Source organism: Wolffia australiana, chromosome 8 (genome assembly GCF_029677425.1).
Source record: "Wolffia australiana isolate 7733 chromosome 8, ASM2967742v1".
Lineage (NCBI taxonomy): Eukaryota > Viridiplantae > Streptophyta > Magnoliopsida > Alismatales > Araceae > Wolffia > Wolffia australiana.
The window spans coordinates 4,575,226-4,646,538 of NC_135842.1; the positions used below are offsets into that span (position 1 = coordinate 4,575,226).

General features: G+C 40.8%; 4 protein-coding genes and 1 long non-coding RNA gene across 7 annotated transcripts in view; 2 read left to right on the forward strand and 3 right to left on the reverse strand.

Annotated features, from left to right (window-relative positions):
- Positions 1-6,733: 6,733 nt before the first annotated feature.
- On the reverse strand, positions 6,734-10,191 carry LOC144707025 (N2,N2-dimethylguanosine tRNA methyltransferase). Of its 2 annotated transcripts, none has more exons than XM_078580140.1 (6): positions 9,272-10,191; positions 7,991-8,128; positions 7,814-7,913; positions 7,498-7,680; positions 7,340-7,402; positions 6,734-6,968 (listed from the first exon to the last, which is right to left on the reverse strand). In XM_078580140.1, exons 1-6 carry the CDS (start codon positions 9,853-9,855, stop codon positions 6,864-6,866), a joined length of 1,173 nt encoding a protein of 390 aa, XP_078436266.1. In that variant the 5' UTR covers positions 9,856-10,191; the 3' UTR covers positions 6,734-6,863. The 2 variants fall into 2 exon arrangements, with proteins under 2 accessions (XP_078436266.1, XP_078436265.1); XM_078580139.1 differs by having other exon boundaries at positions 7,991-8,191; positions 9,272-10,187.
- Positions 10,192-27,340: 17,149 nt separating this feature from the next.
- LOC144706376 (PAP/OAS1 substrate-binding domain superfamily) lies at positions 27,341-33,917 on the forward strand. 2 transcript variants are annotated; one of them, XR_013582245.1, is made up of 8 exons: positions 27,341-28,385; positions 29,806-29,991; positions 31,452-31,544; positions 31,651-31,936; positions 32,248-32,439; positions 32,518-32,954; positions 33,020-33,284; positions 33,673-33,917. XR_013582245.1 is itself a non-coding variant. In XM_078579292.1 (8 exons), the coding sequence occupies exons 1-8, from the start codon at positions 28,170-28,172 to the stop codon at positions 33,752-33,754; spliced, it is 1,743 nt and encodes a 580-aa protein (XP_078435418.1). In that variant the 5' UTR covers positions 27,350-28,169; the 3' UTR covers positions 33,755-33,917. The 2 variants fall into 2 exon arrangements, 1 of the variants encoding a protein (XP_078435418.1); XM_078579292.1 differs by having other exon boundaries at positions 27,350-28,385; positions 33,034-33,284.
- A 1,524-nt stretch (positions 33,918-35,441) lies between these two features.
- On the reverse strand, positions 35,442-38,075 carry LOC144706377 (potassium transporter). The gene is made up of 3 exons (XM_078579294.1): positions 37,737-38,075; positions 36,399-36,462; positions 35,442-35,823 (listed from the first exon to the last, which is right to left on the reverse strand). Exons 1-3 carry the CDS (start codon positions 38,031-38,033, stop codon positions 35,648-35,650), a joined length of 537 nt encoding a protein of 178 aa, XP_078435420.1. The 5' UTR covers positions 38,034-38,075; the 3' UTR covers positions 35,442-35,647.
- A 26,666-nt stretch (positions 38,076-64,741) lies between these two features.
- LOC144707093 (uncharacterized) lies at positions 64,742-66,655 on the reverse strand. Its single transcript, XR_013582404.1, has 2 exons — positions 66,288-66,655; positions 64,742-66,199 (listed from the first exon to the last, which is right to left on the reverse strand). It is a non-coding gene; the product is annotated as an uncharacterized LOC144707093 (long non-coding RNA).
- Positions 66,656-66,724: 69 nt separating this feature from the next.
- The window catches only part of KT2 (potassium transporter 2), a 5,853-nt gene continuing 1,264 nt past the window's right edge, over positions 66,725-71,313 (forward strand). The window contains exons 1-8 of the mRNA XM_078580215.1: positions 66,725-66,900; positions 68,217-68,448; positions 68,529-68,774; positions 69,663-69,716; positions 69,798-70,058; positions 70,178-70,230; positions 70,296-70,419; positions 70,648-70,902. Of these exons, the coding sequence (XP_078436341.1) occupies positions 66,862-66,900; positions 68,217-68,448; positions 68,529-68,774; positions 69,663-69,716; positions 69,798-70,058; positions 70,178-70,230; positions 70,296-70,419; positions 70,648-70,902 (1,264 nt within the window). The 5' untranslated portion in view covers positions 66,725-66,861. The remainder of the gene's footprint in view (positions 66,901-68,216; positions 68,449-68,528; positions 68,775-69,662; positions 69,717-69,797; positions 70,059-70,177; positions 70,231-70,295; positions 70,420-70,647; positions 70,903-71,313) is intronic.

Consider the following 71,313-nt stretch of genomic DNA (forward strand, 5'->3'; position numbering starts at 1 on the left):
TGATCATCCTTTTCATCTGAGTTCATGTTTATTAATTTTTCATACTTGCACTGTTATTTTTTATAAGAATGCACATAAAATCATTTTATTTTTCTTTTTTCGTCATCATTTTTTTGAGAATATAAAACTGTCTTAATTTCTGTATTTCATAAAAACAATCAACAGTAAACCCGGGAAGTCATTTGCGAGTTTTAAATTCAAATAACTTCACACAAATTCTCATTTCAATATTGTATGGAATCCCATATTGAAATAATTACATTAATGTAAAACATTGATACTTGTTATACTTTTGTTGATTCATAAATAATATGTTTAATAATTTGTCTTTTTTAACAGAATCATCAAGACTAGAAATTATATTTTTGATAATTAGTAAAATGAATGACGATTTTGAGGATAATATCTAAAATAATCAAAATCATGATTTTCATGTTATTCTGAAAACCTTCTAAGATATTTTAAGAAACTTTCTCTCAGTAGGCTTAAAGTTATATGTTAGTGCTCATTTGACTCCTGATATGCATCTTAAGTATCATAATTTTCATTATTAAAAATATCATGGTTTTCATAATTTCTTTCATGTGATTTCAATTGAAAATTCCTCATTTAATGTATTTCTACACAACAAGATGTTAAAATGAATAGTAAGAAGATTAAATTTACTGACTTTATGACACCTGCTCTTCCAAAGATGGCACCATTTTAAAAACCATAAATTAGGCTTAAAATGTCATTTAAGTTTTTGATTTTAACAGTTTCCTCACCAAGAAGATAGTGAGGAAGTGTTGAATCAAGAAAAGTGAGGTTGAAAAAATTAATTTTGAGTCATATTTATTTATATTTGAAAAAATATTTTTATTGGAGTTTATGTATTTTTATAGTCTTCACGGAATTAGTTTTGTAAAAAAACTAAACAAACTAATTAAATTAATTAATGAATGAAATAAATAGAAGGTATTTTTATCTAGTTTTCATAAATTCTACTGATTTTATAATTTTTAGGAATTGGTTTTCAATTGAATGGGCAAGAAATAAATTGCAAGTAACCAATATACCTTCATTCAGTATTTAGAGCTCGAGCTTAAGGTAGATGGGAGTTGAGGAGATTTCACATAGAGCAGCAGAATCGGGCATTGGAATGGACTGTATAATTTTTTATACAATAGGAATTTTATGTACTTGGTGGAGTTAGAGAGACATAAATCTTCGCTACCTTCTTTGATGATAACCTAGAAACAAGTAGAAGATAAAACAAGTGAAAAATCAGATTGAACACACTAACTTTATTGTCACACCGGTTAGGACGCAAGACGTGTTCTTTATTCTTCTTATCTATCTCACATATTTGGACTCCTGCTTTCTGATAACACATTTTTAGTAGTTAATATGACCATATTTACATGTTTATTTGCATTAAATTGATTCAATATGCATGTTATCAGGCATAAATGATTAAATTTATTTTTAGAATGATGTTTTGAATTTTACGAATGTTTGAGTATGTTTAATGGTTTTAGGGCGTCATATTCTAAAAGAACATAATTTTTTGAGTTGGAATATGATTTCTGTATGAATTCTTTGGCATTATATTTAAAGATATATCATTTTTAAGATTTAGAATATGTAAATATGTTTAATGTCTATTTTCTAGAATTATTTAATATTTTTTATTTTTGGGTCTTTCAAAATTGGAGGAGAGATAAAATTAGAGGTTGAGAATGATCCAAGTTCAATTGCAATATTTGATGATCTAGAAAGCATTTCAGGATATTTCCATCCTTAGAGTTGGACCTATAAATAGAGACTTGGATTTTGGTAAAAAAAGATCTTTAAGCTCCCTTCCTTCTAGAGAGGCATATTGAAAGGAAGTGAAGTTTTGAAGGTCAATCAAGAGTCTTCTTGGTGTCTTGAGTGCTTTTTGAAAGTAAACAGAGAAGTGGGGAAGCTGGTCTGCATCAGAAAACCATCTTGATCCCGGCAGAACATAGGTATCTAAGGTTAGTATCTTGGATTACATTGGTTTCTGTCCTTCATATCCCTTTAATTAGATCTACATCTTTACTTTAATCATCTCATTCTCATCACCGTTTTATATCATCTCATCACACCACACCCATCTCCAATCTCAGTCTCAATCTTGATCTCATCACCTTTGTCTTATATGATGACCCTAAATCATCTCATCCATCATCATCTTTTCCATCTTACGATTATCTATCCATTCTTCCGCCCACATCCATTAACTAGATCATTATTACTTATTCTTACATCATTCTATTTAACCATCATCCATCCACATCCACTCACATCAATTCACACATTTCATCATCCTATCTTGTTATTGATTTTCTACATCCATCTTCACTTCACGTCTTCGTTTGTCTCACTCTCTCATTTCCATTTGCTCTATCCACATCTTCCTACCTATTCCTCATATTATTATTCATATCATCCTTAGAAAATAATTAGTATCACCCACTGAACATCTTGTATTCATCACATCACAATCGTTTCTTTTATACATATCTCCTCTCATCCCTCTTGAATCATCACTTAAAGAGTATTTCAACCCAAATTTATGTTCCATATGGAGACAATCCTTGCTCGTCACTAACTAGAAAAATTAGTTTGTGAGTAAAGGTTTATAAATTATTATTGATTAACTCAAACATCAATAACAAGTAGACACCTTAAATTTGAGTTCATCATTTTCTCAATATGACACCCTTTACAAAGAACGTAACAAAGTAATTTGATGCACTATGGTCATTAATAATATATTGGGAAAATTTTGAGGATCTGATAGAAAGAGAAGGAATAGAATTTTAAATAGAAGAGTCATAATTTTAGGGTATGGAGCCTTGAATGAGATGAAAATTAATTTATTCACACAACAAAAGATGAGTAATGCAATCGTTATGACACTTAGAAGATGATCATCAATCACATGTGCATGGATCAGATCCACGATTTCTTTTTTCTTCTAGAAAGATGGATTAAGCGGTTCATGTGTCCAACCTCAATATGTATCCAAATGACCCCTGACATGTCAAATATCCTCCATTTTGACCAGCCCGGTTGTTGTCTCTTTGTCGTCATTGCAACGCTCTAATCACATCTGGAGTGGAGATGAGACAAGGGGAGAAGGGAGAAAGGTGCAGTCTTGTAAAATTATGGCCAATATGAATTTCATTCAGGACCTTTCCCTATTTTTACTAAGTGGGATTTTTTTTCATAAATATATTGTGATGTCTAAAAGACCATTTGCACACAATTGTATTGGTCCATGCATCAATCTAATTAATAACCATAGTCACAAAAGGACTTTTGTTTGAGTGTCAAATGAATTGACTATAGTGTCATATAGCTTAATTAGTAATGAATTAATTTACCCCAATTTGTAGGTTTAATCTTTGGCATGTACAATGCCAAGCTACACCGCGTCTTCTAGAAGATAGAAAGGAGTAAATTAACTCACTCGTAGAACCTTCCTATTGTTGGGTTCTAGGGGCCTTGACTTGGATGAACAGAACAAAAAACGATGCGCAGCGGAAGTCTTTTTGCGAATCGAATGGCATCGACAAAAACCATTAAAATGAAGTACCTTGCACGAATCTCATTCGTGATTTCTTCGATCCCAGAGTGAGACGAGTCGAGCTGCTCAAGTGTGCAGCCTCTAGACGTATCCACGCGGTCCTCGGCTCGTCGGATCTCCTCCTTCTCGTTGACGATCCCCGTTCTTTCTCCGTCGACGTCGTTACGTCATCCTGATCACATCAGGGATGGAGAGGGGGTGTGGGGAGAGTGGAGAAGAAGGGGAAAGGCCCTTGAACAATTCTGGCCTGGGTGAATTTCGTTCAGGGCCTTCCCCTATTTATACTAAGTGGGTATTTTTCATGAAAACCCCCAAAACTTAAGTATATCTTCCAACGTCCAAAAGACCATTTGCGTGTGACCCTCTAGGCCCATGTATCAGTCTAGTTAACGACTCCAGCGGCCCAATAACCTTTATTGGCATTCCAAATTAATTAACTATATCATCATATAGATTAATTAACGTTGGATTGATTTAACCCAATCGATAGGTCAAGACTCCGACACGTGGGGTGCCAAGCTACACCTCGTGTCCTAGAAGATACAAAGGAGTGTGTATCGACTCACTCATGGAACCTGTTCATCATCGGTTACTGCGTATGTATAATCCCTCATCCACTTGACGCTCCTTGGATGACTTAGTGTATGGTCAACTGTCAAATCCTAATCGGTCATCCGAGTTAGTACTAAGCATTTGGAAATCATCGGAGAACTCTTCTCCGATATTTCACTGCCTTGGCCAAGGACTTCATTGCATCGTCTTCCTTGAGCTATCACCTCTTATACCGAGGGTGGACGATCCCATCTTGACCGCTCAATCGCCTTCGTGTACTTCTTGATGCACCCGAACTAAGACCGTCTAGAATCCCATGATTAGAGACTCGTTGGCCATAGCCAAAGTGCAACCGCCCGTCCACAAGACATCTTTGGTGTCTCAGGTCTAAGGACAGTTTGGTATAATACCATTCAGGGATTCGTACGGATCAATTCAGTGAACTCTTTCACTAAAGAGCACTCACTATCTATCCTTAGTGTCGCCACACTAATGGCTACGGGACTGGCCATACTCATCATATGAGTGAGGCTAGATAGTGCTATTCTATCCGGATACTTTGATGTCCTTCTCACGTATCCTTTGAATATGAATGTTTAGAACACATGCTTAAAGACTAGTGATCTCTGTATTACGATCTCATCATAATTCACTAAGTCCGATCATGTATTCATGGACTTCATTATGAGCATCATACGTGCACTATAATGAATATGTTCTATTAATGAATATGGAACGAGATGCAGAATGTGTGATTGGCTTGCCGGCCACATATATTTCCATCACCTATTATCGGTTTCCATGTATTTATAGTACCTCCTCTGCATGACACTCCTTGGATGACTTTGTGTATGGTCAATTCAAAAACCCTAATCAATCATCCTGCTTAGTAGTAATGCATTTAGAAATCAGCTGAGAACTCGTCTATGATATTTCATTGTCTTGCCCAAGGACTTCATTTTCCTTGAGCTCTCTCCTTTTATTTCGAGGTCACATGATCCCATCTTTACCACTTAATTGTCTTTGTGAGCTTCATGTTGCACCCAAATCAAGGTTGTTTATAATTCCATAACTAGGAAGGTTTAGGCCATAATCAAAGTATAGCCGTCTGTCCGCCAAACCCCTTTGATTTCTCTCTAGTCAAAGGACCACTAACACAAAAGTGATGTTAATCAATTTGACTGACAAATAGTACAATACCATTGAGGTATTCATAAATACCAATTCAGTGAACTTGTTTTGCTAAAGGCCACCAATTATTTATCCTTAGTTTCATAGTAATGGCTATGTGTTTCACAATACTCGTCATATGGGTGGGACTACAATGATATTCTATCAGGATACTTTGAGGTCCTTCTCAAGTATCATTTGAATATAAATATTTAGAGTAGTGATCATAATAATGATCTCATCGTAATTCACCATACTAGTCATGTATTCATGGACTTCATCATAAGCATCCCATATGCACTATAATGAATCTATTGAATTTCTGCGCATGGAACAAGATCTAAAATTTGTTATTGGCTTGGCCGTCCTATATACTTCCATTAGTAATGTTCTCAACCCTTGATCTAATTCTATGGACTTGGGAGGTGATGTCTTGAAATCCAGCATTGATACATGTTTTTATTTTCCTCCAATAGGAAAAAAGCTTCCTAAATTGAATTATGAATTTAGTTCCACAAATCATGCCTCTTTTGATGCGATCTCCAAAGAGGGATAAGTTGCACTATCCTCCTTGAAATTTGGCCTCTTATTCTGATCCAGGTCATGGATTAGGCTTGTACTTATCTCTCATTTGCATCTGCAATTGAATATTTTTACTTACCTAAATCATCCATTTCAATAAAACTCTAAGAAAATTAAACGAATAATCCACTTGATTCTAGAAAATCAAGTGGCCTCAGTCTCATATATTAATAATTTAGATAGGTATTCATAAATACTTGATTATATGATTATGACTCAATAGGTGATGTATGTTTTACATTTGTGATCTTAAATAATTGATAGTATGCATGTAGGACTAATGTAAATGATTAAATAAGACACGATCATGCATTATTATCAGTATCTTATTGATGATAGTAATGATTTGAACAGATATTCAGGACGGTTTGAAGTGCTTAACTGTTTCCTCTGAATCTCCCTGCTGTTTTATATTGAAAATCCAGACTTGTTTCACCACATTCTTTAGAAAGGATACCACAGCAACATGTCACCATTGATTTGTATGCTTCCTCTCCAATCTCGTCTTCACTCTCACTCAGTTTCCCTCATGAAACTGCAACAAGAAAACTCCATTATGCTGCTGGCATCAATAGTCCAACAACCTCTATCTAGAGGCTGCACAATCTACTGAATTCTCGCAGTGATTTCTTTCCTGGTAGGCTTTTCCAATTGCTTTTTAATCAAATGACATTGAGTTAAAGAAGCAATACTTCTTACCCTGACTTATCATGTGCACATCAGCATTAACATTTTAATGAAAACTGGATTCCTTGCATAACAAATTCCTAGAGTTAAATTATTATAAGCTTGTTATAATGGGTCCAGCAGGGAGAAAGAGAGTTAACCATGTCGATAAAAAATCTGCATACCAAAAAATATATACACTCAATCAAAAATGAGAGAGCCTCATGGCACTTCGGAGACAACATTAGGTTAGGCAAACATGGTGTGGTTGAGCTGAAAATTTTGAGCTCCCCCTTTAGCTGCACTGCAATTTCTTGGCGATTTCAATACATGTTGATATTGGGCAATCAGTCTTTAATACTGCAGATTTAATGTGTGACCTGCTTGCTGCGTATCCCTCCTGAAGAAAAATTACACAAATGTCATGGCACAATATTGTAAAAAATACTTGGGATAACATGAGATAACCAGCTCTTTTGGCACTAAGTGATTCTTGTTGATTTTTGAGAATACATCATAACCCAGAAGAAGAAAAGTTCAAGCTTGGGATACATAGTATGCTCTTGTTTCGTCTTTCTCTCCCTTACTCTATTTCTATTTCTATCTAGATCCAAGACATAGTCGTCTAGGACAATCTTCGAAGCAGCCCACAAATAGTTTGGGCTACACTTTCCACATAATTATTTAGGGTTTAGGTTTTAGTCTATAAATTAGGGTTTTAGGATAAAGGGTTTAAGTTTTAGGGCTTATCTTGTCCTGCAAGAGAATTACCTTCTGTAGCCTGGCAATCAGGAGGCCCAATGGAGGTGTATCGATCTTCCCTCGGCAAGCAATCTGGATAGCATAAAAAATGCAAGACATTCATCTTAGAGAAAATTTCATAATCCCAAGAATCTTTTAAATTGATAACCGCAAGATGGCAGACCAACCTCGTCAAGTTTGATATACCCAAAAGGCAATCTTGGGTCACTTTCTTGCATCATTCTAGTCAACAAACCTTCCAAATCTGTCCACCCAAATTCACTGGCCAATTCAAGCATTTCGCCAAGGTAATTTCCATCATGAAGAGGCCCAGTCCACAGAGGTCCGGAGACAACAATGGATCGGTTGATCTGAAAATTTCAAATTGTTAAACAAACGGAAAAAAATATGTTTAGTAAAGATTGTAATATTGGTGGATGGAATGATGAGCTCATTAATTCCAGGTATGATACACGATTAGAGAGAAACAATGAGATATAATACCTCTCCAGGGCGGCATGGACAAGATATGTTCCCTATCTTCTCCCATGAAAAAGCCTGGGAATGACCGCATTTATTGCAATAACCGATGAATCTATAATCACTTCAAAATAATAAAAAAAGTTTCATTTGAATTTTTTCAAAAGAATACAAAAATGGGTAGTTATAAAAAGACATTACCAAGGATTGTGAAGCTTCCCACGAAGCAACCTGAGCATTACTCTAAAAACAGGCCCATGATAAGAATAATAAGAGAAGAGGGGTTTGAGGTGGAAGCCCAGAGCTGAAGCTTCTCGCAAAGCCCCACCAATCAGCATTCTGAGACCCAATTCATTGGAATAAGGCATTGGCCGAATATACGCTCCGTATGAAGCTAATGACCTAAATTTAAGAAAGAATATTACACGAAAAAACATTAAAATTTTATGCAGATAGGCGTCAGTTCAACGTTTACTAAATAGAGACTTCCATGATAAACCAGTGTATGATCTGGTTAATCGAACATTTAAAAATATCAGAAAAAAGTTAAAGGGAAGAATGCTGCAACTTTTGGCGTTTTATAGTCCAACTTCCCTTAAATATTTATGCGTAATAAGTTTTTTTTGAAAACTATTTCTGCGTAATAATGTTACGAATAGTCTGCCAGACAAATGCAGATAAATGATCGATGGACTAAGAAGTACGAGCTAGATTGCACTTCTTTTTTTCTACCCCATTCCCAGAATCTCAATCTTTCGATTTTTTAGAGGAAAAAATATCTGAGATACTCAGCAAATAATAGGGGCATTCAGTTTCAAAAAAACTATGTACAACATGCAGTAAACGAAAAAACTTTTGAACGTAACAAATAATTTAAGTACTCAAATTGGATTAGTTTATTATTGATGAAACTATCGGGCATTAAATAATTCCGGTCCGTTATCCATGGAACATAAGTTGAGCCCAAATTTTTTTTGCAAAACTAAAGAGTTAAAATTCTGACAGACACACAAGAATTGGAGGATTCGAAGGATGCAAACCAATACCAAAGAATCATCGGTCAAACCCCAAAGACACTTAAATAATATAACATTCTTTCATTTCAAAGAATAGATTCAGAATAGAACTAAGAGATGCAATCACAAATATAAAAAAAAAGCTTATCTTCCTAAATTCAGTGTTTGCTGTAAAATATTGTTCTGTGGTTTTTTTTCTTGTGTAATGGTAGAAAACTCTTGATGTGTTATTGTTCGCATCTGACAAATGGAACATATTTTACAGCAAAGACTGAATAGATTCAGAATGGAAATAAGAGATGCAATCACAAAAATAAAAAAAAGGGCTTATCTTCGTAAATTCAGTCTTTGCAGTAAAGTATGTTCCATTTGTCAGATGCGAACAAGAACAAAACAAGAGTTTTCTACCATTACACAAGAAAAAAAAAACTACAGAACAATCAAGAATGCAACTCCAGGAACTTACTGCTGAGGTCGGTGCCCTCCAGAAGTATACCCATCAGTGGAAGTCAAATACAGCAAGCCACCAACCTTCACGGCGGCCACAGCAGCCCTCATAAACCCAGAATTACTTCCAAAAGAATCAATGTCGATCAAATCAAAGAATCTCCGATGCAAATAACTCTCAGCCAAAACCCTGTTCGCATCAGCATGCGAGACAACCCATCTTTTCTTCTCTTCAATTTCTCTTCCATTCTCAGCCCTCGAAAGATTAGAGAGAATGGTTTTTCTGTGCTGCTCGTCTGCGTCGTTTGCCCAAACAAAACCCGCTTGGGCTTGTTTGAGATAGCGCAGAGATCGCACCCCGCAGCCGCACATTGCATCAAGAACGGAGACGGAGCTGCCGAGAGCTCGGCCATGGAGAACAGCGGAGAGAACGCCGAGGTCGCGGCCGATTGAGCTCTCTCGACGAAAGAAGGAGCCCCCAGTCTCGAATTCTACGCCTCTTTCAGTCTCCAGAGAAGAGGAGATGGGATTGGATTGGGTTCTTCTTGTAGAGGGAGATGACTTCGATGGGTTGATGTAGATTGTCTGGGGGAGAATCGCCATCGCTTCTGCTTACCCAGCTCAAAGGTGTGGATGTTGAGTTGATGTTTTTGCAGAAAGATGAAATCTTGGGTATAATAAATGAAGATATCCCATCAGCATGGAAGTGGGTATTGCAAATTTTTGCACTATAGAGGATTACACCAGCAGGTTTTGAATCATCTAGTTCATGATAACTATAGTTCCGGATCGTCAGGGATGTGGACGATGGACAGGACAGGATGAAGATCCTGGTAAGAAAAAACCATCCCTTCCGCATCCCTGCACTATACTGATGACGATGAAGATGAAGATTATGAAGAACATGCCGAAAGCTTTGCTAGTGTTTGTCCTCGACACGACGACAATACAAGGAGTTTTGACCGTGCCAATACCCCTTAGCAACTGCAACGGGCTGTTCTTATTTGTAGGATCATCCAGTCACAATGATGATGGTGATGGCAATGCCGAAAGCTTTGTGTGTGTTTATCCTCGGCACGGCGATGAGACAAGGAGTTTTGGCTGTGTAAGTACCCCTAAGCAACTGCAAGGGGGGGGGGGCGTGTTTATTTAAGGGCCTTACTTCTCCTTGTTTTTCATGCGTTGTTTTAAGAGATTTATTTCGAAGGTTAGTGAAAAACAAGGAGTCTATCCCTCTCTTATCTCTTCCCTCCTCTCAGTCTCCATTGGAGTAAAGGGTTTTCTCCTGACAATAGTGACATGAGGATGTGGCAATGCTGACATTGACATCATAGATAGTCTCCTTACATTGATTCTTGAAGAACCCCCCATTATTTTCTAGATTCAGTCAGGTGTAAATATAATTCAATCGGTATTTATTTTCTACTAGTAGAATTGGAGCTATTTGTTTGTTTGGATGTGACAAAGCTTACAATACATCGACTTCTATTGTTTCTCGATATGATGTTGAGCAATTGAGCATTTTGGTCAACTTCAGTTTGTACCAGCAAAAGGTGAAATATAAATTGATTGAAAAAGAACTTATTGAGATGCAGGATGAACCAAAACCCGAATATATCCAAGAAAAAGGTACACCAAAAAAATTAAGCTTTAATAGGAAAGTGCAAAGCCGTTGAAATTCAATCATCATGATCTTGTAGAATGATCAGTTGTTAAGTCTAATCCTTTGAGGGTCATGGGGTTGTTGAAATTTAAGGGTAAAATTTAAGGCAAGAGAAAAATGAACTTAAGAAGGAAAGAAGAACACGTTGGAGGAATGAAAAAGGGAAATTGTAAGAGTAGAATTAAGCCCCAGTAATTCATAGTTGGGAAGAATAGTCAGGTTTTTATAACCAACTTTATGAGGATAATGATATTAAAAATAAGGGGAAAATCTAAAATACATGCAAAGGTGAGGTCTAAGAATGGAGCTTGTAGATTCCTTCATTTAATGATGAGTACTAGAAGATAACAATTTACTTATTTGTAATAATGTCTGAAATGACGAGACTATCAGATAAAATAGGCACTAAATGGCATATAAGTCGTGATACGAATAAGACCATAACAAAGAAGTAGGTCTTTCTTCAATCCATGACAGATTGGATCATAAAGATCACTTTAAAAATTATACATGTAGACTGAGATAAAATAAGATTACTAAGAATGGAATTGACATAACGAGAGACACAGAAAATGACACAATCCACTCAAATTGCACATTATATTCATTTACTGATAAAAAGAGTGAAACAAAAATTATTTGCATGTATGAACAAGGCATGGAAATATAACAAAAAGTGATAATTACACACATAATATCTAATAAAACAAGGAGATAGAGAACATGAAAGACCAGAAAGCAGAGTAGTAACATCAACTATGTGAGAAGCAAAAATGGCAAAAATTAAAATGAAGCAGAACTAACCCTTTTCAGCAGATGTGAAAACAAGGCACAGAAACTGAAATTAAATCTGAGGCACTTTTTTTCAATCGGGAAAAAGAGAAAAATGGAGGATCATATTCTGAAAGAATAATCATAAGTGTTATGAGGCAAACCTAACCCTTTTCGATTAGATTTATCAAAAACGGTTTATCCACACATATTGTAAATATGATTTAAATAAAGAAATTAAAATGGAGTTGCCATCATGCATGAAACACCCTTCTTTCCATAGATCATTGTCTATGGATATGTTTATTATTGGAATTTCATGGCCAAACTTATGACTATCATGTTCCCACAGCTGATATTATCTTACTTACCTTTGGTTGAAGAATATGCTCACAGAATAATCTTCTCTCTCTAGGTTTAGGTGTTTTATTTACCTTGGGTTGAAGAATATGTTTGAAATATACCCTGGTCAGTGCTGGATGGTTGGGCTGGGACGACTTTTGGGCCTGTCCCTTGTACTACTCGATGGCTCTACTTAATCAAACTTAGTAGGTGATAAACCAAAATCTGGGTTCACTAAGTCATTTTATGGCTCTGATTTATGAAACATTATTTATACAAGTTTCCTTACTTAGAATAGGGTAAGGGTTAAATGATGGAGGACCATCTCGAGGATGACACCGCGAAGACGAGGAGCCAGATTGAGGATGACGTGACGGGACGACGACAGCCACGTCGAGCAGCTCGTGCCGACGCTCGCCACCCGGGGTTTAAGTACTCCGGGTAAGTATGCATTTTCATTTATGTTTGTTTTCTTATATTTCTGGATTTATGGATTGGGCCAGTGTTAGGCCCCGTCCTTCGTCATTTCCTTTTATTTTCATGTTTGTATTTGAATTTGTAAGGAGAGGCCGAACCACGTCTTGCGATGGTTCATCCTCTCCCACGTTCTCTTGGCACCCATCCTCCCTATATAAGGGGATGGCATGCCCAAGGAACATTTGGGAAATCATTGTTGAAAATTGAGTTGCAATTGATCTTCCCCCTATCGTAGTTATAGTGTAGGGGGTTTGGCTAGCCCCACCCCACGTCGAGATCACTCCGTGGGTAGAGCCCACGTTTCTTCCGTCGAGATCACTCCGGGAGGATCGTGCTGAAGCGTGCCGTCGAGATCACTCCGGCACAGGTTAAATATTTCCAAGAAGTCGCTGTCCTTCAAGGCTGAGAAGAGTCTCCGTCGAGATCACTCCGGGAATTCTTGGAGGTTCCTGAACGTCATCGACGCTGCGACCAAGCTGGGAATCCGCTCCATCGAGGGAGCATTGTCCCGACCATCAAGAACCCGACGCCAGCCAGGTTCTTGATACCCTGCCCCTCTTCTTCTACATCCACCCCTCCCTTCTCCTTCATCCAACCGCCTCGTCTTGCCTTTCTTGATCGCCCACCCCCCTTTCCCCATTGTTTCTTGATTCCCAACCGCCCCGTCTTGCCTTTCTTGATCGCCCACCCCCCTTTCCCCATCGTTTCTTGATTCCCAACCGCCCCCTCTTGCCTTTCATGATCGTGTACCCTCCTTTCCCCCATCGTTTCTTGATCCCAACCGCCTCATCTTGCCTTTCTTGATCGCCCACCCTCCTTTCCCCATCGTTTCTTGATTCCTGACCGCCTCCTCTTGTCTTTCTTGATTGCCCACCTTTCTTTCCCCTTGATTTCTTGATTTCTTGATTTCTTGATTTCTTGAATTCTTGATTTCTTGATTTCTTGATCTCACCATATCTCCTTGATTCCCCTTCATCCTCCCCTTCGCCCTCCCCTCGCCCTCATCTTTCTTGATTTCTTGATTCCCACCCTCTACGCCATAACCGATTACTTGGTTTTCTGCCCCACCCACATGACTATTCCCACGATACTTGGTTCGCTGTCTTGCCCACCCACACGACTACGTCGTGCGCCAGCCAAGCGCGCACCTTGTGCGCCCTCTGCTCTGACTCTTGCTGCATGCCACCCGTGGACTCAGCTCTCTGCTGGTAGTTACGACCGCACCGTCCACACCCGGTTTCGTCCTCGTCAACGACACTCGTCCGCACGACCCGACACTAAGCATCCGCTCGACGACTTGGACGCCTTGGACTAAGCGATACAAAGGTCAGTCTCGTCTCCTCTCCATAAACTCCAGTATTATTATCTTCGACAGTCTCGTCTTCCCCTATCGCGTCTGCTACCATGATATTCTCGAACATCATCGGATAGGACTAGCCACTTTGTCGAGCGTAGGGATTCTTGTGGTAGACGGATTGTCATCCGACTTGGACACCGAACGCTCGAGGGCTGTTAGACGCCCCTCACTTAGTAGACGTCTAGTAGGTCCAGCGGGTCATTGGGAGTTTGATCTTAGGATCACTCCTCTCTCGTTGATCGGTATGGCCGACGTCGCTATCCGTCAAGTCCTTATTTGCTCATTCGTATTTTCTCATCATTTGGCTTACATCCCTTACATTCGCATCATAACCCTGTGACGTGAAACGCGCCGATCGATCCCGCCCGTCGTCGTTTCACATCATTAAATTCACAAGGAGCCGGTAATGAGAGTATATTTTAGGTGATTTTTAAGTTTTATATTTTTATGTATTTTTTAAAGAGGATAATCACTGCAATGAATGAAAACAAGATAATACTATTTTAAATAAATGAAATACATATTTAGTTCTATTACTTTAATGTGATTTTTAGGAATTTTTCAGGACTTTTTAGGGCAAGAAATAAAATTTAAGGTTAAAGAGAACCTTTGGTTGCCCTTCCCACAACGTAATTTGCAGGCGTTGATACTCTACATATGGCGAAATGGGCACCAATGAGTGTCATTTGATGCATTGGAAAGCTTGAATTCTAGGCTATCCACATGAATATTTACCTAGGGAAAAGGTGAGAAACTTCAAATTAAATATTCAAGAGATCACACAGACTTTATTGTCACTTCCCCAAAGGGCCAAGTGGTGCTCTTTCTCCAAGAATCTTGATCACCCCTGAATTCTCTCTCTCCTACACCCTTGCAGAAAAATAATTGATCAAAGAAATCTGAAGCACTAGTCCTCCAACAACAATTTGGGACCACAAAATCAGAGATGAGATACAAAGAGATGGAAGAAGATATTAAATCAAACTGTCCCAACTCTCCGAGACATTAGATTTAATTCCAAGTGTTTATAGGGCTAAGATTACGTGATTTCCATCCTGGATCCACATTCCCTCCTTCCCATATTTGAGAAAAGGCATTTCAAATTCAAATTGTGGGTTAGTTCCATGATTATTGCCTTTGGTTAACCTGGTTCTTAAAAAGGATAAGAATGGGCTTCTTGTGTATCGGGCCTCTTCAATTTTCTAGGAGATAGCTTGGGTTTCTCCATTCCTCCCATTTGTATCCCAAATTCACCATTTTATTTATCTAAGTCCTGTTTTCATATAAAACTCCAAGAATATGTGAAAAATCTACTTGACTCTGTGGAGTTTAGTGGAGTTAGTCTCCAAAAATAATAAAATATATAAAAATAGAGCTTAGGAAAACAAAACATAATTTCTTATTTTATCCTTAAATGGCGAATAATGAAAGTGAAAATCTAAAATGTGTTAAAAAAAGTATAAAATCATATTCTCATTGAGGTAATTTGATGTTATCATTGGAATGATCCAAGACTCCCTAAAGCTTTCTTGATGCCCTCTTAATCTGCCCAAGAAGTCATAGAGCTATCAGAATTCCCAATCGACTAGGCAAACAATAGACATGCCTCCCTACTCTGGACTCTTTCGAGGGTCAACAAGATGACTCCTTCCACCATCGATGGCATGATCCATCTCTAAACATCCACCTATCCCATCTAGCAATTCCCTTATCATTAATCCCCCATATGGCCAAAGGGCGATGACAACTAGGGGGGTGGGCTTGATGGCTCTCCGCTTGGCCACCATATCCATCTTTGAAAGGGGCCAACGGTTATGATTAAAATCATAGCCATGGACATGTTAATCACTAGTGTAAACCTTAATGATGGGAACCATCTAGGTCCAAAGACCCGATCTCAACCAGCTCGAGGAGCAAGGGCTGAAGTGAAAGACCCAGCCTTCAAGTATTCAGCCAAGTCAAGGGGCCCTGAGGGTTGATGTTATCTTCGTTCATCTTTGGTTGATTTCTTTTTTTCAATTTTTTGGCTTTGTATTTGGTCCAAGGTGTCTGTGTGTTCATGTTTGTCGTATATTTGGCCTATTTGTTGTTCTCTGTTTGGGCCTCTATCTCTTCTTGGAAGCCCATAGGACCCTTTAAGGTTGTGGGCCTCTTTTCTTGATATCTTAGGGGCCCATATTACCCCTATGTAAGAGGAGGATGGGGGGGTGGAGGGAACCCCTATGGGACAATTAATTTTTAAAAATTGAAAAAAAAGAACATAGGTTTTCATTTGGTTTTTTTATGGTTTGTCACTTCACCTATTTTGTTGTTGTTTTGTGTTGTCCCGATGCCGTCTCCACCAGCTTTCCATCGAGAAAACTAACTGACGCCATGACACCGCTGCTAGACTCCCGATGTGCCATCGTCGTGACGTTGAAAATGCCTTCAGACGCCCCTGCTTGTGCCTTTAGACACACTTTAGTCGTCCATGCCATCACCGTGTACCCACATGTGCCGATGCCCACGTGGCCACCCATGCCATCAACCGCGCACCTTGTTGTTATCACCTGCGCCGCCCACATCGCCCTCTTTGCCACTACACACTGTCGTGGCCATAGCCCGGGCCACCGATTGCGCCACCACTCGCACCACCTAACACACCCCACCAGCATCGCCACCCATGCCACCACCGTGCCGCCCAGGCTCCACCTGCTCTGTCCTTACCATTGTCGCATGCCAGCCTCGCTGCCACTACGCACCACCCTACACGTCACCCCCATCGCCATCTGCACTACTGAATGCACCATAGACAGCATGCCACCCTCGCTGCCACTACACACCACCCTGCACGTCACCCCCATCGCCATCTACACCACTGAATGCACCATAGACAGCATGCCACCCTCGCTATTGTTGCCCTCTTTGCCACTCATGCCACCGATTGCGCCGTTGCCAGCGCCGTCACTCCCAATCCCACTACCTGCGCACCACCAACATCGATGCCAGTGTGTTGCTAACATTGCCACGAGCATCTCTGCCCACTCCGTTGTACGAGTCATTGCCTGCTCTGCTGCCCTAGCTACCGCCTATTGATCCCTGCCAGTTTGAAGGGTGCCATCATGCCCCAACCAATGACGCCGTCAACATCAACACATCGCATGCTGGCCTCCTGTCAGCACCATCATGGCTGACATGGCTTCAGTCCTGCAAGTACGCTCGCAGCCCCCCCCCCCTCTTTGAGTGTTCCTTTATTTCTTTTAGTACCTCCCAAACCCGTCGCCACCCCTAGGATTAGGGTAGGCATAGATAGGAAATTTTCACTTGAGGGTAGAACTTTTACTAGTACCCCTTTGGTTGGACCCGATGAGGGTCATGCACCAGCCGTAGTAGCTATGTTTCAGTCGTCGGCCTTCAACCTAACGTCAAGGTCACTGGGAGCTTAGTGACATTCCTAGGCCTCTCTTACTGTGACTTACAAGATGTCGGCGTCATTCAACGCCATGTTTGTGCTTCTCATTGAATTTTATTGTCACATGTGCATCTTCATTCAACCACATCTCTCCCACCTAATTGATGTTATAACGGTCATTCGATCCTGACCCATCGTTCCGCATCACTTATTGATGGGGGACCATCTGGACGACGCCGGGAAGGGACGAATCCAACCACATTGGGCTGCTCGCGTTGACGCTCGCCACCCCGCATTCAAGTACCCCGCGTAAGTGGCTATTTCATTTCACGCCTTATTCTCGTTTGATTGTATTTTTGTTTTAATAACCTTACGAACTGGGCCGGTGTTTGGGTCTTGTCCATGTTATTTTCAGTTCTTATCTTGTAACCGTTGAATAGAGGTTTAACTACGTCTCACGATGGTTCCTCCTCTAGAGACGTCACTTGGCACCTATCCTCCCTATATAAGGGGATAGCATGCCCCAAGTGAAGGAGGCTTTTGATGAATTGAAATTGTGTCTCTTTACTACCTTAGTCCTTAGAAATATTTTGATAGAAGTTAGAGAGAGTAGTGGGGACTTGGTTTCCCTTCACCCCGCCTCACGTCGAGATAACTCCGTGAGTCACTGTCGTCATCGACCTCGTCGAGATCACTCTGAGATTACTGCGCAGCTGCTGGGACAAGCATCAACTGTCCGGATAGTTTCTTGAATTCCAAGATTCGTAGTTCTTGGATCCGACATCCCCATGTCACCCTCGTCGAGATCACTCCGAGGACGGACCACTGCTGCCCTTTTGTGCACAAGCCCGCGTGCGTCAGCGCCGGCAAACTGCACCATCACAGAGCTCAAGATCCTCATTGCCGTACGCGACTGCTCGTCCACGGCCCCGTCCTGTACGCTACCGCGCGTCCAGGGATTTGTCTCCCTCGGCGTCCGCATACCGCTCTGATCGTGAGCGCCAGTGGCTGCCATGGCCGTCGCCTTCGCATGCCACCCGCCCCTGCGACTCTCGTTGCCGCGCACCACCGCGTGCCCCACGGCTCCGCCACCGCGCACTACAACGCGTCCTCTGCCACTCTCTGCACGCTACCGCGCGCCTAGGGATTCTTCCCTCGGCCCCGGCATACTATTGTGGTTGTGAACGCCCGTCCACGCCCGTTCGAGGTTGTGGAAATCGTCACGTATTCGTCAATGCCGACCAGCCGGCCTTCACCTTCTTACGTGCCTCGTTGCTATCTCCAAGTTCAGTCGTGCCCTGCTTGACATCTTCGGACTAGTTACACAGGTATCTTCTCGTCTTCCCCATCATTACATTTCAGTATTATTACTTAGTGCAGTGCAGTCTTCCCCTATCAATTCCTCTGCCTAGAACGGAGACGTCACTAAATAGGATAGCCACTCTGTCGTGAGTTAGGGATTCTAGAGCCGTTGAATGCTCATTGCGTCGTAGTCACCGTAGTTAGTCGGAGGGTCATTGTGAGTCTATCCTGGCTTTTCCCTCTCTTGGCGGAATGCATTGATCGTTCACCCTAGTTCGTAACGTCTCTTATTGCTCATTTGGGGTTTTCTAACGCCATTCATTTCATCTAAATAGATTTTAAATCAATTCATTCCTATTGTGCTATGTTGTAATATGAACCGTCGATCCCGGTGTCGTCATATTACATCGCTTATCCACATCAGCTCTGACTTGTGAGCAGCCTTGTCAATATTTGGCATCCTGATTTTTCGTGCATGTGGCCTCACCAACCCATTCAGTGGTTGTCATCCAACCAGGTCTTACAATAAGAGAAAAAAGATAAGTATAATATGGGAATTTTAATCTCAGAGTTAATTCTTCTTAAAGAAGATCCGAGGGTGGATATTATATCATTATAATAAAAGTTGGTCAGTTATGAAGCAGACTCGAGCCATTGGCTCGAAGCCCAGACATTTTTTATTGATTTGTTCCATTGTTTTGTTGCTCATTTTGTCCATATCGGCCTAGCTCACTTGAGGTTACAAGATTCAAAGTTGTAAATACATATCAAAAGAACAAAAACTTTTGAACTCAACATCAACTTGATTTAAATGCAACCGTTCCCTCACGTATGTGCACAAGTTTTGCACTCCCTCTTATTATAGGGCCTATGATCAGTTTTGTTAGTTTGCCAAGGCTTGTTGATCCTAAGTTGTCTCCGAGCACCATTTCCTGCTGCCCTGGTGCTGGGCTTACTTATGAACTAATGCTCACTAGCTACTAGTGCTCTTGAGTGTTGCTGCGCCTAGCCAGCTTGGTCACTAATGTTGCAACACAACCCATTTGCTTGTTTCTTCTCTCCCCCTCTTTTTATTTAAATTCACCCCTAAATATTGAACTCCAAAGAAGAATTAGGTGAGCTTTTAAAGTTCATTTTATCAAAATGAACATGATTACAATATATAAAAATATAAATTTAACACAATTTCCCAATTAAGTCATTATACGTAACAAAATTGAGTTGTTTTAAGAATCAGATTCTAAACTCCGCCTTTGAAATTTTCTAGCTTGTTGGAGGGTATTTCTAATGGCTGTGAAAAAATAGGTATGCTTCACCCTCTCTCCTCCCTTCCATCTTTGTCCTTGATTTCTCATCCCTCCCAAAATGTATCCCTTTGTTTCCCTCTATCCCAATCCAAATTTCTCTCTTTGCATCTTGTTCTCTCCCTATTGTCTCTATGTACATCTTTCTTTACCTCCCTCACTATCCTGGCTCTCCATCTTTCACCCTAGCTTTCCTTCTCTTCCTTTTTTTCTCGCTCACATGCACACACACACTCTCTCCACTCTCCATCTTTCTCTGTCTACATCTTATAGATCTCCTGTCTCTCTCTCTCTCTATCTCGCTTTCTCTCTCTCTCTCTCCTATCTTCTCCTTCATTTCTCCCCCTGTCCAATGTTCTCCCTTCCTTTGCCTTCCATCCCTCTATCTCTGCATCTTGCTCTCCCTCTCTCTCCACTCTCCAAATTTCTTTCTCAACAGCTTACTGATCTCCCTCTCTCCCCACTCGCCAAATTTCTTTCTCCATAGCTTACTGCTCTCCCTCTCCCACTCTCCATCTTTCACCCTCCTTTTCCCTCCTCCCTCTTCCTACTCTCCAACATTATTTCTCTACAGATTATTGCTCTCGCTTTCACTTTGTCTCTCTCCCCCATCTACAAATTTATTTCTCTAAAGCTTACTGCTCTCTCTCTCTCTATCTCTATCTCTATCTCGCTCACTCTTCTCTATCTTCTCCCTCTTTTCTCCCCCTCCCTTAAATTTTTATCCCTTCCTCTTCCTTCTGACCCCCTCCCTTAAATTTTTATCCCTTCCTGTTTCTTCTGACCCCCTCCCTTAAATTTTTATCCATTCATCTTCCTTCTCACCCCCTCTCTCCCTTGGACCCTATCTCTGTCTCATAGTATAATTGTGTGTGTGTGTCTCTCTCCTCTTCTCTGACTTTCATTTTATACATCCTAATGCTCTCCCTCTCCCTCCCTTTTGATAAATTTATGCGTGTCCAGAAAGCTAATTACACATTACATCTCTTGTTCCATGTGCACACATGCAATATCTATTGATTACAATACATATATGATGCCTATGATGAATCCCATGAACACATGACCTGATAGTGAATTATGTTGATATCATTATTCGAGATCACTAGTCTTTAAGCTGTGTTACAAATATTCAAATTTAAAAAATAGTTAATTAGGACATTGAAGTATCCAAATAGAATAGTATTATCTAGTCCCACTTATATGATGAGTAATATCCTTCCCCTCTCTCCTCTATCTTATTCTGCTTTTCTATCTCCTGTCCAATTTTCTCCCTCCATTCCCTTTCTTCCCAGTCTATTCGTAGTACTATCTCTCTATCCCCTCCAACTTTGTCTGCACTACCTCTCCCTCTATTCATCTTTCTCCCTCTCTTTTCTCACCTGTCTCCCTCTCTCTCCTTCCATCATTCTCCCTACTCTATTTTCTCCACCTTTTCTCTCACCTCTTCTTTTTTTTTCTCTCCCCCTCTCTCCCTATCTCTATCTATGCCTTACTCTTCCTCTCTCCATATTTCTCCCTCCCTTTCCTTCTCTCTCCCTCCTCTTTCTTCTCTCTCTTTTCTCCCCCTCTCCAATTTTATCGCTTCTTTTCCCTTCTCCCTCCCCCTCTATCCTTTTTCCTATCTATGCATTCATCTCAATCTCCCTCTCCATTCCATCTCCATCTTTCATAATGCCTTTCCCTCTCTCCCCTCTCTTTCCATCTCTCTCTCCCTCCTCTCCAAGTTTCTTTGTCCACGGCTCACAATTGCTTTTGATTGCCTCTTAAATATCCATCTTTACGGTGTTTAGAAAAAAATATCATGGTGTACCTCAGTCCATGATTTGAAATATACTATCCAGTACAACTTTTCATGAATCTCTTAAGTTATAAATCTTATAGGCTTTTTTCCCTATATTACTGTACCATATTCACCTTATTATGTTCTCAGAGCATGATCGTGAGTGTATTTCATGAGATTCATTCTAGGTACTTGGAATTTTCATGTGGGATCACTTTAATAAATTCTTAATAATTTAAATATTTGAAACTATGAACATATGCCCAAGGATTTATCATTTTGGATAGTACAACAAGAAATGATTCAACTCACCCATAACCCTTGAAGTGTTGTCCTTTACATTCATTTTTATGTATTACAACTCAACTGTTATTGCTTGGAAGACTATGTCCATGATGATAATATTTTTCATGTGCTTTTTCAACAGAGTAAAAAGTTTAGCCGATAATCGAACATCATTGCATAATAACATTGATGGTAAATGATATTAATGCATCATATTGTACCAAATGAATGTCTTATAAAACTTTATTTCTGTGCATTGTAGATGTGATGGAAACAATCAAGGCTCCTTCCAAGACATGTGTTGACTCATCTTGTGGTGATCAATCTCATAGTGATGATGAGACATCCAAAAGCTCATTTATTGGTGATTCAGATCTTGATGGTAAACGTACAGATGATCAGAAAATTGGCATATCATCAAGCAATGTGATAGATCTAATAATTGAGAATTCAATAGTGAAAATAAGGCATTTCAAACCAAGTTCTAAGTCATTTCAATATCTAACGAAGACTGGACATCAATAGTATGTATGTGAGGTATATACCAAGGTTGTAAACAGGAAAAAGCCTATCATCAATTGGTACAAGCAGGCCAGCACAGCTTTATTTTGGAGGCATCTCAAAAAAATTCAACATGTTATAAATGATGAAATAAAGGGGTTGCAGAACAAGAAGAAGAAATAAGTGAGTGACCTAATGCATTATGGCCGGTGTTTTGGGAAGGACTCTACGGTGGACAAGGATTACCCCTGAGGCTACTAAAAATGGAGTTCAGGTGGCTCATATGCATCGAGGACCCCTCATGGAGTATAACAATCAGTGATGGTTTTTTTGCTTGGGTCTAAGTTATGTGAAAATTTTGACACAATTATTCCAAGATCCAGAGTAGCATACGAGGTGTTTAGCACCTTATAGTGATATGGAGTGGGTTGTCATATTTTATTTTTCCCTCTTGGCCAGGTTGTATCATAAGTCAGGGAGTTGATAATCCTCATTATGTGGTCAACTACATGAGCTAGAGGATATCAGGAGATGTATGAAAAAATTTGCATTCCCAATTGTATCAAACTTCCCTCGACATGCCTATAAGATGGAATTCAACCAGTGACATGTTGGAATCAGCAGTGGAGACCGGGACATGTCTTATTCAACATGGAAGTAATCATCAATACTCAATAGTAAAATCTTCACTTTAGAGATGATGAGTGGGATTTACAATCTAAGTTCATCAAAATTCTCAAGTGATTTGTAGAGACCGCCAAAACATCCACCAATATGACAGTGTTGATGGCTTATGCTGTTGTCGGTGGTGTGATATGAATGAGAGATCACTTATAGAGGAAACTTTTGAGAACTATAGTTAGAGATTTAAAGAAGAAGCACATGTTTCACTCTTGGCCACTATCAATCTAATGGTAATAAAATATCATAAGAACACATTTTTTCTAAAGTACAACACTATCGTGAATGTCATACCATTGTTGTATCCTTCTATGAAACTGACTTCATTAGCGATCCATTAGGACAGTCTGTTGTGTTGTGTTATGTGCAACATTTTCAAAAAATGGCAGATTTATATGCTGACTCTATGCCAAAATTCGATGGAACATAATCATTACCATCACCAAGGCCCTCCTCCATCGATATATTTTCCCAAGGTTTAAAGCTTTACATGAAACATGATGTAGTTCATGGGTCAGTTGTCTATACAAATTAATTGGATGACTACATAATAATTGGTCCATTCTATCCTAAAATAGATGCATTTTCATGGTGGAAGGAGACTAGGAAATGATAATTCCCTCAATCAGAAAAGATAGTGAAAGAGTTAAGGTTTATTTTTCCAATCAACACCCCATCATAGAGATCTTAATCTTTTGACATGATATCCATCTGAATGTATAAAGCATCATGCTTCTGACAACAACGAAATTCTGATTGTGTCCATATAAAACCAAGTGGTGTACACTGAATATGGCCACTAATGGAGAGATATGGGATGATGAGCTAGTGTTATTATGGTAAAGACTCACAAGCACTTATCGATATTTATCATAGTATCATACTTTGTCATTATTTAAATTTATATTGCAACTTTTAGACTGCTTGTCAAGCCGTAGAGAAGGATGACGATGTGTGACCAATTACAGTAAGTTTTTCAAGGGTGAGGATTCTAAATTTTCATCTAAATGAAAACTTATTTTTAAGTATAACTCATAATGAGAAGTGATCACCCTATAGTCAAGTTGGACAAGGCCGGGATGACCAAGAACAGGACTGGGTTTACTTTTTGACTTAGAGATGGAAGCACAAAAAACATTATCATATTCAAGAGTGAAGAACTATTATTCGGAAGCTAGAAAGAAAAAAGAACACTATTCACATTGTCACTAAGTGATGTCATTGACATGATTTCACTCAGTCTTGTCATTCATTGCTTGGTGACGTTGTGGGTCAGAGAGGTTGGTCATGTTTTCTTGATCAATCCGATCATTGGTCGAGGAGGTAGGTCACATCATTAGTCGGGTCAGTGGTATTAGTTATATCATCTCGTTTGGTCGGTGATGTTGGTGATGAAATTGCAGTCTTTGTTGGTTTCGTTATTGAATGGTGACATCAGTAAAGGGTCGATCAGTATGGTATGTTGGTCACATCATCAATCAGGTTGGTGACATCAATGATGCAATCTCAATCGATCACAGTCAAGTGATGTTGTCTGTGGCATCATATCACTAGGTCACATTATAGATCAATTGGTGTTCATCATATCATTGTTTTTTGGTGTTTGTTACATGGTTGGTCAGATTGGTGATGTTGGTTATGCCATTGGTTGGGTCAGTGATGTTAGTGACATGACTAACATTCAAGTGGGTCAGTGATGTTAGTCATGTCATCAAGATTGGTGATGTTGGTCATGCCCATGTTGTCTTATTTGATCACACATTGTCAATCAGTGGTATCAATCACATTGATGGTCAGGTCAGAGACATCAGTCAAATAGCTTCAGTCAGTGTAGTTGGTCTAATCGCATTATCTTGATTGGTTTATTTGGTCTGATTGACAACGTCGATCACATAGTACCTATCATATAGGTCAGTGATGTCGGTCATGTCATCTTGAATGTTTCAGTCATTCCAGTAAGTGATGCCACTCATGTTTTTCATGATAGACCATTCATATGAGATGATGACTTCAGTCAAGTCATATTAGTTTGTTTGGTTGGTCTGGTCAGTGATGCATTCTTGGTTAGTCTGGTGGTCAGGTTGGAGACCGCAGTCATGTCTTTCCCATCAAATCTGTTATATTGGTTGGTTGTGTCGGCCAAGTTTCTTGATCAGACCCCTCATATGTGTCACTGACATCAATCACATTGTCTATCTGGTCAATCACATTAGTGATGTTGTCTCAGTTTGTTTGGTTTATCAGGTTGGTGATGTATATAACGTCAAATTTAAATTGTTTTGGTTTGTCCAGTTAACAATGTTGGGCACATATATCACATCGGTCACATCAGTCCCACTATATTGATTAGTGACATTAGTCATGACCATTCAGACTCATCACACAGTTAGTTGTAATTTTTCTATTAAATTTTTAATATTTTCTATTTTAAAGTTATATTTAATGATAAATAGTAGAGACTAGTACATTTTATTTTTATCAGTCCATAAAACGAATATTAATAATGTTAATTTGTAAATATCTTTCCTAAACTAATACCTTTGGAGCTTTTGTAAATAGTTATGTTGTCACATTTGTATTCATTTCTTTGAATTGTTCAATTTTGATGGAAGAGTTTGAATAATTTTTTGGCCAATTTTGATTACTGAAACTGAGTGAATCAAATATGTTTATCAAAATTGAGCCAATTTTTTTTTTTATCAAAACAATTGACCCGTTTAGGTTGAATTGTCATTTGTTAGCTCAAATCATTCAATCAAATTTCAAATGATCCAATTTGATCTGATTCCCTATTCCCACTTAGTATCTCCACACAAATGGTGACGCGATTAGCCATACTTATCATATGGCAGGGACTAAATAGTGATATCCTACCAAAATATTTTGATTTTCTCCTTGAGCATCATTGTAATAGTAATATTTAGAACACATTCTTAAACACTACTTATCTCCATCGTATGATCTGATCATAATACACTAAGTTGGATCAAGTATTCATATACTTTATCATAATGATCACATGTCCATTACAATGAATATATTGTATTGATAAGCACAAAACAAGATATGGAATGTGTGATTGGTTTGCCGACCATAAATATTTCCATCATGGACCCAAACGAGTTGATCAGGAGATGGGTGATTTGATATAATTCTGTTAGCTAAAAATCGTGCTACACTTAACTTGAATCAATACGTGGGATTTTTTTAACCTTGGATAATATCCATACATATTGAAAAAAGTTTAATATTCCATCATTTTGGTTTGCCGACCATAAATATCCATACATATTGGTTTGCCGACCATAAATATTTCCATCATGGACCCAAACGAGTTGATCAGGAGATGGGTGATTTGATATAATTCTGTTAGCTAAAAATCGTGCTACACTTAACTTGAATCAATACGTGGGATTTTTTTAACCTTGGATAATATCCATACATATTGAAAAAAGTTTAATATTCGGAGGCCAGTGCTCATGTTTGAAAACCTAGAAAGTTTATTAAAATTGGTTTATCTCAATTGCCTCCCGCTACCCACATTATTGGCTCCACCACGGTGCCAATTGTGCCATTATTGCTGATGTGGGACTGCTGTTAAATCCCAGCTTACACCGGAAATGAATTGCCGCCGCTAAGGGCGCACTATCAAATACCATAAACAGACAAAATCAAATCTATTAATATATTAATGATTTATAGCAACATGTATGCTACAATACCTTTGGGAGTAATCAATCATGGGTGATGTTTGGTTGGAATATTTGCCCAAAATTTGAGGTCCACATTGTACCAGGGGTTTGCTTCCTTCACATCCTTAGGCCCAAGTTAGCATATTTCAACAAAGATTTCAATACATACTTGCGTAGCTGATCTGTTGTGGTGAATTTGTAGGCCAAGTTGTCCCCTTTAAACGGAAATTTCAACACCCACTTGCTTGGCTGATGGGATGTGATGGAATTAGTGGCCAAATTATCCTCTATAGGGGAAAGTTTTAATACCCACTTGCTTGTTGATGTGCTGCTATGAATTTATTGGCCAAGTTATCCTCTTGAAGATAATTTTCGAAACCCATATGCTAGCTAGCTAATCAGCTCTCACTCTAGCTATCTCTCTCTATATCTCTCTATCTCTCTCTAGCTCTCACACTAGCTATTTCTCTGTCTCTCTAGCGATCTCACTAGCTATCTCTCTTAATCTCTCTCTAGCTATCTCTCTCACTAGCTATCTCTCTAAATCTCTCTCTAGCTATCTCTCTCTCTAGCTCTCTCTCTATCTCTCTCTCTCTCTAGCTCTCTCTCTCGAGCTGTCTCTCTAGATCCGTCTCTCTAGCTGTCTCTCGAGCTCTGTCTCTCTAGCTCTCTCTCTCTCTCGAGCTCTCTCTCTCGAGCTCTGTCTCTCTAGCTCTCTCTCTCGAGCTGTCTCTCTAGCTCTCTCTCTCTCTCTCTAGCTCTCTCTCTCTAGCTCTGTCTCTCTAGCTCTCTCTCTTGAGCTCTGTCTCTCTAGCTCTCTCTCTCTCTAGCTCTCTCTCTCGAGCTCTGTCTCTCTCTCTCTCTCTCTCGAGCTCTGTCTCTCTAGCTCTCTCTCTCTCTCTAGCTCTCTAGCGCTCTAGCCAAGATTTGCGGGGTCAGGGAAGTCGTTTTGAGTCACAGTCCCTGTATTCAATAGAAATCTTCAACAACCAACAGAAACGCGCAACGGCGGCAGTGCAAAGAGAGATCTTTGAATAAACAAAAACGGCGATTATCTCAGTTCAAACTTCACACGCGGCGACAGCTTTTGATTGACTTTCTCGCAAGAAGACCGCTCACGGATTTGTACTTGTCGGTGGATTTGACTTTGTGGGGTGGATTTGGGAAGAAATCGCCATCTGGGTTCTCTCCGACGAACAAGATAGACCCACCTCGCTCTCCAAAATCCATCCTTTCCGCCTTTTTGACATCACCCATTGCTTTAATTTTCAATTTTTTGATGCCGAACCTTGCATTAAAAGCCTCCAACGTTCTTCCAAATCCGTTCTCCCTTTTTTTCCTGCAATTGTGTAGGAAGAAATCAACTGCATGGGTGAAACCCTACTCGATGAATCGGCCAGGAGCTTCGTTTCCCGGTCCTCAAATCCTCCAATTTCTTCTATCGCCGCCGAGAACTGGATCATGGCGGAGCAGCTTACAGAAGGGGTGATCAGAAGAATACAACCCACTAAAGCTGCTGATGAGAAGAGGAGGGAGATCGTGGAACATGTTAGACGATTGGTCCGTGGGGCAGTCGACGTAGATGTAATCACTCCTAATTCGTTTTTTTAATTTTCATTTTCTGTCATCTTAGAGTTTTCTTAGAGTTTGCGCGTGATCTTCCCAAATATTAATCATGGCGGATTAAACATAAATGAGTGGGGAGTTATTCATTTCTAATCCCTTGCGTAGATGATGATTCTCTTGTGTTTATGGCAAGTGCTTTCCTTTATAAAGTATGGGTATAATTGGATTTTTTTTCTTTCTCGGTTCTTAAAACCGTATGTTAATGAACTGAGGACATGTAGATGAATCGGCAAATAGACGAAATGTAGAATAATCTCCTGCATAGATGAGGATGATCTTGAGTTTATGGAAAGCACTTTCCTTTCATTAATATTATGTTAAATGAGTATTGATTGGATTTTTATTCTTTTCTGTACTAGAAAACCGTATGTTGTTGAACTGAAAAACAGTAAAAATCTAGAATATTGAGTGAGACGGTAATTTTGAGAATTGACTGACCTTATTGGTGTATTTCACTTCCGATATTGGCAGTCGATAATCGTTGATGGTGGTTGTATTGAGATTTTGGCAAGTATATTCTTTGTAAAAATAATTTTTATGAGTAAAAAATAGATGTTATTCTCTGTTAGTTTCAGATAACAATACGTTATTGAACAAAAAAGTTGTAGGATGAACTCTAAGTCAGATGGTAATTTTGAAAAAACAGTTAAAGTTTTATTTCCCTTTGGAAATCGATTCATTATTGGTCCGAGGGCCTTTCGCCGCAGATGTAATCACTCTGGCAGCTGTTGCTGTTTCATTTTAATTTTCTCATTTGCTTATTTTCATCTCCATAGTTTCTTACAGTTCTCACACGATCTTTATAAAGTTGATTCAAGACGGAAAAAACATTAAAGAATGGAAAATTCAGAATTTATAATCTCCTGCGTGGGTGAGGATCGTCTTGAGCGTAACTGGATTTCATGAACTGAAAATATGGAAATAAAGTAGTTAACCCAAAGTGAGATGATGCAATAACCTTATTGATGCATTTCACCAGAGATATTGATTGGTCATCAGGGTAGATGACGAAGGTCTTTAGATTATGCCAAAAGGAAAATTTGTAAAAAAAAAAGTTTTAACTAGTATTTTTAATGAATTTTATTCCATGTTGCTCCAGATCCCAGAAAACCGTATGTTACTGATCTGAAAATTGTAGAGGTTGTATGTGGTGGACTCATGATCTAGAAGACGGACAATCTACACTGACAATAATATTTTCTGCTCTGCACATCCCCGTTGTGTAAATTGTGCCACGTTGTCTTCATAAGAAATGAAGCGTTTCAAATATCGTGCCGATTTATTACATGCTGATAAACGGAATTCTTGTCATCCAAGTTCACAATATTGTCGGTCTTCTGAACTGTCATGATTTTTTTCTTTGACTTCTATTTTTCAGATATTTCCATTTGGTTCATTCCCCTTGAAAACATACCTTCCAGATGGAGATATAGATCTGACAGTGATTTCAAGACCAGGAACTGAAGAAGCTCTCTCAAGAATTGTCCTGGCTATTCTTCAAGAGAAGGAGCATGACTGGAATCATCAGTTTGAAATTAAAGATGTGCAGTACATCAATGCTGAGGTGCCAAAAAAATTTCTTTATAAAAGCCTCTGTCACTGGCCTGTTTCCTACACTGAAATCTAAATAACCATTATACAAATCGATATTCAGAAGTTAAGAACATCGTATGAATTCCTAGATTTTGATTGTGAAATTTCCCATGTTCCCAGAGTACGTCACTTTCCTCATGTTAGCATTTTTTTCCTCATTATTTGTTTTTGAGTTTCATATTTTCTGGTTATTTCTACAAAACCCTTTTTACTCAAATGTACTGGTATAAAAATCTGAAAATTCGTTATCCATACTTTATCCTGGGATAGTGCTCTAGTTTTACCCTATGTGTCAGGCTTCAGTACTTAGGAGTCTAAATATACTGTCAAAATGAAGAAAATACGTTTTGATAAGGAAGGTTTTAAATCACATCATGGCTTGAAAGATCCTTCTCACTGGATCTTTGAAAAAGTCTCATGTAGTAAGAAACCCTCACATGACCTCTGACAAAAGTTACTGGTCCTATTTCTTTCTCGTTCTCATGAGGTACAGATGAAGGGGGGTTTCGTTTAAGAGTGCCTTCCGATTGGGAGAATCTTTGTAAATGTGGTAGAAGAATGGAACAAGATGTTCAATGTTGATTCTTAAAAATGTGTTATGGAGAATATCCTTTTGAAGATGACCTAATCATTAATCTGCCACCAGAAATAGAAATCAATGATGCATATTATGAGTTGGATGGATATCCGGGGAAGGATGGATGATCACAGAGAAAAGAGAATCGCCAAATGTTGAGGAGGGAGAGACTGATCAAGCTAGAGGCGGGAGCGGCTCAGAGGAAATGCCAGCAGCTGGACTGGTGAGGCGATGGCTGGGAAGCCGGGGATTGCAAGACAGACGGGGGTAGGATTGGGCACATAATGACGGCATTGGTGTGGAACTTTGATGGCAGTGCTAATCTCTGGTTGGCGATTTGTCAATGAAACCGGTCGTTAACTTCGTCAGGCGTCAGTGTCAATATTGATTTCAAGCATCTCGGGGTGCTCATCATTGGCAATGTCACATTGATGCACCAAAATATCATCAATGTCAATTCCATGGGCAATGTGAAGAGAGTGGTTAACAACTGCCTCTGTATATTTGGGTCATCCTACTACGGTTGGCATTGGCATGATGGTGACGAGACATCTGCGCCGTCATCAACTGTCAACATCTACTGTCAATGTCACCATTCAGGGCATCTCGTCTACACTAACATTATTGCCAACCACAATGGAAACCTTTAACATCATCGTCAACATCGGAGTTAAAGAGTGTCAATGACGTTGATAATGACATTGATGGGTACAGAACCCTAGTCGAGGGGAAAGGGACCAAGAGTGTTGCAACTTTCATAATAAAAGCACAATTTTCTACCTTTTTTTCAGTCCCTATAAAACATGCATACAAATTTATAGCCTAATAGCATACAAATGTCTTATGTATTTCAGGTTAAACTTGTGAAATGCCTTATTGAGGACGTCCTCGTGGATATCTCCTTCCAACAGACTGGAGGACTCTGCTCGCTCTATTTTCTTGAGAAGGTACGATGTTCCTTGTTCACCAGCAAGATATTGAGATTCTGATCTAAGTTATCTTTAAATGAATGCTTCTGGAGATCACTAACTTAGAATGTTAGCACTTCTGCAGATGGATGAGATGATAGGGAAGGATCATATCTTAAAACGAAGTATTCTCTTGATCAAGGCCTGGTGCTACTATGAAAGCCGCATTCTTGGATCTCATTATGGTCTTCTCTCTTCATATGCATTGGAGACCTTGGTCCTCTATGTATTTCACGCTTTCCCCTGCTCCTTGGATGGCCCTCTCTCTGTCTTTTATATATTCTTAGACTTCTTTGGGCAATTTGACTGGGATAACTTCTGTGTCACCCTGAGTGGCCCAGTTTGTTTATCTTCTTTCCCTGAAATAGTTGGTATAACTCTTGCCTTCCTCCTCTTCATCTAAATCTTTACCTCTCTCTCTCCCTTGCTCTCTCCTTTATCCTCTCTGTCTTTCTGTCTCTATCTCTTGCAATCCCCTTCCTCCGCTCTGTCTCCTTTTAGCTCTCTCTATTACTCTCCTCGCTTATCTCTCTCTTGTTATACCCTTTCTCCTCTCTCTGTCCCTATACATATCTCTCTCTACACCTCCTTCTCTTTCCCTCTTCTTTCTCCTCTGTCTCTTCGTCTCTCTCACTCTCTCTCTTTCTCACCCTATAGTTATATTGGCTCTCATTGTTGACAGCCGTCTCAGAAAAGCTTGAAGGGGGGGAACGTCTTATCCCACAGGATTTCCTAAGAAAGTTTGAAGAGGAATTACCGCCCATTTTTTTTGGGCCGGAAGGAAACTCGGACACAAGATCATTTCACAAGAAGCATTTGAACATCATTGATCCCTTGAAACCGGGTAACAATCTTGGACGCAGTGTGAACAAAGGTAATCAACTAAGCTTTATAAATACATCCTCTTATATTTACTGACAATATATGGATCTAAATGTATGTTCATGGGCAGGAAGCTGTTATCGTATCCGAAGCGCCTTTTCTTATGGTGCGCGGAAGCTGGGAAATATACTCTCACTTCCTCGAGATGAACTTACCAATGAGTTCAAAATTTTCTTCAGGAACTCGCTAGATCACTGCAATTGCAAACAGTTAAATGAACATGAATTCTTCCAGGGAGAAGAAGCTTCAAGAGTCCCCAGCAGCCAGCCAGAAGCGCTCATTGAAACATCTCTGTTATCTGACCTCACTGGAGATGATGAAACACACGTGAAGAGTCTTCAATGTGCCATGAGCTGTTTTGAGAGGCCTCCACCATCTTTGTTCCATGACAGAAAGCTGCATGATGGCCATCATCAGCCAAACTGGACCGTCTCTTCCACAATCCCACATACTCTTTCATCTACATACAGTCCTTCTAGAGGGACAGGAACCTACATTCCTAAAAGGGTATGTCAAATATCTTTTGTAGAGCCTCTATCAATAACATAACGATGCATTTTTTTCTGATGAAGGTTTATCTCTGTAGACCAATGGCATGCAGAAGGAGAGAGAGACACATTGGAGAGGAAGCTCGGATGGTCATCTTTCTCATTGTGGCAAGTTTTTGCATCGTCGGCCAGGCCCACCAGTCCGGTACCAAGCTTCTTCCTGCTCTTTGTCCGGGTTAGGCCGGCGCAGTAGTTCTTCTGTTTCACAACTTGAAGCCGGGCCTGTGAATCACATTGCATCTGAGCCCGTGGCCTGTTCTAGAAAAGGTGGCAAATCCAAAGAAGAAAGGTTCGGAGACCTTTCCTACAGATAATTTTCCTCGCATGAAGATATAAAAGAAAATATACCTTGATATTTTTGATCATTCTTTGATTTAAAGAATCATCCCATCTCAATTAAAAATAAAATATTTTCAGGAAAGAAACCTAGTTCTGCTTCATTATTTTTCTTCCCTTATTTATTCTTTCTACTTTTTTTTTTTAAATAAAATAACTGGCTTCATCAGTGTCTTTGTTTTCAGGTTTAAACCGTGTAAACAGTACATGACTCTATCACATCACGCTCCATGTTATTATGATTTTGACTTGATAATTAATCACCATTCTCATTCTTGATACTTGTCATTGTGTGACCTGGATTACAATCAAATGCTGAGGGTGGGTATAAATTTGTGCAGGATTGAGAAGGGTTCTTCATTTCGACTAAAGAATGATGAAGACTTTCCACCTCTCCTGTCTGAAAGTCTTGGATCTGTATAGGGTACATATTTACTCAGTTGATAAGTCAACACCTAACCAGTTCATACTTCACTAACCGGGACCACAGTTGATGTACTATGAATCCAAAGTACGCAATGGATTCCTCACAGGAATGTTTATCTCATTTGAAGATCCACGTTTGGTAACAAGAGTTTCCTATCCAGATTGTCTCGTGTAATATGGTGATTTTACGAGTAAGAGGTAATGTTCTGTCAATTCAAGCAAAAGCTTCAAGCCATATTTATTTCATGTCGTTATTCAAGGATGGAATAATATTTTCATTTCTGAACATTTATTTACAAAATATAATAGCTTCTTTTCACATATCATGTACATCATTGAGTATGTTAAGATACAACCCTGATTTTTGGACGGTACAAGATCAATACTTAAGTATGAAAAGTAAGTTATACTATGAAAATACTGTTGCTTTACTATAATAAAATAATGAATTATGATGCCAACAAATCTCAGGAAAAAAATTTGTCGTAAACTTCCCATTCTCTATTTATTATAACAAGCGAATGGTTTTACAAATTCAAGTCGGTATGAGCTCTGATCAGGTTCCATGAAATGAATTACACTTTTTACAAACGCAATATATTTTAATGTAAAATACACTTGCAATATTTTATCTAACTCATCCACTCAAAAGTTTCATTCATGCATTTGAACCTAATTCAAATGATATTCTCTAGTCCACCTATTTAAAAAGGTGGTGTACCTATAAAGTTTGTCAAAAAACGCAATGTAAAACTGTATATTTTACCCAGGTGTAAATTGCTTGTAAAAATCACATACTGATGAAGCACCAACCTCACTGAGATAAGAGAAAATTTGATCGAATTTCAATGCGTCATTACAAATTTAATTTATGGTATTCAAACAAAACTGTAGAGACCAACGGAAACGTTTTAACCTACATTTCCTTTCTCATGTTTCCTTCATAAACATCTAAAATTGATGTTATGAAACCTACTTTATCATGTTACCAGTAATAGTTTCGAGAAATCTGAAGGTATGTTTTAACTTCATCAGCGAGAGGATGCAAGTAATTTGCGTCATTACTTATTAAGATTTGGACTTTGTGTCATATTTATGTTTCTTGTCTCGTAATGATGAACATTGATATATTTTTTAAAAGAAATGCATAAATTACAGACTCTTGAAAATCTAAAATTTGGCTGTCGTTCACATAATTTTTGTGATGGATTAATTGGATTTTAGGATTTCGTTTCAAATGGTATGCAACTGTTGGTCTTTCATGACTATTTAAATAAAGGAACTATCCAGCCAAAGCAATAGGCATTTATTTCCTTAAAAGAGATCTAGGTTCACCTCCTTAAAAATCCTTATTTTTTAATAAAATAGAGCAATTGTTGTCAAATTGAGCCTATTTTGATAACTATAATATTCTCCGCATCACCTGCAGTTGATCGGATCGAAGAGATGGCAGTCTACATACGGAGAGGTTGAATATCTAATTGAACTCCTTGAAGGAAAGTTTAGCCACTAAATATCCCTGAGGATTATGTTCCTAAATAGTTACGGATTTCTATTGTGAAAGAAAGGAAAATTCAACAAACTCTTTTCGTCCAGTACTAGAACCAGAAATTATTTGGTAAATTCCAGTTTAGATTTGGAACTTTTCGGTAATTAGTTTTTATGAGTTCCTTCACCAGCAGAATCGCCAAACTGGGGATGGTTCATTTCCATATATCAATAGCTTTCAGAAACTTCTACAGGTAACAACAGGTTTACAGCATTGGGGGCTTAATTTTGTAATTGAGCCCCCCCAAACAGGGAAAAAATAGGATTCTATTAGACATTTTTGGTTTGTATAATGGGAGGGTGGGGAAATTTGTAGTGGTACAAGAACAATATTATGTATTTTCATCTAGAGAACAGCTTGGTGAAGAAGTTTGAGGGCTTGGACTTGGAATTCTCAATGCATGACGTATGAGCGTACCTACCCAGGTTATCAACTTGCCTTGGCTCTCCTCTTGTGTCCTTCTTGCAAATTTTGCAAGTCTTATCTACCCATCCTTCTTCAACGTATTCACCATCAACTGCGATTTTTTTACAGAACGAAAGAAGAAAGAGTCAGTACTGGAGGAGAGAAGTATCATAGACTTCTCATGAAAATAAGATTAAAGCTCTAGAGGATCTCTGATTGTAATTAAAAATTTTCATGCATGAGTCATCCCAACATTATGGTGATCAGAGAAATTTCAAGGTATTCCAGTAAAATATTCTTTTAATTGTAGACTTCCTGATATTTAAGGAGTGGAAGATAGTCTAAACAGATTGAACCGTAAAGGACCGTGCATCTACTTGATCTTTATTTCAGAATATTCTTAGAGGTAGTTTTAAGATTCATTATCAATAAAACCATCGGTAATGTATATCAGAAAATTGTGATTCATTAAAACCCTCTCAAACTTTTTTAAGAATCATCATCCAACTCATGTGATTCGCAGTATTATTGGAGTCAGTTTTTCAATTATTTTCCACTAAAATCATCGATTATATCACTTTGATTTTTTATCGAAAAATTGTGATTCACTAAAACCCTATCGATTCTTTTTTGAGAAACATCATCCAACTAATATAATGAGAGATCCTTAATGAGGGTTGTCCATACCTTCAACATAGGACTTGAAGAAATCCTTGTAAGTTCCCCCAATCTTTCTCCTTAGAGCCCCATACTGCCCAAAAAAACATCTCAACATCTTGAGAAACATCGTAAAAATCAAATACGATTCCTACGATTGGTCAGATCTTAAAGAATCACCGACATCTCAACATACCATACTGCACCAACGCAAGATTTGCTCTAAAAATATTTAAATACATTTTTGACACGATGAAATAATTTCTCAGTAAAAATCTGAAATTTTCCCAAAAAAAATCGTAATGACTCATGGAAAAACCCACGATGAAAATTGGCGCCCTTTTATGCATAAAATTTTCTAATCAATCGTCTAAAAAAGATATAAAAATACAAACCTACATGTTTATGCATGAATTGCGTAAAGTAAATATCAGGAAAATTTTAAGATTTTCCTAAACACGAAGAAAACTCAAAATGAGACAGGGACATTTCCACGATAATATTTGCATCCATTACATGCCTAATTTTTTTTAATTGACCATTCAAAAATGATTAAAAAAACAAAACCACGAGTCAGGACATATTAATGGTTTGATCGTGCATAAAATTATGTGATCTGACAAAGAAAATAATGACTACTATCCAGAAAATTCACGGCAAAAATACATTTCACATGAATCAGAGACAAACAGAATAAACTCATGTCCTCTCTAGAAAAAAAAATTAATGATAACTACCGTGAAAATCCACTTGAAATACACATTCCAAATCAATCTCTGACGAACAGAAGAAACTCAATCTCATCTCCGGACAAAACATTAATGGCAACTACCATGAAAACCCACTTCAAATACAAACACTCCACAACAATCAGTGACGAACAGAATAAACTCATCTCCGCTCTGGACAGAAAGTTAATGGCAACTACCGTGAAAACCCACTTCAAATACAAATTCCACACCAATCTCTGACGAACAGAAGAAACTCAATCTCATCTCCGGACAAAACATTAATGGCAACTACCATGAAAACCCACTTCAAATACAAACACTCCACAACAATCAGTGACGAACAGAATAAACTCATCTCCGCTCTGGACAGAAAGTTAATGGCAACTACCTTGAAAACCCACTTCAAATACAAATTCCACACCAATCTCTGACGAACAGAAGAAACTCGATCTCATCTCCGGACAAAAAATTAATGACAAATTCCACGAAAACCCACTTCAAATACACACTCCACAACAATCTGTGACGAACAGAAGAAACCCATCTCCTCTCCGGACAAATAATTAATGAAAACGGATTCAAATACAAATTCCCCAAATCCGTGAAGAACAGAATAAAAAGATCATCTCCTCCATACCTGCTCTCTGGACATTCTGCCCCCAGATCTTGTTTTCTCTCTGGCCTCCTCAATAAGAACAGCGTCCTCAGCAGACCTCACTTGAGAGAAATCAAGAGCTTCCGTAACATTATTGAACAGAGATTGCACCCCACCAATCTTGTTCTTCTGCTTCTTCTCTGGTTCTTGTTCTTCTGCTCCAGCCTTGGCTCTGACAACAAAAGCTCCAGCAGGAACTCTAATGGGTCTTTTCAAAGAAGAGAGGCCATTAGAAGGCCTGGAAGAAGGAAGAGGAAGAGGTCTACTGCTTGCCGCCATGTCCGTCTTCTTCCTCTGAACTGAAGTCGTTCTTTGGAGTTTGCCTGCCTCTTTTAACATGCAACTTAAGGCCATATCGTGGGAAGCAGCCTACGCCTACCACGTGGCAGCATCTGGAGCCGTTTACGTGGAAGTTTGGGCAGCACCCGTGACGGGTGGTCACTACGATACATGCACCACTGCCAGTTAGAATAATACCGATATTTTTTTTCAAGGTTTTATTTTGAAGATAAAGCATGGCTCTGGCTCTTCAAACTACTTGGATATGAAAAGGGTTTTATTTTTTTTTTAATGGACGGGAGAATATTTTTTTAATTTTTCATTTTTTTGAGTGCCAGTTTCTTCATGAAGGTTGTGATTTGTCTTTCTCACTTGCAGGATTTAATTTCCTAATGTGATTTTGTCTCTGATTGTATTCTCTTAGTCTGACGATACATTTATAAGTGTATCGCTACACTACATGCACCACGGCCAGTTAGAATAACATCCACAGTTTTTTCAAGGTTTTATTTTGAAGATAAAGCATGGGTCTGGTTCTTTAAACTACTTGGATTTAAAAAGGGTTCCATTTTTAATGGGTGGGAGAATATTTTTTAATTTATCAGTTTATCAGCCATCAAAAGTGAGGTCTTTTTGAGTGCCAGTTTCTTCATGAAGGTTGTGTTTTGTCTTTCTTACTTGCAGGATTTAATTTTCATATTTTGATTTTGTCTCGGATTATATTCTCTTAGTCTGATGATACATTTATAAGTGTATTGCTACAATACATGCACACGACCAGTTAGAATAATATCTATATTTTTTTTCAAGGTTTTATTTTGAGATAAAGCATGGTTCTGGTTCTTTGAACTACTTGGATATGAAAAGGGTTTCATTTTTTTTTAATGGATGGGAGAATCTTTTTTTAATTTTTCATTTTTTTTTAGTGCCAGTTTCTTCATGAAGATTGTGATTTGTCTTTCTTACCTGCAGGATTTAATTTTCCTAATGTGATTTTTTGTCTCTGATTATATTCTCTTAGTCTGATGATACATTTATAAGCATATCGCTACAATACATGCACCACGGCCAGTTAGAATAATATCAATAGTTTTATCAAGGTTTTATTTTGAAGTTAGAGCATGATGTAGGATGACTAGAGGAGACGGGGACGGGATGACGACGGGTGTTGGATACTGGGACAACTAGGGAATGGGTGGGATAAAACCAGACCACAAATCACACGATTTAATCCGAAGAATTAAGTCTGATGAAATAGTGATGGTGCAGCCCCTTTTCTTCGTCGAGGGCGGGAGTAATGTCTTCAACCATCGCGGTGATGCGAAGCACCAAAATCAATAAATTCGAACGATCGTCCGCTAGAAGATTCAAAAACCTATTCAACTAGTTGCTTGAAGATTCAAAATTGAAATCAAACCTGATGGCGGTGGATAAACTCTCGAGGAACACTGGATGAAGAACATGGGACACCAAAGAGTGTAGAAGTACCTCAGCACTAGATTAGTGCGTGACGATTATGCAGGGAATTCTTGTTGCGTCAATGACAAGGGCGATGAAGTGTGATTTCGACAGAGTTGGTGTCGATGCAACTGGATGCAGGAGGTTGTGCGTGCAGCGGCAGTGGTCGCGGCGCTGGCAGCTGTGCATGCGAGCGACAGAGGGTGCAAGTAAAGACATCATGAGCGCGGGTGGCCGAGGACACGGACAGTGACCAGCGTGGGTAGCGGCGTTCGGCGCAGGCAATGGTCTGCGACCGCGGACAGCGGCGCGGACGGCAGCCTACGCGTACAGTGGGCGGCTCATGCGGTGGTGGTGACCTACGTGGGCGGCGGCCCGTGCAGGCGGTAGTGTCCTGTGTGCACGACGGCCTATGCAGGCTGCGGCTTGCGCGGGCTGTGGCAGCCTGCACGGGCGGCGGCTTGTGCGGGCATCAGTGGCCTGTGTGGGCGGCGGCCTGCGCGGGCTGTGGCCGCCTATGCGGGTGGCGGCCTGTGTGAGCAACCGGCTGTGCGGGCGACGGCCTATGCGAGCGGCAGCGGCCTGTGCGGGCAGCGACTTGTGCGGGCAGCCGGCTGCGCAGGCGGTGGTCGTGGGTGCGGTGATGGTCTGCGAGGGCGATGGTTTGTGCGGGCTACCAGCTGCGCGGGCGGTGGCCTGTGTGAATAGCAGCCTGTGCGGGCAGTCGATCCGTTCGGCACGGGATGATGATGAGGAGCGGCGGGGACTGCGACGACAAGCGGTGGTGGCGGCAGATCGGAACGAGAGAGAGTTAGGGCTAATTCTTCAAGACGAAAGAGAACTTCAATTCTTTAAGAATGATTCACTAAGTGTTTCTTGCAACATTGGCCTACATATAGGCCTTGGAGGCAAGAGAAAAATAAGAATTAAAATAACCGTCAAAGATGAGGCGAAGGTGTCGACTTGTCACGTTACGGGTGGTTCTGCAGTTGTCGTTGGCGACGTGTCATTACGTGGGATTTTTCATGTGTTAGTGGATGCGTGTCCGTCGCCGGTGTGTTGATGTGGTCACCATCATGGCGGTTCTTCAATTGACGTTGATGACGAGTCAGGATGCGGGACATCTCGGATGATGGTGGCGGTGCGTCCAAAAATGGTGCATTGACATCGTCACCACCAAAGCATGGCTCTAGTTCTTTAAACTACTTGGATATGAAAAGGGTTTCATTTTTTAATGGGTGGGAGAATATTTTTTAATTTATCAGTTCATCAGCCATTGGAAATGAGGTCTTTTTGAGTGCTAGTTTCTTCATGAAAATTGTGATTTGTCTTTCTGACTTGCAGGATTTAATTTTCCTAATGTGGTTTCCTCTTATTATATTCTCTTAGTCTGACTATGCATTTATAAGTGTATCGCTACAATACATGCACCACGGCCAGTTGGAATAATATCAATAGTTTTTCAAGGTTTTATTTTGAGATAAAGTATGGTTCTGGTTCTTTAAACTACTTGGATATGAAAAGGGTTCCATTTTTTTTAATGGATGGGTGAATATCTGTTATGAAATTTATCAGTTCATCAGCCATTGAAAATGGTGTTTTTGAGTGCTAGTTTCTTCATGAAGATTGTGATTTGTCTTTCTTACTGGCAGGGTTTAATTTTCATAATTTGATTTGGTCTCTGATTATATTCTCTTAGTCTGATGACACATTTATACTTGTAGCCATAAAATACTGAGTTAATAGTATTATCTCCAAGGTTATTATCCTTTTCTGAACTATGTTGAAACTTATGTGCTGATGATATATTTTTAAAGATATAGATGCACTTTTATATTCCTTCAATAAATCATGATGCATAGCTTTGATGGGTTAAAAAGCCAGTATCATAATTCTTATTGTGAAATTATTATAGTGATGGTAAAGTGTGTTACACTATTTTTATGGAATTAATGTAAATTCTCTCTGATTGTAGTAAACTTGTGTATAATTTAAATACTCTATTTTCATTAGAAAATAAATGTGAACATATAATTTTAAAAAATAAAAAACTGAGTTCAGGATGGGTTAGTACATTAATTAGTTTAGAAAATACTCATCAAGCTTAGGGCGGTTGACTACACAATGGATCAAGGAGAGGGGCTAGTGCTTACAAAAACACCTTTTATAGAAAGAATGAAGACCAACATATGAAATACCTTGAAAAAATTATGAGCTTCAACTTATTTTAAAATTGATGTTTTTAGGCCAGTATATTAAGCCCGACGAAAATATGATCCCTATTAGGTGGAGAAAACAAATATTATTAAACTAGAAGAAATAACATAGAAAGAAGGAAAAATTGATGCATTCGGAACTCATCTCACGACTCTTTATTTGATATTTCTATTGTATTTTCTAAGGACTTCATCATATTGTATTCTTTTAGTCAGTCTTCTCATGTGCCAAGGGTGAACGATCCCATCTTGACCTTCAGCCTCTTTTTTCAATTTTTTTCTGTCCTGGAGCTAAGCATATTTGAATCTCGTAATCCAGACTTGTAGCTCATAGTCAATACACTAGCATTCATCCATAAAGTTAATTCAATCATATGGTATTTTTTTAAAGGTCATCTAAAATTATATTTTTCTATTATGTCGCCTGAATCATTACAATTTCATGTCAATTGAGTCCTCAGACCCTAATCCTAGTCTATTGTGATATCTAAGTTCCCTTTTACACAACATCCTATAAATACGAACTATAGGGTGTGTTTAAAGATAACTGATTATTTTTAAAATGATATCATCATTTATGAATAATTGAAAAGATCTTTGGATTTCATTCTAACTATCACCCTGTTGGGTTCTAGAGGCCTTGATCTGGATAAACTACTCAAAACAATTCGCAAGGTTAGACTTTAACGAATCGTGATGACATCAACAAAATCATGAACCGAATCACATTGACACAGATCACATCCGTGATTCCTTCAATCCTCTGGAAGTATACATGCGATCCTGGCATTTCGAATCTCCTCCTTCACATTGATGAGCTCCGTTCAACCTCCGTCGGTGTCATTGCATCATCTTGATCGGATTGGGAATGGAGAAGAGTCAGAAGGAGAATGGAGAAGAAGAGAAAGGCCCCAGAAAAATTCTGTCATAGCTGAATTTCGTTAAGGGCCTTCCCCTATTTCTACTAAGTGGGTATTTTTCATAAAACACTCTAAACTTAAGCATATTTTCTAATGTCTAAAGACCATTTGCATGTGACCCTCTAGGCCCATGTATTATTCTAGTTAACGACTCTAGTGGCCCAATAACCTTCATTGGTCTTCCAAATTAATTAACTATACATCATACATATTAATTAATGTCGGATCAATTTAACCCACTCGATAGGTTGAGTCTCCAATTTTGGGGTTCCAAGCTACACCTGGTGCTCTAGAAGATACAAAGGGGTGTGTATCAACTCACTCATGGAACCTGTTCATCATCGGTTGACGTGTATGTTAAACAAGGCTCCTTGTTATGGGCTTGTGTAAGTCAACCCCACCCACTTACTCTCTTTCTCTCTCTCTCTCTTGTCTTTTTATTGTATCGGGCACGTAGTCACATCATGCCAAAAATATTCTTTCTTCTTCTTGAATCAGTTGTCTATTTTCTCCATTCGTTTGCATGCTATTAGAACCCTAGGCGGTGACGGCGCTCTCCTCTCCGACTGGTGACATATATCTCCACCGATGGCGGCGAGCCCCATGCGATGATCTCTCTCCGGCTATGGCGACAACTCCTCTTTGAGCGGCAGCGCTCTCCTCTTCGACCGGCGACATATCTCTCTAACTGGCGGCGACGATCGGCGGCATTTCTTTTATCATACCGGCGTCTTCTTTCTCCTTGGTTCTCTCTCCATGCGCACCGCACCATCGTTCTCTTCGACAGCATTGTTCTCCGGCGTCGTTCTTGGCAAGCCCGGCGTCGTTCTCGTCGTGCTTCGACGGCGGCATTGTTCTCTGACGTCGCTCTCACCGGGCTTTGTTGGCAGCAGCATCATTCTCCATTGGCATCCTCCATGCTCCGCATGCCGCATTTCTCGTTCACGCTCCACTGGATGTCACGTGGTCCTCAGGAGGCCCCATACTCTCTTGAGGCGATCCTCCGGCATTCTCCGATGTCCTATGGCGTGGTCAAGCGACATCCTCCAGAGGTCAGGCGGCAATCCCTCCGACGTCATACGAGCATTCATGCTCCTGTGACGTTCGCAGTCATCCGGCGCTCCGTCGGCATTGCTCGTGGCTCCACAACCTTTCCAATCAGATGCCACCATCTCATCGCTCCTCCAGCGATTATTCTCTTCTTAAGACGCGTCGGCCCTTCTCCACTCAGCATAGTGACTCTCTCTTCTCGACGCAGTCCCATCTCAACGTGCTCTAGGGCTGCTCATCCATCCGGCTCACCAAACTAGTGTCCCTTGCCACCAGTGTTTCAAAATTGAGGCATGGACAACACGAGTGAATCAAGTCCTCTTTCAGGGATTATGTCTCCACTCGGACAAGTTGCCCCGCGACACCCCATCACGGCCCAGCTTACTCGGCCAGCATACATCTTCAACGGGAAGAACTATGGGTCGTGGGAGTCAGGATTTTAGTACTTCCTGATGTCCCACAATTTGAGTCATCATCTGACAATGGAGCCACCCAGCCCAATATCATCGAAATATGCTGCGTGGAACGCATTGGATTCAGTTATTTTATCGTGGATGCTTCATAGTGTTGAACAGCCAATCGGTGAACCTCTCGCCTGAATCAAGCGCGTTAAAAGACTCTGGGCAACACTGGAAAATATGTACGCAAATCAGAGTAACTTCCGTCGCACGGTGGAGATATTTGAAGCACTATTGTGCAAGCAGGGTGACTCGACACTCTAGGATCATTTCAGATGTCTTCAGGCGATAATCCAGGACTTACAAGCGCACCAAGCACATTGACGAAGGCTGTCATTATATTCGCGACAAAGTAATGGCCGGGATCATATCGAATCTATTTGTCTCATCTTCCCTACAGCTTGCGAACGTCTTTACCAAGAGCTTGTCGGGCATCTCCTATGACGGGATAAGCACCAAGCTGGGCATGTTCGATTTATATGCTCCAGCTTGCGGGGAAGTATTAAACAAGGCTCCCTGTTTTGGGCTTGTGTAAGTGGGCCCCAGGCCACTTACTCATTTCTCTCTCTCTCTCTTTCTTTTCGCTTTTTATTGTATTGGGCACGTAGTCACATCATGCCAAAAACATTCTTTCTTCTTCTTGAATCAGTTTTCTATTTTCTCCATTTGTTCGCATTGTATATATATTCCATCATCCACTTGATGCTCCTAGGATGACTTAGGGCATGGTCGACTATCAAACCCTAATCCGTCATCGGAGTTAGTACTGATGCATTTGAAAATCATCAGAGATCTCTTATCCTATATTTCATTGCCTTGGCCAAGGACTTTGATAAGCTCAAAAATACGTGTTTATATGTCGTTATTTAGGGGTTTTTTCGAACTTAATCACTAAATTTATATATCCCTTAATGCTTGAGTAAGGGGTCGAACCTTAGGGAGGCGATATGAAATATTCACTTTTCTCTCTAATTAGGATTTAGAATTTGAAACCTGAATGAAATGATGTTCTAATTACTTATTTAAATGCTAATGCTTGTAAATTTTAACTAACATTCTGTCCTAAAGAACTTAAATGATTTTAATGATTCTCTGTTATTAAATAACAGAGATATAAAATCACTTAAGTTTATCTTTTTATTTGATTTAAAATCTTTAATTGTTTTGAATTATATATTTTTTTGTAACGTTCTTTTTAATGAATTTGAAATCGGTTTCTAAAATTGATTTAACTCTAAGTTTTTTATTTCCTTAATTTTTTTTATTTATCAGAGGATATTTTACTATTTTTAAAGAATCACAAAACTAATTTTTATGCTATTTTTAGAGCATATTTATTATATTTTTATTTTATCTTAATTAATTCGAAATTGTAAATATGTCCCAAAATAGCAAATCGTGAATACGATTCACGATTTGCTCATTTAACAGAACGAGATTGTGAATATGATTCACGATTTGCTCCTTTAACAGAACGAGATCGTGAATAAGATTTACGATTTTATGCAAATTAAGGGATAACTAGGATTCGATTTAGGAATTTGATAATCAATCCACAGTAACTAATTTGAAAACGAAGGAAAATCTACGAATTAAGATGATTAAAATTGAAAAATAAAAAAAAAGGTGAACGAGAACGATATTGAAAAATGGAGAAAACTAAACACCAATGCAACTGTAAAATGTGTGAAATTGTGCCTAGAGGTACCAGAGAAAATCAGAGACTCGATATGGCTTGATTCCGTGCAACGAACGCACAAATTTTTCAATAACTTTGGCTTGAAATGGCAGCGACGGATCTGCAGAATTCTTCAAAGCTTTGAGCTCCAACTTGCTTATGGTGGATTCCTGAGACTACGAGGAGGCTAGGCTTCTTTCCTCGAGCTTCAAAATCAAGAACAAACATAAAATTTCAGTTTTCCTCCTTTTATCGCCATGGAATTGGAAGAACAGCTCTTCCGATTCAGTTATTTCTTTCGTCTTATGCGCATTATACGCAGAGCGTACAACACGTCTTTATTCAGTAACGTGGTGCTGTGTTCAGGTCTTCCTCCGTGCGTACTCCACTAGGTGCGCGTGCTCTGCATAGCGGAAGACCCGCCCAGTGCCATGTATGTGCTTAACTCGCTGCGTCGCACGCAGCAAGTTAAGCTGTGCACGATTAGTCAGTGCACAAGTGTGTGTGGTGCGTGTGGTGCACGATACGCACGGCGCGGAGCATGTGCGTGTCGCGCACCGAAAGTACCGATCTCAGAAATGATTGATCCGCGCTTTTCGTGCATGCCCTGCGCCATATAGCACCCACGTGAGCGCCAAAACTGGCCCAATAACGGCCAGTTTAAATTAAAAAACATTTTGTAATTATAAAATGACTAGAATAAATCCTAAAAAATGTGTATTAACACAGAAAAAAGATTTTATTAATTTCTAAAATTCATTTATTTGTTTATTTTGTGTATGTTTATAGAAATAGATCAATTCAACATTTAACTCCTTTTAAAATTCATTTTAAAAATGTTTAAAGTGTATAAATTGATCTAGTTATTATAAAAAGTCTTATTTAACTTGAAATTTAAGGAAGTTAAATAAGAATTTTTACAAGCATTTTAGGTTATCTGACTTCTTTTAACCTAAAATCATGATAACATGCATTAACAATTAATGTTTTTAAGCATTAAAAGCCCAAAAATATGATGAAATAAACAATTTATCAGCTCTTATTTTCATGTTATCAGACTTCATCACATCATCTTCCTTGAGTTGTCTCCTCTTATACCGAGGGTCGACGATCCCATGTTGACCACTCAATCATCTTTGTGAACTTCTTGATGCAACTAAACTAAGACTGTTTAGAATCCAATGATTAGAGACTCGTCGGTCATAGTCAAAGTTCAATTGTCCATCCACAATACGCCTTTGGTGTCTCAGTTCTTAGGACCACTTAAAAAACTGTGACGTGAATCAACCTGATTGACAGTTTGGTATAGTACCATTCATGAATTCATACGGATCAATTGGGTGTACTCTTTCCACTAAAGAACACCCATTATCTATCCTTAGTGTCTCCACACTAATTGCTATGTGACCTGCCATACTCATCATATGTGTGAGGCTAGATAGTGTTATTGTATCTAGATATTTCAATGTCCTTCTTGAGTATCCTTCAAATATGAACATTTAGAACACAAGCTTAAAGGCTAGTGATCTTCATATTATGATACTATCATCATAATTCACTATTCGGTCATGTATTCATGGTCTTCATTACAAGCATCACACGTGCCCTATAATTAATATAGTCTATTAATGAACATGGACCAAGGTATGGAATGTGTGATTGGCCTGTCGGCGACATATATTTCCATCATATCCATCAATAATAAAAGTTATTACTGCATTAATGAATTAAAAGGACACAGAATAAAAGTTATTACTGCATTAAAACCACATTTTCATTTTACATATTTTTTTAGTTTTTTATTCAAGTACACCCAATATTCATCCCCAAATCATTTTATCAAAAAAATGTAAGAACATACTATAGGTTGTGAAGATTGAGGATCATTGACTTGAAGGTGATGTGTCATGTTGATAAATTTTGATGAATTTACAAGTAAAAGTTCACTTGTGACTTTACATGGAATAAATACCATAGTTTTTTTCAGATTCAAACTATGGTCAACTCTAGTTTAAAATATCACCAATCCATGGTGAACATATTCTCCTGACATGGGAAACCAACTAGTACCAAGTTTTTATAATACCTAATAAACTAGAATCTCAAGTACACTTGATGGATGCTTATATATTTTTAAGTCCATGAAAAGGCATTGGCCTACCTGAATTTGAAGGTGAGATCAACATTGTACCAAGTAATGTGGCCACATTCAAAATATCTGTATTAAGTCAAGTGGATTGGCCAAAACTCAGGTTTACAATTTCAGGTCAAATATATATGATTTAAATGAATATTAATTTTTAAAAAATACAGATTTAATTAATTATCTTATTTGAAAATAAACCATCTTATTTTTTTGAATGAGCTTTCAATAAAAATTATTTCATTGTTTTCTGATGGGTATTTTAGTATGTAGGCTTGGAACATCAGACAAAAGTACCTTGGTTGATTTTTAAATATACGATTTCAAATATTTCATGTAGTTTATTTTATATTGTTTTCTGTTGATAACTTTTATGGCATGACATCACCCTAAAGATTCCAGAGGGACTTCTGGAGTCTATTAAAAATTCCCTTACAAAATTTATGACCCAATAAGAGAGAGAATGCTCATAAAGGTAAGGTGTGCTACTGTAATTCAAAAGCTTATCTTTTATGACAGCTGCCCATCTCTATTATCTAAAAAATATCTGCCCTTTCCTCTCAAGGTAAGCCAAAAAAAATGGCTAATGATAAAAACAGTGACCCATTAATTCAAGTAAAATAATAAAACACACCTCTTAATGGGAAATTAATGAAGTTAGGCATGGAGCATTAAAATCACACCATTAATGATGTGCTTTATCATTTGTAATATCTTCCCCTCTCTCTTCTATAAAAGACATATATATATATGGGCCACCTCGGGCATGTCCTAAGGAACCTCTTTGCAACAAAAATCTTAAACAAATGGCACAAACACATGCATGAAAGACAAAAAAGCATTGAAGCATCCAACGTTCCCATTGATTATCTCTTTCCTTGTAAGTCTAGGTTTCTTTCCTTTTGTGCGTTGATTTCAGGTTGATTAAGAGGAAGCTGAACATGGAAAGAAGGAAATGAGGAGTATTGAAAGGAAAAGCGAAGAGTCAAAGATCCAGGATTGAATTCGTGAGAGGTGTACATTTCCATTTTTACATTTTGATACATTCAACATAAGAGAGATATGACTAATGAGAGGGATTTAGGAAGATTTGGAAGGAAAGGAAAGAGGGGATTTTATTGATTGAGTAAATAGGAATTATGAGAAGAATTTTGAACGTTTGTGACAAAAAAAAGGAGTTATAGCACTTAAGTAGAGATCTATTGAGAAGAGATACTTTTAGAAAAAAGAATTGAGAGGATTATCAGATTTAATGAAATCGAAGAAGATATTTTGTACCTCTTTTTTCTTGCTATTACGCTTTGCTTTGCTTCTCTTTTGGGATACGCGCGCTAAGCTCATGCAAAAAAGGTACTTTATACTAAAAGGAGGAAGGAGGACAACTTCTATCTCTCAAGGATGGAACAGATTCTCCTATTTCATAATTTCTGAAGTCTTGTTCATTTAGAATTTCTAGTTTTGGAATTTCTAGTTTTATAGCGGAACGAGTGGAGCAAGAGAATAGTTAAGTATGACAGTACGAACGGTCTCGTAGCAAACAGGAGAATCTTACTTAATAAGGTTTTTTATTTTAATTAGTATTAATAAGCCGTACTCTTTCACTAAGGCCTTGGCATATTCACCACTCAAGTTTCTATGAAATAATCCTATAAAAATTTCGATACATTGACGAAACATATAACGAAACTTGCCCTTCTAAAAATAAGGGGTTTGCTTAACCACGAATAAACGAGCTCGAGGTGTTCTCAATCAGCGAAGCCTCTAAAGCCTGAGGTGATCTCAATCGGCGATGCCTCTAGGGTGTTCTCAATTGGCGATGCCTCTAAGGTGTTCTCAAATGGCGATGCCTCTAAGGTGTTCTCCATCGGCGAAGCCTCCATTGCCTTTTGCTGAGGTGTTCTCAATCGGCGAAGCCTCCTTGGACTGAGCTGAGGAGTTCTCAATCGGCGAAGCCTCCAAGTACTGAGCTTAGGATTTCTCAATCGGCGAAGCCTCACAGCCAATCCTTGCTCTCTAATTTATAATTTAAACTTTTCTAATATAATATATTTAAACTTATTACCTGTAACTCTAACTCCTATGCACCATTTTAGAAAAAATGGCTAATTTCTTACTAATTTCTTAGTAAAATAGCTGATTTTAGACCCTCGTTAAAACTATGTCTAAAATCCTAGTTCTAAGGGCTGTTTTGTTCTTACAGAACTGTTCCTACCCACCTTTGATACGAGGGGGTCCCTGGGCTGATAACACACTTATTTTATGTTCTATCTTCCTAACGCATATTCTGTAAGAACAAAATAGAATATAATTTATAATTATATTATGTTCGCTCGCGCACTCATGTGCGCGCGGGCGCGCTTTATTGTATATTAATTAACATAATTTATAATTATATTATAATTAATATACTAACGAGAAAAGAGGAGCTTTTCTCTATATTGTACCTAAAATTTATTGTATAAATTTTAGTAGTTATATACGATAAAAGCATAGCTTTTATCTAGTATACTTACGAGAAAAGCGGAGCTTTTCTCTTAACTGTACACAGAAATGAGCTCTGCTCATTTCATAGTATAATACAATAACTGAAATGAGCTCCGCTCATTTCTTAGTATATTACAATAAACGCGGAACACGTTTATTTATGTTATACTAACACATGCATATGCATGCAGGAAGATATCAACCACCTCGGGGAGGTAGTTGATATCTACACATACGTGCAGGAAAAATATCTACCTCCTCGGGGAGGAGCTATTATCTTACACGTACACACATGCGATAACACACCTATTTTCTGGGCTGATAACACACTTATTTACCCCTATAAAACTATGTCTAAAATACACTTATTAGTACTAATTTATAGGTGTACCCTTTTCTCATCCGCTCATAAATGCTCGTAAACTCGCGCCTCTTTAGGGGAAAGAACGAACAACTTATTTTACTCAGACCTGCAATGGAAGAGATAAGCGCAACACAAAGAACGAACATTGTCTATAATAAGTGTACCTTTTTCTCATCCGCTCTTAAACGCTCGTAAACTCGCGCCTCTTGCCGGACTCCAGATAACAGAAAATAATCCTCATTTCTTTGTGTTGAATTTATGAGAACAGAATTTAGCTGCAAGCCGAATTCTGGATTCCCTCATTGTCCGGAGTCCGACTTCCCTTGTTGTGCTGCAAGCTTTCGGGGTCTGGATTCCAGTGTTGCTAACTTCCGCAGTTACGATTGCCTTGTTGCTTGTAGGGTTCTAGAATCTTTTTGGTTTTAGAGGGCCCCAAAAGCTCGCTCTCTAAATCCAGAAATTTCCCATCCACCTGTTGCTTTAAGTGGTCGCTCGCTAACCCACAATATCGCTTAGGTCACGTTGGGCTAATTCCCAAGTAAAAATCCGCAACCCAAACTCCCCAAGTCAAGCACTTGTAACTTATCTGCACTCATATCCATTCCACCTGTCCTTTGCGTCTCCCCGAATTTCAGATATCAAAAACTCCAGAACTCCCGAACTCTAGAACTCCATAACAGCGGAGCTGAAACTCCCGACGCCCCATTTTTTAAACCGTAACCCCAGGTGCCCTCGGCGTAGAGGCCTCGAGGATCGCTCCGCTTGTCGGGGTTCCCTCGGCCAGGAGGCCTCGAGTGTCGCTTCCCTCTAGCATTTTCTTGTTGGGCTTTTTGGACTTGTTGGAACTGCAAACTCCAGAACTCCAGAAATTTGAGACTCCAAAACTCCAAGTTCCTTTAGTCTCTAGGCCGAACCAGTACCTCACTTAGAACAGCTTGCTTTTTGGGGACAGCATTTTCTGGTTGGCTTTGTAGCGTTTTTCCCTCTGCGCGGTGGCCTGTTTATGAAATACTTCACGTCTCATTTCCTTACTTCTTCGTTCCTTCTAATTCATTCACATCAACAGTTAAAACTATGTCTAAAATCCTAGTTCTAAAGGCTGTTTTGTTCTTACATAACTGTTCCTACCCACCTATGATATGTCAGGAAGAGAGACGTGAACTATTTCATAAACAGGCCGTCGCGCCGAGGGCACAACGCTACAAAAAAGCCCTTATTCGTGCCTCACTGGAGTAATACAATATATGATTCCGCACGTTCCACCACTTCTCCGTTCATTTCCAATACTGATCGTGAAACACCATGAGCAGCAGGATGTTGAGGTCCGAAATTCGAAGTGAAAATTTTTATTTGCATGTTCCTAGTCGTCATGGAATCTGGTTCTACATTTTTTCGAATAAAATGTTTAGCTAATTCCACATGCGTCGAACCATAAAATCCTTTCTTCTTCGAATTTTTCTATCTTCCCATTCATTTCCGGTGGACCTTTCATCTCCTAATTCTTTCCATTCTATCAATGAATTATCTGTAATAATGCATAAATCCAAATCGGCTAATTGTTCTACCTCTTCTTGAGACGTTATGGCTTTGGGGTCGACCCCGAAGAAGGAATCCATAAAATCTTGGATCCAACACCATGATAAAATACTACCCTCATGATTAGACCATGTCCCTGAGATTTGATAAAAGAAAGGTGCATTAGCGGTTAATACGCTGTAATTGGATAAGTTAATAGGAATATGACAGAACGAAAGACCAAGGAAAGGAAGAAGAATGCACCAAAATGCAGGGGCTGCACCAAACGCTGGTGGTTCTTTCTTGTTGTAAGTGAATGCAACAAAAAGACCCCGAAAGAACGAATAATGAGAAAATGCATTTATTGACATGACATTTATTTCTCCTAAAGTCGAACTTAAAGTCGCGCCTTGCTTCATTCTTTGAAACGTTATTAGTTCATTATTTCATAACTTCTTTTATGTTTTTTGTTTGACTTTATTGGGCCAAAAAAGAAGTATATTGAGCTGATTTAGGAGATCTTACTCAGCTGATTAAGAAAGGACCGTTCAGTGGAATTTAAGGAGGATCTATAGTGGGCTGATTAAAGGATTTATGTGGGCTTCCTATCACACATTTTTTGGGCCTCCAACAAAGTGAGAATGGGCCTGTATTGAGCCTATGTAGAGGACAATGTTTAGTATCTTATTGGGCTTATCATTTCGGAAAAAATATGAATTCTTTAAGTGAAATAAATTGCAAAAAATTGAAAGACTTTAGTTGTTATAAGTTGGAGAGTCTTAGTGGGCCTACATTAAGTTCTTATTGGGTCAATATTTGAATTTGACTGCAACTCTTGGTGTGTGATTACATTTGGAAATTAAGAAGCTATTATATAGTTTTTTGGGGTTAAGTGTTTCTACAAGTAGGTGAATAATTTAACAGATATGACTAGTCTGTGAAACTCAAATATTTCTTTTTTAGGACTAAGAAGTAAACATTAGTAAAAGTATCATTTGATCTTGCTTATCATTTTAACATTATTATTTTTGTTATCTACTTGAAATATTAAAAGTAGTTTAGAGAATTGTCGAATTCCTAGACTAGGCTAAGGGGGTCAACCAAGTGACATGTGTCAACAAACATGAGGATGTGGTGACCTTTCATGATGGCTAATAGGACCAAGTGAAGTGTCATGTGTGGTCTGATGGGGACAAGGACATCAGAGCACCACCGATTTTTCTTTTTCTTTTGATATCCATGTATACACGATTTCAATTATTTTCTTTTGAGGATTTTGAACTCGGGTTAGATATTATCTGAACAGTAGACCAAGATATCCCTGGGAGGCAATTAAGGGACTATCCCTGGCCTGTAAAAAAACCATTGTCTCAAATTTCTTTACCCTACTATCCATTGATAGATACAACATCATATAGATAGGCTAATTTATCAAAATAAAAATAAAAATCCTAATTCACCCCCTCTTAGGCATAACCTATTCAAATAAACTGACAGGTTGAAGTGAAAGATCTTCATGGCTTGCATTCTACTCAACATAAAAAAAAATCGTCATTTTTAGTGAAAATTGTACTCCAATAATATTAATATACAATTAGTCTTTCATAGTATGATGTTTCAAAAGTGTCACTCCTATTTTTCAATCTGAAGACAAATAAATTTTAACTTTTTTTTTTTGGCAAAAATCACGGTGCCGGGTACGTCCAACCCTAGGGTTGTGCCCGTAGTCCAATCCATCCGTGCCCTGGATGCCACCCAGGGGGTTTTTATTTATAAAGTGTAGTGTTTTTCAATGTTTGTGGGCGTGGATCGAGTATATATATCCCAATTACACTCGGATCCCACTCGTCCACGCCCATAGTTAGGGAAAAGAAAAGATACATGAGTGATACCTCGCGGACGCTCGAGGAAGTGTGTTCGTCGTCGTTTCTCCGTAGCGATTCCACGAGGTCATTGTAGCGCTTGGTGGCGCTCTAGTCGGGGTGGTTCTTCGTCGTCGTCATGTGTGCTCGGAGTGGGCGGAGTGACACTCTAGTCGAGGCGTGAGCGGTCCACGCCTCGTACGCCAGCGCTCCAGGCGATCCTCCAATCCCGCGGGCCTGGCGTCGCGAGGAGGCGGCGTGTGCGGAGGGAGGGCAGGCCAAGACGATCGAGCCGATGACATCCTCGGGCCATGGGCGGAAGCTCCTCCCAAGAATAGAAAAGAGTGGAGTGGGTGCGAGAGTGTACCGCATGGTTGGCGAGGGCATCAGCTGTTTGGTTTCCCACTCTCAGCTGATGACGAAAGCACGCGATACGCAAGCGGCACCGCATGATGTCATTCCATGCTCGATGTAGTCGCCACTGGGAGCATGTGCCTGTATGAAACATATCAACTAATATCTGTGAGTCCGATTCCACGACGATATTATGAAGGTTCCGTTCCTCACAGAGGAGGAAACCATCACATATCGCCATAGCCTCGGCTATTGTATTAGTTTGCACGCCATAAAAATAAGAGAAGGCAAGAAGGAGGCTCCCTATGTGATCGCAGAGGACGCCTCCGCCCCCTGCTGGCCCTGGGTTCCCTTTCGCCGCACCATCCACATTCAATTTGAGAAAGCCTACTAGCGGTGGGAGCCAATAAACTACTCGATATTGAATGCGGGTGGCGAGGGGGGTCATCGGGATGCCAATAGAGCGGAGGAGGTCGCATGCAAGTGGTGATCGGCTATCTCGCGGTGTGAGGAGAGGCTGAATGCGTCGAAGCCACAGTTGAACTCGACGCCTGATGTCCACAGCTCGCATAGGTGTACCTGCAAAACGAGACGAATTTTGCCCTTTCCAAATTTCCCATAGAAGATAAGCTATGGTGATGGGGAGGATGGGGCTCCGTGCAGAGCGAGTCGGCGAGAGGATAAACTTGTCGAAACACTCGGACGGTGTCAAAGGACGAAGACAGCCAGTGATGAGACGCCAGCAAGCCACTGTCGTCTCGCTATGAAAGAAAAGATGATCTATCCTCTCTGTGTGCGGGAGAGTGGGGCAGTAGTGGCCTATCCGAGCCACTCGGTCGTCAGTCGGGAGGCCTCGGTGGAGGAGTCTCCAAAGGAAATGGATCGTTGGATGCCAAATGCGCTGACCCCATTGTTGTGGGGGAGATTTCACATGGAAATGCTCCCACGAGGAACGACACGTGTATGCTCCATGGGGTGTGAGTGTCCAGATGGCACAATCAGGACTAAGGTCAAGAGGGGTAGTCTGGACCTCGGATAGAGTGGTCAAGGGAAGGCCGTGTTGTTCCCATAGGTGTGGTGTGTTGCTTCTAAGCAACTGGGCCACTGTGAGGCGCACACGGTATGGTACGAATTGAGGATGAGAAGCGAGCGCCGCATCAGCATGCCAGGTGTCGTACCAAGCGCTAATGTTGCCTCGGCCGATGTGCCAACGGGTCACGTGACTCATCTCAAGCCAGTGGCGCTGCCATGTCCGCCATCGCTTGGTGCCCCGAATATCAAGCTCGCGTCGGGCCCATTCTTTGTATTTAGCTAAGATGAAACTCCCCAATGGGGAGTGGGTGGTATGCATACGCCATACCAGTTTCTTTTGAAGTATGTCTTGGACATCCGAGAGGCTTCTGATCCCTAGACCCCCTTCGAGCGTCGGCCGACACACTTTCTCCCAAGAAACCCAATGGTGACGTCGCTCCCCTTCAAAATGACCAGACCATAGGAAGCGTGCACATAGGCGTTCGACAGAGCGGAGAACTGTAAGTGATAGTGAGTGGACCGCCAAAGTGTGTAGCAGGATACTCATGAGGACATGTCGGATTAGTTGGATGCGACCTCTAGGGGAGAGGAAACGTAGTTTCCATCCCTCCAGTTTCTTCCTTAGCTTGCCTAGCACGACATCAAAATAATGATGACGAGCAGGGCCAAGGAAGATAGGGCATCCAAGGTAGTCGAATGGAAGCTGTCCTCGTGAGTATCGTGTGGAGTGATGAATGATCTCAGAGCGCCTCAGAGTGGTGGACGAGCCCACCATAGAGCTGCTCTTTGAAGCGTTGACGAGTTGGCCGAAGGCTTGCTCGTACGCTGTAAGGACACTCATAAATTCCTTGATGGATTTTTTAGATCCATTAAGGAACAGGATGGCATCATCAGCAAATAAGGAGTGAGAGATGATCGGGCAACCCCTCTTCGTAAAGTACGGTTGGATGAGGCCTTGGTTGATCGCCCGTGTGAGCGATCGGCTGAAGACCTCCTCCATCAATATAAAGAGGGTGGGTGAGAGAGGGTCACCCTGCCTGAGTCCCCGCGTAGCCGTGAAAAGGCCGGTGGAATTTCCATCCATCAAGAGGGAGAAGTGATTCTCCCTGATGCAAGCATCGACCAGTGCGATGAACGCATCCGTGAATCCGAAGCGGCGCAACACTTCGAGGAGGAAGTTCCACTCAACTCGATCAAAGGCTTTCTCCATATCAAGCTTGATGATGACGTTAGAGCCCGGAATATGAGTGTCTATCGACTGGGCTAGCTCGTGTACTAGTGTGATGATGTCATGGATCTGTCGACCCTTGACAAAGCCACACTATTCTGGCGAGATAAGTCTATCAAGAAAGCGTCCAAGTCGGTTTGTAATGATCTTTGATGTAACTTTATAGCATACATTACAAAGACTGATCGGACGAAAGTCACGGAAGGAAGTGGGGGTGCCCACTTTCGGAATAAGCGCCAAAAAAGTGGATTTCCAACTCTTTGCGAAGACTTTAGGTTGGAACGCTTCCTTGATAGCTAGGACCAAGTCGGTGCCTACCACATCCTAGCACGCCGTATAGAATTCGGCAGTGAAGCCATCGGGTCCTGGGGCTTTGTTACGGCCCAAGGAGAACACTACCTCTTTGATCTCCGCGCGCGTCGGGGTAGCTAGCAAAAGTGCATTTTCCTGGTTGGTCACTAAGGGGGGGATAGAGGTGAGAATATCCTCGCTCATAACAGTGGGCTGCGAGGAGAGGAGGGAGTGATAGTACTCCACGCCTGCACCTGCTAGCTGGATAGGGTCCTGTCCATGCGTCTCGAGGAGGGTCGTATAGTTCGGGTGGGTTCTGTGACGGATCGAGGCGTGAAAGAAACGCGTGTTCCTATCACCCTCTCGCAGACAATGGATACGCGATTTTTGGAGATAAAAAATCTCCTGGCGTCGCATAGCATCCTCCAGCTGCTCTCTAAGTCGTAGTTGTCGCTCCCCCATGTCATATGTCCAGCACTCCTGTAGGTGACGATCGACATCAACCAATTTTCGTTTAAGCTCCTCTACCGGGGAATGGACGTCTCCAAAGACATGGCGGTTCCACCATTTGAGGTGGAACTTGAGGTTGTGCAGACGGTAACTAAAGTTTTCCATAGGTGACGTAGAAATGGAACCGTGCCAATGACTACGTACATATCTATGGAAATCACTATGCTCTAACCACATGGTTTGGAAGCGAAATGGGGGGCGGCGGATCCGATGACTCGAATCAGAGAGGAGGAGAATCGGTGTGTGGTCCGAGTAAAGTCTTGGAAGGAACTCTACCGTGGGAGTGCACTGCATCAATGCGGAGCTATTCATGAAACAGCGGTCAAGCCGTTCGTATATACGCGCATCCGCTTGGCGTTCATTACACCAAATCCACTTCTCCCCGGTGGTAGGTGGTTCCACTAATGAAGTTTTGTGAATAAAATCATTGAAGGCTTGCATAGAGCGTAGCTGAGGAGGGCGGCCCCCTTTGCGCTCGCTAATGTCCCGTATGCAGTTGAAATCTCCGGCTATAAACCAAGGGAGTTCAACTAGCTGCGAGTGAGAGTGAATATGGCGGGCAAGTTCTTCCTAGAGGGCCTCTTGCTCAGTGTGTCTACGCGGAGCATATACAATGGTAAGTAGATAAGGCCTTGGGGAGCACAACACGTCAAAGGTGACGTATTGTGTTCCTTCGGCCAAGAGTGCGATCGAATAATCTTGCTTCCAAAGAAGCCAGAGTTTATTCGATGGATGGCAGTAAGCATGATCCATCCCAAGTTTCCTCGCAATGGTTGGGGACTGATCCGATGTAAGCATCGGCTCAAGTAGCCCCACGATGCCTAATCTATGCCTAGTAATAAGGGTGAGTAGATGGGTTTGGGTGAGAGGGTTACCTATCCCTCTACAGTTCCAAACAAGACTTTGAATCATAAGTTTATCGGCTCGCGTGATGCACCCGAGATCGGGTGTAATATGCGCGGCGTGAAGGTGGGGGTGATGCATGTGAACGGCGTCTCGAGCCAGGAGGGGTATCCACATCTGAGTCCTCGGAGAGGGAGAAATCATCCTCCGCGCCGGTGGAATCCCGACCGCTAGTACTGCTAGCACTGTCCTCCGAGCTAGTGAAAGGGGGTTGGCAGTTTGTCAAGCGTTCCACTTGTTCAGAAGGAATATGCGATGGGTGGAGGGCGGGTGTGTGGGCGGGGGAAGGACGTGGAGGGTGTGGAGGGTTGAGGGAGGGGGTGGGAGCGGGTGCGGATGGTGAGGGGGTGGGAGCGGGTGCGGGGGCGGTGGTGGGGATGGCGGGAGCGGGTGTGGGAGGGAAGGGGGCGGGAGCGGGTGCGGGAGGGGTGGTGGGGATGGGTGCGGGGGGTGATGTAGGGGGGGTGGGGATGGATGTGGGAGCAGCGGGAGTGGGAGGAGGGGGGACGGGTGCGGGAGCGGGAGTGGAGGAAGGTAAAGCACGGGGCGATGGGGAGGATAATGAGACGGAGGACCATGCTCTAGGAGAAGGCATGGGGGATGGGGAGGGTGGTCGAGGAGGGGTGGTAGCCTCGGGGGCGTCGGGGACCGTCAATAGGGCGAAAGAGTTCGATGTCCGCATAGCCTCACTAACCTCCTTGCCCTTGTGGGAGGAGGGGACTGTAGTACGTGGTGGGGATTTGGGGCGCTTCTCAGCACCCTTCCTCACCCACTGAGAGGAAACTGGGGCAGGCTTAGCCACTGGGGGCTGAGTAGGCCTGTTGGGTAGCGTAGGCGGGGGTGGTACAATGGTGGGTTGCACCGTTGTAGCCACGAGTCGTGGACCAGGCAACGGTCTCGCTCTAGGACGTCGCCCCTGGGTGTCGGAGATAGTGGCTGCAATGTAATCATCATAAGCTAGGGGTGGGAGGTATTCCTCCTCAGTGCTAGTGGTCTACGTCGCCTTTTGGCGACACGTGTGGAGGGTATGTCCTAAGACGGTGCAATGTGTACAAAACCTCGGGAGGTTTTCGTACACCACGGTCTGATGAATCATCTCATCTCCATTCCGGATGGGTATCATGCGGTGTAGAGGGGCGAGTAAGTCGACCTCTACACATACTCGTGCATATCTAGGGCGACTAAAGAGGTGGACATCCTTGTCTACCCGTATGAATGTACCGATCGCGCTAGCAAGGGATTCCAAGACAGTAGGTGTGAATAGATGAGGACGTAGGCCAGGAAATCCTATCCATACGGGGCCGGAGTGGGGAAAATGTTCTCGTGTGTTCCCCGTCTGCTCAGTTGTCCATCGATAGGTGTGCATCGTGGAGTCTTTGATCGTCCATGTGGTACGACTCTATGCCTTCCGAAAATTGGCTTCGAGCTGGAATCTAATAAAGACGCTCCTGTGATTCCGTGCTCCAATGACAACCGGACCGAGGAAAAAACCTGGGGCGGTATAAACTCTCATAATATCATCTATGAGCGGTCGTTTCGTCGCAAACCTTCCTATGAGTGTGTAAGCGAATGGCGCGGCCATTCGCGTCACCTCCTCCTTGGAGAAGGTAACTAATCGTACGCCCTCGGATTCAACGTAATCCCTCGTGGGGATCGTGTCATCATAGGTAGGAGGGAGGGTAGGTTTGGGGGTCGGAAGAGTAGGTGGAGTGTGTGAAGCGCCCGCAACTTTCGCCGCCCAAGTCATCAAGGGAGGTGGTCCCATGCCGTTAGATGCCGTTTTGATTGTCTCCGGATGGTGCAAGTACGGCGCACTAACCCGTGTATCTAGGCCGGTGGAATCCGAGGCAACTAATTCGGCCTGGGGTGAGTTGGTCGAGGTGTTGGCGTTGGCTTGATCAAGGTTGACCAAGTTACGCTGATTAACTCTAGAAGACCCACCCAAGACAAGCTACTGAGGAGTGGTGACTGTAGAGTCAACTTGACCAATGTTGACTATGAGGTCAACTTGGTCAACGTTGACTTGGGAGTCAACCTGGGTAGGGTTGACTGTGGGTTCAACCGACCGAACGCTACCCATGCTACCAGCGTCCTCGGAGATGGCCTGGTTCTGGTTGACTGTGTTGTCTCGGTCAAAATGGGCCAAGTTGACCGATTCGTCACGGTCAATATTGACTAATTGATCAGTCTGTGGTAAGTTGACCGAGTCAACAGTGTCAAATCGGTCAACTAGAGCATGGGTGACCGAGTCAGCCAAGTCAGCGTGTTTGACATTGGCAAGGTTGACCCAGTCAGCGCGGTCAACAATCACCAAGTTGTCAGAACACGGGAGTTTGACCAGGTCAAACGCAGGAAGACGGTCAAGATTGACCGGTATGCCAATATGGGTCAACGTTACACTATCTATAGGGTTGACTCAGTTCATTTTGACCGGGTCAACAAGGTCAGCTCGGTCAGAATGGACCGAGTCAACTCAATCCAGAATGACCAAGTCGACCGGGTCGACTCTGTCAAGCTTGACCGAGTTGACCAGGTCGACTGAGTTCTTGTCGACCGGGTTGACTCCTTTGTGAGTCGCCTGGTTGACCGGGTCGGTCGCGGCCCGTTCGAATCGATCGAGAGAGGCCGAGTCGATCGGATCGACTCGGCCTGTTCCCGCCGAGTCGCCATGGCTCGCGACCGGGTCGACTCGGTCAAGAGAGGCCGAGTCGATCAGATCGACTCGGCTTGCGCCCATCGGGTCACCGCACGCTGAGTCAGCCGAGTCGGCTGAGTCAGTTGGGATGGACTCAGCCGACGTGGCAGCTTCGTTGGGGGTCAGGTGTGGACGCAGCGACGTGGCACCATCTGGGACATGGATTTGGTGTTCCGATAGTTGATCTAACGGCGGCGTCGAGTTTGAACAGTCAAAAAGAGCGGGCGGCGCTAACGTGTGAATCACATTAAAAATGGCAGGCGTGGAATGGTCAATATTGTCAGGCGCTGGCGGTAACTCCACCGCCAACGTTCGAAAATTTTGAATTTCGTCGGGGTCCACTAGAGTTCCACCGATCAGACCGTCGCGCTCGCGACACCTGGCATCGCTAACGGTCTAGATAAGCGGACAAACGCCGACCGCAGTAATGATGGCGGGCGGCGGCTCAATCACTATATTTTTTTGGGTTTTTGTTAAATTTTTGTTTTTTTTTGTTTTCTTTTTTGGGGGGCGTTGGATCCATCCAGGCTGTCGCTTTCGACAGCCCGGATGGTGCCAACCGTGTCCGCCTCCAGCGTGTCCATCGCAAACGTGGCAGACACATCCGATGGGCAGCTGGAGGGGTCCCTCTGGGTGTCTGACGTGTTTGACACGTCAGGTGGCCAGCTGGGGACCTCAGCTAAGTCAGCGGCCCGCATAGGATTGCGGGCCGCGATAGTTTTTTTTTCGAGATTTTTCGGCGAGGGTGCTAAAAAATGCCAATATTACATAGTAAAAAGGATAAAAAATGGAAAACGAGTGGTACCTTGCTGTTCTTCTCCCCAAGACGATTGGATTAAGCCCAAATTTGAAAGAATTTCCGATTGTATAGCTTCTGAATTTCGGAAAATAAAATTTCGAAATGAAAATTTACCTCCAAACTTGAATTCCCTCTAGAACAAGTTATACTGATCCGTTTGGGGCGCTTTCTGGGTCGATTCCAATAGATTGCCACCTTCCAAATCCAATGAAACCGGTTTCAGCTCATTCCGAGGTCGGACGCGAAAGTTATGAGCAAATCGCCAAATTCGATGGGAGATTCTTAAATTTTAACTTGTGTAAATTTAATAATGCTACATTCTATTAGATTCTTACTTTGTTTTTGCTTCTTTCTTGATACCCATATCAAAAATATTGGCGCTGACTCTCATCACTAGATATGATAATCATTTTCTTAGACTAAGTAAAACATTTAAAATTTGGCTGGTTGTGGTCATTGCTTTATAAGAGGAAGCTATACGTGAAAAAGAGTTACCTTTGTAAAACTCCAATTCCCCAACTTGTAGAATAGAGATTTGAGACACAACCCAAATTATGAATTTGAGACATAACCCAAATAGAGATTGCACCTTGACTTGCCCATTTGCCCAATGGTTTTTAGGAAAAAAATAATTTATATAAAAATATTAGGCATAATCAAAGCATTTAATAAAGTACAACACGTAACGACTTTTCTTGGACAGGATAATCTTCTTGTGAAATGACCAATTTTGGGTATCAAAATTTCAATTTGAAAAACAAAATTTTATTTGATGTTTTGAACATATGTCACACAAAAATCAGAACATTTTAGTACATGATAATATTCATAAGTCAGAAATTCTAGAAAATAGAAATAGTTACAAGATACCCACTACAAACAACGTCTCTCAAAACATAATAAAGGGTAGCCAAAAAAATGTCATAGGGGATATTTAGTTCACAAAAAAATAAGTTTGCTAATTTATTTGATGGAAGATAGAAAAGACAAAAACAAGAATGGTATTCATACGCAGGAGGATAATGAAGACAACCATGATCTAGACCATTGTGATCATCAGTTTGTAGGATCATGATCAGATATGGCAATTCATACTTACCTCTGCTGCCATTATTTTTTAGGAGAAATTATTTTATTTTATTAAAAAAATTCCATTTTTTGTGTAGATTAAAGTTTCATTATGTTAATTACGGATTTTTACTATCTTGATGACATTTTCTCTTCATCATTGTTTAGAGATTTGAGAGAAAATCCTATAATGTTAAATAAACTTATGTTTTGAAAAAGAGTCATTCAACCACTAAAATTCTCATTATAACTCCCCATGATTGGATTGGGAGTTGAGATCATGGTCATGCTGATCGAGATATGGACTGCCCAATTGATCTTAGGGTTAGTGGACAGATGTCAAAACATAATGGGGTATTATCCAATCTGTCATCAGTCATCCATCCTGGTCATAATGGAATCGGAATTCAACTCCATGAAGGGATGGTTGCGAGGGAGTGAGCGAATTTTTATGCCACGTGCACACATTTCCCACAATCTTAGACCCATTTTGTGGTGTATGAAGTGGTTTTGGGGATAAAATCTGTACCGGGCAATGCACAAAACAGCACAAAAAGCAGTTCTAATTTTTATTATAAAAAATGTCTAATGGTTGAAAGCCATTTAATTAAATTAAAATACTTGAAACCCCATCCAATGTTGTATTAGATTAAAATTCTGATAACATAACGTAATTAAAAAAATAAAAAAGAAGAAAAAAACGAATAAGAAAAGTATGAAAAACGAAAAAGGAAAAAATAAATAGGACTCCCAAAAAAAGAGGAAAATGAAGAAAAATAAGAATTCTAAGAAAAAGAGGAAGGAGATGAGGAAGATCTGAAATAGAAACATGAAGTGGTTTAGAAGAAAAAGAAGAAGAATAAAAAACAAGAATAAGAGAAAGATAATTCACAAAAAAGTGGAAAAAGAAAAGGAGGCAGAGGTTTGATAAAATGAAGGAAATTAGATGAAGAAAGAAGAAGTATCAAAGGAAGAAAAACTTAGAGACGAATAAATAAAGATGAAGGATGAATAAAAGGATTGACCAAAAGTAGAAGAAAAGAAAGAAGAGAATGGAGAAGAAAAAGAATAATAACAATCAGAAGAAAAACAACAATGAAACAAAAAAAGTTAAATAAAAGCAGGATGAGTCATGTCTTGACGAAAGGGCGCAAAAACACGGAAATCAAAGACCACAGGCTCATGTAGCTGGCAAGTCTACTTCCAAAGGCCTACACGGCATGCAGGGCTGATGCTCCACGAGGAAAAGACAATCGTCATTCATCATGTCATTCTTCACCGACTCACAGAGACAGAGACAGAGACAGAGAGAGAGAGCGAGAGAGAGAGATAAATAGAGATAGAGAGAAATAGAGAGAGTAAGATAGATGTAAATGGAGAGAGAGAGAGAGTGAAATAGAGATAAATAGAGAGACTGAGAGAGTTAGATAGAGCCAAGAAGAGAGAGAGTGTGGTAGAGAGAGAGTGTGGTAGAGAGAGAGTGGTAGAGAGAGAGAGAGAGTAAGATAGAGATAAATGAGAGAGAATAACCTAATGTATAATCTAATGGAGAGAGAATGAGAGAGAGTTAGTATAACCTAATGTCACATGTGATGGGGATGCCATCCGGTGACAGGACGACGATGGGACATGAGGCTCCGTGACCCGTGACCGAAACTAGAGACGTGTGACACGATGGGAGACGAGGAAACGCGGCTAATTATACATCACAATTCCATCCGTCACCATCAAGAGGCACACCCTGTGCTCCACACGGTTTAAAAAAAAACAAATAATAACCCCAACTCTGTACCCTCATACGTCCCGTCCCATTTCGTATCGTCCCGTCCCGTCCCGTCCCAGTGCGGCATCGTCATCCGACGGTTACACCGACCACCTCGAAGAACGCGCTTCTTCTTCTTCGAGCTCGAATCCATGGCGGCCGGGCCGAGGATTGTTCGATCTCATCCGCTTCCGTATCTCTCCGCGAGGAATAAACCCGCGCTCCGGACAAGGCTGAAGCCGACGCCAGCGAAATCCATGCCAATTCGAGCTTCGAGTGAGCGAATCCGACAAGGGACGGGGGGAAAACGACCTGATTACCTGCACCTTTTTTACGCCACATCGGAGCGCATTAATGGCTGCACGTTTCCCTAATTCCTCCGGATAACGTCGTTCCGTGGACTGCACGATCTGCAGAGGGTTGATTTCTCTCTGATTTTTCATCTCGGTGATTTTCTGGGGGAAAATTGGGAGTTTACTAGTACGTGGCGTATCAGTGGCTCCATGGTATCCTAATTTTACCTATCTGCAGAGGTTAATTTCTCTGAGATTTTTGTACTCGGCAATTGTGAGTTTACTATTACCTGGCGGATTAGTGGCTACAGGTTTTCCTAATTTAACCGGATAATGCCGTTTCTTGGACTGTTCGATCAATAGAGGTTAATTTCTCTCTGAGATTTTTGAACTCGGTGATTTTGGGGGAAATTGCGAGTTTACTATTACCTGGCGGATCAGTGGCTCCAGGTTTTCCTAATTTTACCGGATAATGCCGTTTCTTGGACTATTCGACCAATAGAGGTTAATCTCTCTGAGATTTTTGAACTCGGTGATTTTTTGAGGCGAGCTTTCAGTTGCCAGGCGGATTGGTGGCTGCAGGTTTTCCTAATTTTACAGGTTAATGCCGAGATTTTTGGGGGGAAATTGCGAGTTTACAATTGCCAGGCGAATTAGTGGCCGCAGGTTGCCCTAATTCAACGCGTTTCCGGAGAGATATTGACCTCTGTAGACCGTGTTGTTCTCAGAATCGAGTGAACTCCCAATCTTCCCCCAAAATTGACTGGTTTCGAATTTGCGGTGAGAAAATCACCTCTGTAGATCGCGTAAACTTTGGGCAAACTGCCGTAATTCGCCTGGTAAACTCGCAATCTTCCCCCAAAATTCATTTGTTTGAAATTTGCAGACAGAAATTTCAAACATACCTCTTTAGATCGACTTGATCTCGGAATCGCGTGAAATTTGGGCAAACTGCAGCCATTAATCCGCCTGGTAAACTCGCAATCTTCCCCCAAAGTTCACAGTTTGGTCTTCACGGAGAGAAATTTCAAATATACCTCTTTAGATCGGCTTGATCTCGGAATCGCGTGAAATTTGGGCAAACTGCATTCATTAGTCCGCCTGGTAAGCTTGCAATCTTCCCCCAGTAGTCACAGTTTTGGAATTTACGGAGAGAAAACTTCAAATTTACCTCTGGAGATCAACTTGTTATCGAAATCGCATTAAATTTGGGCAAACAGATGTCATCAATGCGCTTGGCAATTGAAAAACGTTAATTTTTCCAGCAAAAATTACTGGTCCAGGAATTTCCGGAGAGAAATTAACCTCCGCGGATTGAATTGAATTGTTCACCAAGAACGAGGACTGTCGTTGACGAGCACTATCAACGTTCCAGTCTCTGGCGATGGCGACGTTCGTTCAACAGCCTGGTACCAGCTCCTCTCTCTCTCTCTCTCTCTCTCTCTCTCTCTCTTCACCAAACACAGTAAAACGCACTCATTCTCTCTCTAGTTTCTCGCTCTAGTTTCTTCTCCAATCCTGTCCACTTTTTTGCAGTTCACGTGGGTAGAATTTGTCTTCTGTTCGTGGAGTTTCTCTCTCTAGAAGTCGCTGCTAGAAGTGGGGGGGGGGGGTTGTCTGGGCAGTGGACCCGGCGCGCATTCAAGGAGGAGGTTTCTCTCTCTAGGAAATTGTAGAGAGAGAAGCTCCGGGGAGTGTTCCTGGGAAGAAGGGCCGGGAATGTAGGCGAAGACGAAGCGGAGAAGATGGATCCGGAGCGTGCTAGGGCTGCGCCATCGCCAAAGGTTGGTTCTTTTTCTTCTTCTTCTTGCACATTTGTTGTTCTTCTTTCGGATTCTTCTTCTTCTTCTCCTTGTTCGAGCTTCTTCTTCTTCTTCTTCTTCTTCTGCTGCTGCTGCTGGCTCATTTCTTCTTCGTCTTTCAGATTCTTCTACTTCTTCTCCTTCTCGTACAAGCTGCTTCTTCGTCTTTTTCTTCTAGCTCGTTTCTTCTTCTTCTTTCAGATTCTTCTTGTTGTTCTTCTTCTTGTTCAAGCTGCTTCTTCTTCTTCCTTCTAGCTCATTTCTTCTTCTTCTTTCAGATTCTTCTTGTTGTTCTTCTTCTTGTTCAAGCTGCTTCTTCTTCTTCCTTCTAGCTCATTCCTTCTTCGTCTTTCAGATTCTTTTTGTTCTTCTTCCTCCATTTTCTTCTTGTTCTTCTGCTTCTTGTTCAAGCTGCCGCAGCTGTTTCTTCTCCTACTTATTCTTCTTTTTCGTTTTCTTCTTCTTCTTCTTCTTTTTCCAGCTTCTTCTTCTAGCATCGGTTTCTTCTTGTTTTTCCAGCTTCTTCTTCTGCTAGCTTCTTCTTCTTCTTTTTCTAACTTCTTCTTCTTCTTCTTTTTCTAACTTCTTCTTCTTCTCCCTCTTCTTTTTCTAGCTTCTTCTTCTCCCTCTTCTTTTTCTAGCTTCGTCTCCGTCTTCTTCTTCTTCTTCTCTTTTCTAGTCTCTGCTTCTTCTTCCTCTTCTTTTTCTAGCTTCTTCTTCTTCCTCTTCTTTTTCTAGCTTCTTCTTCTTCCTTTTCTTTTTCTATCTTCTGCTTCTTCTTCTTCCTCTTCTTTTTCTATCTTCTTCTTTTTCTTCGTCGTCTTCTTCTTTTTCTAGCCTTTTCTTTTTCCTCTTCTTTTAGCTTATTTTTCTTCTTCTCCTTCATCTTTTTTCTTCTTCTTCATCTTCTATCTTCTCTTCCTTCTTAATTCTTTCCCCTTATTCTACTTCTTCTCCTTCATTTTTTTTTCTTCTTCTTCATCTTCTATATTCTCTTCCTTCTTAATTCTTTCCCCTTATTCTACTTCTTCTCCTTCATTTTTTTTTCTTCTTCTTCATCTTCTATATTCTCTTCCTTCTTAATTCTTTCCCCTTATTCTACTTCTTCTCCTTCTTCTTCTTCTTCTTCTTCTCCTCCTCCATCATCATGATCATTATATTCTTATTCTTATAGCTTCTATTATCCCCTGCTTCTTCTTCTAGCTTCTTTGTCTTCTTCTAGCTTCTGGTTCTTCTTCTAATTCGACTTCCGGATTGTGAAAAAAGAGTAGCAGAGAGGCTAACGATTTGAGATTCAGGATTCATGGAGAACAATGCTGCTGCTGGCTTACCAGAGCTTAGGGGTGGTGTACGGCGACCTCAGCATCTCCCCTCTCTACGTCTACAAGAGCACCTTCGCCGAGGACATCACCCATTCGGAAACCAACGAAGAGATCTTCGGCGTCCTCTCCTTCGTCTTCTGGACTCTCACCCTCATTCCCCTCTGCAAGTACGTCTTCATCGTCCTCAGAGCAGATGACAACGGCGAAGGTCACCCATTATCATCATCATCATTGTCATCATCATCATCATCCTTGTCATGATCATGATGATCGCAATTGGAGTTGCAGGGGGGACGTTTGTGCTGTATTCGTTGATCTGCCGGCATGCGGATGTGAGCTTGCTGCCGAACAGGCAGCGTGCCGATGAGGAGGTCTCGACTTATCGGCTCGAGAGCCCCCCGGAGAGCAGGCGCAGGCCTCTTGTCAAGGCCTTCCTTGAGAAACACAAGAAGCTCCACACCCTACTCTTGATTGTCGTCATGCTTGGCACTTGCATGGTCATTGGCGACGGCGTCCTCACTCCTGCCATCTCTGGTTTCTCCTTAGAACTCTGAAACTGAACATCTCTCTCTCTCCTTCTCCATCATCATCATCATAATTGTCTTCTTCGTCATCATTATCATCATCGTCATAATCATAGTCTTTATCACCATTGTCATCATCATCATAATCATCTTCTTTATCATCATTGTCATCATTATCATAATCATCTTCTTTATCATGATTGTCATCATCATCATAATCATTTATCATCACTGTCATCGTCATCATCATTATCATCGTCATTCTAATCATTGTCATCGTAACCATCATAATTATCATCATTGTAATCATCATCCTCATCATTATGATGATGATCATCTTCTTCTTCTCTTCTCCTGTGTCTTCTTCTTCTTCTTCTTCATCTGCATCATCATTATGATGATGATCATTCTCTTCTTCTCTTCTCCTGTGACTTCATCATCATCGTTTTCATCATCATCATCATCATCATCATCATCATCATCAGCATCATTATCATCCTCTTCTCCTTCCCCTTTGTCTTCATCATCATCATCTTCTTCTTCTTTTTCTCCTTTCGTCTTTTTTTCTCCTGTGTCATCATCATCATCTGCTCCTCTTTTATCTTCTTCTATGTCTCATCCTCCATCATCATCATCATCAGCATCATCAGCGCCATCATCATTTTCATTATCATCATCATCTTCTTCTTTGCCTTCATCATCATCATTATCACTATTGTTTTAAAAAAAAATCATCATTATCACTATCTTCTGCTTCTTCTCCTCCTCTTCTGTCATCCTCATCATCATCATCATCATCTTCTTCTTCTCTCTATTTTCTTCATCACCATACTCAACATCACCATCGCTATCGTCGTCAGCATTTTCTTATTCATCGTCTTCTTTGTCGTCCTCACAGTTTTCTCGGCCGTGTCGGGGTTGGAGCTCTCAATGTCAAAGAGCCACCATGAATGTGAGAAAGCAAGCTCCTTAACATCAAATTCTTCAAGAAATCAGGCTTCTGATGATTATATCGATATTCAATTGATGGCAGATGCGGTGGTGCCGATCACATGCGTGGTGCTGATCGGTTTGTTCGCTCTGCAACATTACGGAACTCACAGAGTGGGCTTCATCTTCGCGCCAGTGGTGTTGGCTTGGCTCCTCTGCATTAGTGTGCTCGGCATGTACAACATCGCCCACTGGAATCCTCAGGTTTACAAGGCGCTCTCACCATATTACATGTACAAGTTCTTGAGGAAGACGAAGAAGAGCGGCTGGATGTCCCTCGGAGGGATCCTCCTCTGCATGACAGGTAAATAGATTGAAAGATAGAAAGAATGAAAGAAAGAAACATAGATGAATAGATAGACCGATGTTAAGATTACAGGTAGAAGGCTGGCCTTGTCTTCAACTCTGATGATGTTCTTGTAGGTTCGGAGGCTATGTTTGCGGATCTTGGGCACTTCTCTTACACTGCAATTCAGGTAGGTTTGATGAGGGAGATTGCTTTTTCTTCTCTGAATTTTGAGCTGAATCTGTGTTTTTCCAGATTGCTTTCACTTTGCTAGTTTACCCGGCTCTGATCTTGGCGTACATGGGTCAAGCCGCTTACCTGTCCAAGCACCACCGTATCGACTCCAGCTATCAAATCGGCTTTTACGTCTCTGTTCCAGGTTTCCCTCTCTCTCTCTCTTTCTCTCTTTATCTGCATCTCCATCTCTTTTTCTCCTTGCATCTCCCTACCTCTCTCTGTCTCTTTATCTCCATCTCCATCTCCTTCTCTCTGTTTGTGTGTGTGTGTCTCTCTCTACATTTCTCTCTCTACTTATTATCTCTTTATGTCTATCTCTATCTCTAGAGAGATGGGTGGAGATGAATTTGTTTGTATGAATTGTGGGCAGAGTGTGTGAGGTGGCCAGTTCTGGGGATAGCAATACTGGCGTCGGTGGTGGGTAGCCAGGCAATTATCAGTGGGACCTTCTCGATCATAAACCAGAGCCAAATCCTGAGCTGCTTTCCTCGGGTCAAGGTCGTCCACACATCCGACAAGATCCACGGCCAGATTTACATTCCCGAGATAAACTGGATGCTCATGCTCCTCTGCATCTCCGTCGCTGTAGGATTTCGTGACACCAAGCATCTCGGCAATGCCTCAGGTAAGCGACCCAAACTCCGCCTCTGCTGAGATCAATAAATACATCAATGAATGAATAGATCTGCCAACTACTTTTTCACTCACGCTTGTCGCTTGTGTTGTCAGACTACTTTATCTTGTTTTTTCTTTAGAATCTTAGAGGATAATCTTCTTAATTTTTACGTTTTTTTCGTTATTTGCAAGGTAGAATCTTAGAGAACGCTCATTAAGTACATTCCGGAAATTTTCTTGTAGAAGTAATCCTTGTGCTTTACAAACATCAGAAGTATTGAGTAAGCACAACACAAAATAACCGGTTTGCTTCCCTGTTATAGTCCTGTCTGTCGTCGTGCTTTCTGCAAAAGAAGAAAATAGTTAGTCCCGCATATTTTGAATGAATGAAGAAAATAATAAATATGTTATTTCAAAAAAA

Bases quoted from the DNA above. Each gene is read 5' to 3' on its own strand.
- LOC144707025 (XM_078580139.1), bottom strand. From the start codon at position 9,855: ATGGCGATTCTCCCCCAGACAATCTACATCAACCCATCGAAGTCATCT. The intron at 7,681-7,813 runs GTATTATATCTC...TGAAATTTTCAG, and splicing joins GTCCATGCCGCCCTGGAGAG to ATCAACCGATCCATTGTTGT. The intron at 7,403-7,497 runs GTTGGTCTGCCA...TATGCTATCCAG, and splicing joins GGTATATCAAACTTGACGAG to ATTGCTTGCCGAGGGAAGAT.
- LOC144706376 (XM_078579292.1), top strand. From the start codon at position 28,170: ATGGGTGAAACCCTACTCGATGAATCGGCCAGGAGCTTCGTTTCCCGG. The intron at 31,545-31,650 runs GTACGATGTTCC...GCACTTCTGCAG, and splicing joins CGCTCTATTTTCTTGAGAAG to ATGGATGAGATGATAGGGAA. The intron at 33,285-33,672 runs GTTCGGAGACCT...AAATTTGTGCAG, and splicing joins GGCAAATCCAAAGAAGAAAG to GATTGAGAAGGGTTCTTCAT.
- LOC144706377 (XM_078579294.1), bottom strand. From the start codon at position 38,033: ATGGCGGCAAGCAGTAGACCTCTTCCTCTTCCTTCTTCCAGGCCTTCT. The intron at 36,463-37,736 runs GTATGGAGGAGA...TTTTTTGGGCAG, and splicing joins GCAGAATGTCCAGAGAGCAG to TATGGGGCTCTAAGGAGAAA. The intron at 35,824-36,398 runs GTATGGACAACC...AAAAAATCGCAG, and splicing joins CTTCAAGTCCTATGTTGAAG to TTGATGGTGAATACGTTGAA.